The 72,089-nt window shown below is 38.0% G+C and overlaps 5 protein-coding genes and 1 pseudogene across 5 annotated transcripts; 1 reads left to right on the top strand and 5 right to left on the bottom strand.

The window, feature by feature from the left end:
* Positions 1-1,642: 1,642 nt before the first annotated feature.
* Positions 1,643-2,593, bottom strand: LOC144254493 (olfactory receptor 56A4-like). Its single transcript, XM_077797735.1, has one exon. It carries the CDS (start codon positions 2,579-2,581, stop codon positions 1,643-1,645), a length of 939 nt encoding a protein of 312 aa, XP_077653861.1. The 5' UTR covers positions 2,582-2,593.
* A 9,063-nt stretch (positions 2,594-11,656) lies between these two features.
* LOC113200822 (olfactory receptor 56A4) lies at positions 11,657-12,598 on the bottom strand. The gene has a single exon (XM_026414382.2). The coding sequence runs from the start codon at positions 12,596-12,598 to the stop codon at positions 11,657-11,659; it is 942 nt and encodes a 313-aa protein (XP_026270167.2).
* A 21,478-nt stretch (positions 12,599-34,076) lies between these two features.
* LOC113200820 (olfactory receptor 56A1) lies at positions 34,077-35,021 on the bottom strand. Its single transcript, XM_026414381.2, has one exon. It carries the CDS (start codon positions 35,019-35,021, stop codon positions 34,077-34,079), a length of 945 nt encoding a protein of 314 aa, XP_026270166.2.
* Positions 35,022-44,709: 9,688 nt separating this feature from the next.
* LOC144254594 (olfactory receptor 52L1-like) lies at positions 44,710-45,705 on the bottom strand. The gene has a single exon (XM_077797949.1). It carries the CDS (start codon positions 45,703-45,705, stop codon positions 44,710-44,712), a length of 996 nt encoding a protein of 331 aa, XP_077654075.1.
* Positions 45,706-45,918: 213 nt separating this feature from the next.
* LOC144254271 (serine/threonine-protein kinase 38 pseudogene) lies at positions 45,919-53,711 on the top strand (annotated as a pseudogene).
* Positions 53,712-59,419: 5,708 nt separating this feature from the next.
* LOC113200806 (olfactory receptor 52L1-like) lies at positions 59,420-60,199 on the bottom strand. The gene has a single exon (XM_026414354.2). It carries the CDS (start codon positions 60,197-60,199, stop codon positions 59,420-59,422), a length of 780 nt encoding a protein of 259 aa, XP_026270139.2.
* Between the last annotated feature and the right edge of the window lie 11,890 nt (positions 60,200-72,089).

Raw genomic sequence — 72,089 nt, 5'->3', positions numbered from 1 at the left:
CCACTCACTAATTCAAATGCCTGCATTCTATAGAAAACTACACTGGCCCCAGAACAAGATATGAAGATTGACACAACAGGGCTTCAAATAGGATGAGGAGTACAACTTAAGGTATATCTAAGAAATGAAGGAAAGGATGGGAATGTAGATGGTACCTGAAATCTGATGGAGAAACCAGGTAAGACAGTATGAAATTAGACACTGATAACTGGGTGGGGAGAGAACATAATATTTCACTTAAAATAAGACACACTCCAGTCAAAATAGCAATTATCAAGAATGCAAATAATAATAAATGTTGGAGAGGATGTGGGGAAAAATTTATCCTCATACATTGTTGGCGGGACTGCAAATTAGTACAACCACTCTGAAAACCACACAATAGCCAAACTATGGATGCAACCTAGGTTTCCTTCAACAGATGAATAGATACAGAAAAATGTGGCATATATACACAAGGGAGTATTACTCAGTCATAATGAAGAAGAATGAAATTATGCCATTTGCCAGCAAATGAATGGAACTGGAGGATATAATGCAAAGTAAAATAAGCCAGTTCTGAAAGGCAATGTTCAAGTGTTGTCTCTGATATGCAGAAGCTAATCCAAAATAAGGTGAGAGGGAAAGAGAAAAGAAAAAAAGAGAGAGAAATCTTTCATCAAAATAGAAGAAATATCAGTAGAGTAGACAAAGGGGATTGAGGAGGAGGAGGAGGAAAGAAATACAGGAAAAGGGAAGAAGAATGGAATGAATTTGACTGAAATTTCATGTGTACATACATGAGTACATCACAGCGAATCCCATGAACAAGTATACCCATGAAACACTAATTTTTAAAAATACTATAAATAAATTCCAGAAAGATCATTAGAACTAGAGGGAGAGAAGAATGGAAGGGAGGAGCTGGAGGTGCTACTGAATGAATTAGAGCAAATTATATTCCATGCTTTTGTGATTATATCAAAATGTACCCTAATGTTATCTATAACTAAAATGAATCATTTAAAAATATATTTAAAAATGTACCCTTGCAAATATAAATCATCCTAGAATTTAACCAAATTTATTACAAATAAGGAAAAAAACTACAGAAAATTTTACAGCAGAGAAGTGGCTTTAAGTATAAATGATAATGATTTCTATCAGGAAGAAAAGAAGCAGTGTATGACACATGCCACTCACTCTACATAAGACCAAAGTTCTGGAATCAACTTCTGTAGCTCCACAAGAGACTCACTGATGGCACAAACCAGGTTCAGCCATATCAAGGAGAATAAAGAGATCTAACACATATGAGTTAAACAATTTAGGAAACTGAAGAGCATTTACAACTATTGGAATAATATTTCTTCTTTATTTGACAACCATATCACTCAAAGTTCCTGAAGTTATGGCTTGATAAGTCCCTTTCAATTGATATGGCCAGAAAAAAATTACAAGTTTTTCCAAAAGGCAAAAGTTAAGCTTCTAGTCAGTGTAACAGAAAACAGGCATCAATATATGAATATCCCATAGTCAGCATTGAGCAAAGCAAAATACAAACTTACTCTTACATGAAATATTTAAATTTCCTATGCATTGTGAAAATTAATTCCCATTGTCAATTTCTGTTTCCAAGGTCACGTCTCACTCATTTGACTTCTTACAATCTTCTCAGCAGTTTCTGGATTCCCTGCTTGATTTCCTTGGTCCTTACACCATAAACAATGGGGTTCAGTGCTGGGGGAATGAGGTGGTGCAGGATGTTGAGAAGGATGGGGACATCAGGGGGAATTCTCTCCCTGGCCAGGTTAGTGATGATCAGAACCAGCAGCACTGTGCTGAAGAAGAGGATGAGGATGAAGTGGGACCCACATGTGCTCAGGGCCTTGGCCACAGCACCCTCAGCCTTGATCCTTAGCACAACTTTCAAGATAAAGGAGTAGGAGAGAACAATAAGGATGAGGTCAGAACCCAGCAATGTCCAGCCTATCACAAACTGGTAGAGCTGGTTTAAGGTGATGTCATCACATGACAGTTTGGACACAGACATGTTAGTGCAGATACAGTTCTTGATAATTCTTACACAGTATCTCAATCGGGAAGAAAGTATGGGGATCGGCATAGTAAGAAGGACATTCCGGGCCATGATAAAGATAGCAGCCCTGACCACAAACTGGCCAGTGATGATGGAGGGGTACCGCAGTGGATGGCAGATGGCCACATAGCGGTCATAGGCCATCACCATGAAAGTGCAGGACTCCATGGGGAGAAAACTGTTCATGATGAACATCTGGAGGAAGCAGGCAGAGAAGCTAATGGATCTGAGGTCAAACCAGAAGATGGCCAGGACCTTGGGGATGACAGTAAGGCAGAGCACAATGTCCAGCAGGGAGAGGAGGCTGAGCAGGTAGTACATGGGCTCATGCAGGGAAGCCTCCAGCCAGATGATGGTGAGGAGGGTGGTGTTGGCCCCCATGGCCAGGAGGAAGAGGAGGCTGAGGGGCAGGGACAGCCAGTGCTGCCAACTCTGGTAGTTTGGGAAGCAGATGAGGAGGAATTCAGAGATCAGTACAGTGGAGAAGTTGCTTTGTACTGCCATATGCTGTGTTCTCGTCAGGACTGACATTTCAGAAAACCTTGATGGACAAAACAGGAATAAATCCATCTACGCAATATGAATACCCACAGAGAGAAGTAACTCATTTTCCAAAGTATCATTTAAAAATAGTAACAGCTAAGTATCTAGCATTCTAACCTAGATACTTAACTGTTAAACACCCTGTAATTAGAATGGACAGAAAAAAATTATATTTCTTTGTTTGCCTGAGATAATCCCTTTTGATGCTACTTTTAAGTTTTGTGCCCAACTTGGTTGATAAATTATGTAATCAACCTCCTTATAAGACAATATTACTGTTATCCCAGTTTTACAGATGAAGAAATAAAGGCAGAGGTAAGCAAAGTCACTCATGGTGAAATCATGACTTGAAACCATGAAATCTGGATCTTACAGCCACTACCTTTATCTGCTACTATAAAAACATATATGAAACTACTTATGCAGACCCAGCTAGTAAAGTAGATAAGCCTTAGACCCCAAACCAATGTTGGTCTCTGTCCTTCATCCAAGAGACGATATCACAGACAAAGGAGGAATCAGACCTAACTACATTACCAGATAATACTTGAAGACTTCATTAGAGTTGTGACTATCATATATATGGAAAATAAATCTCATAGACATCTAAAACAAATAACACTTTGTTATCAGAAAATATAAAATTTATATATACATATATATCTCCTAGTGTCTTAGGCAAGGTGTTGAAATGAGAACCATAAATTTCAGGAGCCAGCAATTTTTGGTCCAACAGTACTATTTCTAGACTAAGGGACAACTAGATGTGGTGGCACATGCCTGTAATCCCAGGACCTCGGAAGGCTAAAGATCCCAAGTTCAAAGCAAACCTCAGCAACTTAGCCAGGTCCTAAACAAATTAGCCAGGTCCTAAGCAACTTAGCAAGGTCCTTTCTCAAAATAAAAAGTAATTTTTAAAAAGGGGGTTGGGGATGTGTCTCAATGGTGAAACACCGTGGGTTTGATCCCTGCTTTAAAAAATTAAAAAAAGTTAACAAAAAGAAAGGTGAGGGATAACAGCAACTGACTCCATGTAAATTCAACATCAACCACAAACCCACAGTCTATGGCTTCCTGACCAAATATATCATAAGCAGTTGTGGAAAAAAAAATAATGGGTTAACCTTTTACATGATTTCCATGCTAAAGACTATCTCAGAACATTGGTTGATATGCCCAGTGACACTGTTTCTTTAATGCTGTTAGAAAGCTCACACTCAGCCACTTTTAAATCAATGATGACAGTAGTCCTGATGAGTGTTGGAGTCTTTCCATCAATTTCCCTCTCTTTTCCTCTGAAAAAATGGAAGCCAGCTTCTCAAAGGTGAGAAATAGGAATATTTGAGGCATAGATGAAGGTTGAAATAAACAAATTTTCCACTGTTTGCCTAATAATGAGTATTCACCCTCCATATAATCTGTAGCACCAGCAAAATGTCTATATCAAAAAGACAATGTAGAGTATATAATTTTAAATTTCTTGTAGCCACCTTAAAAGTGTAAAAGGAAATAAGTGAAATTAATTTTAATGTTTTCTGACTCATTATACTAACATTATCTTTCATATGTAATCAGTATTTTAAAATGCTAAAGATGTATTTTACAGTTTTTCTTGAAAGAGTTATTTTAAGTTTTTCTTGTTGTACTAATTCTTTAAAATCATGTGTGTATTTTACACTTACAATATATTGCAATTTGAAGTAGCCGCATTTCAAGTAGCTATTGACTACTGCATCGGACATTGGAGCTCTAAAGACATGGGAAACTTAAAAGGTTCTCTTTTTATTTTCTTGACCTCTGAGTTTAATCTTAGTGTTGGCTACTTGGCATCTATGACTCTTGGGATTTATATGAAACCTTATTTCATCAGGTTCCATTTCTGGGCCAGCTCAAAATTACAATTTTCATTTTCTTTTTCAGGACTATTCATCAAGCTTCCTTTAGGAATTTCTTAGTAAATTGACCTTCCAGACATAAAAATGGGAATTCTCCATTAAGGACAAAGGTTAAAAACCTATCCATTGTCTCAGATTCCATCATCACAGAGGCCTCTACCACAGACTAGGAGTCTCCAGCAACTTGCACTCTTACCCCTTAACTTAAACTAATTATTACTTCATCATCATCCCTTCCTTAAACCAGTGAAGTAACTTATCTGTCATGATTAAAGTCACTTTTTAGAAAATAATGCCAAATTTTCAGATATCTTCAAATGTGGCAATAGAATAGAATAGAATAAATGTGGCTAATTCTTTCACATAAAAATATTTGGTTCTTTCACATAAGAACGACAGGTAGATATTGTTAACAAATGGGAAGAAAAAAGTTAAAGTTCAAAAGGTAGAAGTAGAATTAGAAAACAACTATAGCTTCAGCAATAAATCCAAATAAAAATCTATTTATCCTGTAAATCAAACCATACAAACTTACCTCTGTCCATATTTTGATAACCTTCATATATATATATATATATATATATATATATATATATATATATACACACATCTCTAATTAATTCTTTCTCATTAAGTTCTTTCTCCTAGATCAATTAGCCAAAGATAGAGTTGACTCCATAACTAGCAATGGGAAAGATAATGTGTCCCAACCAGGAAAGCAGGAGACAGCACCAAGAGATGAGGCAGAATGAGACAGGAGGGTGATATGAAGGCAGCTAGGATTACTGGTCCTATCTCTTCTGGTGCCTCCAGGGCAAATTTCTTTTGGGAGTTTAAATTGTATTTGGGAATATAAATTCATTGAGGATTTCCTGGTCTCCAACTGCCATAGGCAACAATGAAGGTGTAGGTGTAATTCAAAAGCCCTCACCCTGCAAATCTCAGTTTTTCTAAGTGGGTAATTGTATCATTCCTAGACCAAAGAGGGACAGTAAAATACCATGTACCTGAATGCCCCCTTTCTGTTCCCAATATCTAGTCAAGTTAAGGGATCAATAAGGGCAAGCCTGGATCAGAAAGTCCAGATACATATTATCTTTAAGGAAATGGACTTCTTCTATTCACATTAGGAACTAAGACAAGTCAGTATTATCTGTAGGAAGACACTTTTGTGCATGTAAAACAGGTACTTCTCAGGATGCTGGTCAGACCAGCAAACTAAACAAGTTAACACTGATGATGTCACTGCTTCTGCAGCCTAACATATAAAATCCCTCTCTGAATGGGGATGGGCATGGAACTCAGGGCACTGTAGAAAAGATACACGTCACTCATCCAGCTGGCCACCACTGGACAAAACACCATGAGGGAGGGGACTGAGGTGCTGTCAGCCTGTCACCACTGAACTCTTCTTAGAGCAGGCTCTGGTCTCTTGTAAGCTTTCCCAACAAATCATACGTCCCGCATGCTGTCTATGGCCACGTTTTTTTAGGCCTGTCTCAGTCCTATCTTACTGACCTGGCACATAGTCTCTGGACAAGACAGTAGTGTACAGTTCATGTTCAAAAACTTTGCCCCCATAGAAGAAGAAGGGAAGAAGCTGATTTGGAGAAATTGGCAGAAACTGAATCTGAAACTCCAGACCCACTATAGACTTACAGAAGAATTTCTTCTTCATACTTATATTGGACACCAGGGTCCCTACATGCCACATTATTGCCCTCTTCATAGTTTTCCTGGTTCTGAACTAGACCAAACAGCTCAACACTGTACTATAACCACCACTTATGACCATTTGGTGCACCATTTGGCTCAACCCCTTGGGTGCTCCAGAGGATATTTTCACTCCCTTCTGACCCTCCCCATCCCAGATGCCCACAGTGGCAAAGCCATTTTAGCCATCTGAACCTTGGACCATAAGGTCATTCCTCAGGGATGGGAAAAGAAAACACAGAAGACAAATTTAATATGGGATAACAGTGAAGAGAGACAGAAAGTTGAGAAAAATCCAGACAACTTGGAGCATTCAAGGTAAAGAATATATGCATCTGGAAACAAGCATTTCTAGACATAGGACAGAGAGACCTCTGTTTTAGACATTAGGTGTACTCCTAGGAAAAATACATTTAAATAATAATTTAGCATTTAACCTACAATGGCATGACAATAAGCCAATCTTCAGTTGAAAATATTATAAAATTGAAAATATACTTAATACACCTAACCTACCAAACATCATAACGTAGCAACAGTACACTGTAGAGTATCAGATGTTTACCTTATAATCAGGCCCCTGACTGGGAGTTGTGGCTCACTGCTGTTACCCAGAATCAAAAAAGAGAATCATACCAACATCACTAGCCCAGAAAAGATCAAAATTCAAAATTTGAAATGTGGTTTCTACTGTAACACTATTATAATGTCAAAAAATCAAAAGTCAAGCCATCCTAAGTCAGAAACTATCTTTATTATTTTTCTTCTTTTTTTAAGAGAGAGAAAGAGAGAATTTTTTAAATATTTATTTCTCAGTTTTCAGTGGACACAACATCTTTAGTTTATTTTTATGTCATGCTGAGGATCAAACCCAGCACCCCACGCATACCAGGCGAGCGCGTTACCACTTGAGCCACATCCCCAGCCCCTTCTTCTATTTTTAATGTCAATACATTCTTAATTAATTTTGTTTTTGATTGACACACTACATTTATATACATTTTTGAGATACCAGGTGATTTTTCAATTCATATCTATATATGTATATATTGGGTAATAATCAGCTCAGGTAGATTAGCAAATATAGCACCTTAAACTTTTATCATCTCTTTATGGTAAGTACATCCCAAATTCTCTTCTAACTATTTTGAGATATATATATATATGTATATATATATATATATATATATATATATATATAAATTGCATCATTCTGCTGTGCCACAGAGCACCAGAACTTATTCCTCCTATCTAACTGTAACATGGATTGTACCTCTTCTCCCCAGTTCCCTGACCACTTCTCTCTCCAGCCTCTGGTAACCACTACACAATACCCGTGTGCCAAAACTAGACATGTTGGAGACATATTACTTCCCCTATTACTAACCACAGTGTAGTGTCTTGATTGAAAATTGAAATGAGCAGATGAATTATCCATTATTAATTATAGAGCATGACTAGAGTATGAAAATCTGACTCACTTGCTGGGATGAGTCCAGGATTTCTTTGCATATGTGCAGTAGTAATGGGAAAATGCCTTTAAAAGCTGCAGGGTTTTGCAAAAGGAGCACAGGAGCTGGAGAGGATGCTAAGGCAAAGCCCTCTCTCTTTCCTACTTCCCAAGGCCTAATTTTCAGGACTGGGATAGCAGTCAGGTTTCAGATGAGGGGGCACAACTGGGCAAAAAAAGACCTGTCCTTTTGTGCTTGTCTGTCTCCTGAAGGACACCTTGAGGTGGATGACAACCTCACCTCACTGGTCCAAGCTAGAACTGCCCATAAATAATGCCAAGGAGTAGAGATGGTTCTATTATACTCTACCCTTTGAACACTGCCACCTCCTCCTGGACAAAAGCAATGGACCCAGGGAGGGTCCCATGACTGCTTGGTTTATGCATTATCAGTGTTCCTGTACAGAAGCCCTCACTCAAGAATGATAATAAATCAAAGGAAAGGGAAATTACAACAAAAAGGTGAAAAGCAGACAACACTGATGACACCAAGGGACAAAATATCACTCCTTTCTACTGAGAATGCTTCAGTAGAAATGGACAATAATAGCTTAGCAGCTTTTTTTAGACAAAGTGTCAGGTCACGGCTGATTCTGAGAGAGACTACAGGAGCAATTCTACCCCAAGAAGGAAACTGAGCTAAAATGAGGCTTGAACAAGATTGTCTAGAGAAAATATGTGTTGCAGAATTTGTGGATTCTTAGTTTGTTATTTTACAGCTAAACTGAGAGTGTCAATTCTTCTTACCCTTAGGGAAGAGGTTACAAAGTAATCAAGCACCAGCATACTAAGTGGACAGGAATCAAAAAGATAATTTACCAAGAAAACTGCTTGGGGATGTGGTGAAAGCAGATTTCTGTTTTATGATTACTGTGTCAGAGCCTGTCTTGGTCCCTGAACTATGTCAAAAGTTAATGTGGAAAGAACTGAGGATGGGTTGGAAGGAACTGGCATTGGAAGCCAGGTAGCCTTAAAAGGATATGAGCATGGGGTGGTATTGTAGTCTCCTATCACTGATAGCCATCCTGTGGCATTTCAGAAGGGATGCTGGTGAGAAACATTACAGATTACCCAGACTGAATTGGATATAGATGGAGTTTGTCCAATTGACAATTTTATGGGAAACCCAATAGTTTTGAATTCCTACATTATAATTCTCACATAAACAAAAGAATTTCCCAAGAAAATAAACTGTAGAGGCTGAGGTTGTAGCTCAGTATAGAGCACTAGCCTAGCATCTGTGAGGCTCTGGGTGCAATCCCCAGCACCATATAGAAATCAATAAGTAAAATAAAGGTGTAATGTCTATATACAACTAAAACATAAATTTAAAAAAGAAAATAAACTATAATTAAAACAAGTATAGGAACAGAGGAGGAATCAAGTGACATGGATACCATCTCTCCCAAGTTAAATGGGGCATTTGGCAGTGAGTGACTCCTAATCAAAGGACAGTAGGGGAAGCCATATGTCTAGGGAAATGTTAATAAAAACAATAACAACTCAAAGTGTGTATAATCTAAAATGTATAAATTTAAGGAACTATTCAAAAAAATTTCATAATTAGTTTATTCATTCTTCAAAACAACAATAATAAGATCAGCACCACCATTTTCAAGGTAAAGAAACCAATGGTCCATGAGCTTAGCCCAAATTCATGAAACCTGAGTACACAAATTTAGCCAAATTGTTGGTATGAGAATCAAATTCTAACGATCCAGACTATCCTAGTGCTAGTCTTCACTGTATAAAAGTTAATTTAGTGCTGGCTACAGAAATAAGGCTCTGTGTTAGGTACTGTAAGAACAATAATAGCACCAGGCTCAGGGGCACATGCCTGTAATCTCAGCAACTTGGGAGGCTTAGAAAGGAGGATTTCAAGTTCTAATCCAGCCTAAGTAACTTAGCAAGACCCTGCCTCACAATAAAGACTAAAAAGGGTTTGAGGAGAGATGAAACTCAGTAGTAAAGTGCTACTGGGTTCTATCCCTAGTACCAAAAATAAACTAATTAATTAATTAATTAATTAATAATAAATAGAAAGGAATGGGGATGTAGGTCAGTAGTAAAGTACCCCTGTTTCAATCTTCAGTAGTGGAAAATATAAAGACAAGGGGGAAAATTAATGGAATAAGACATGATTGTTGTTTACAAGTAGTTACAAAGGAAGGAAGGAAAGATATGTACTGTTAAAATGCCTATTTTGTTGCACACATTTTAATCTTGATTTCCCTACATACAGAAAAATAAAAGTAATCATGTAGAATTAGAAAGATAAATAAAATACTGTCTCAGCTTAAAAGAAGCTTGGGACATTGTCTGAGAAATATAGCTACTTGAGGGACAAAGTAATGACAGCAGAGAGGACCCAGGAAGAAACTCCTTTTGTAGGAGGTGGCCTGTGAATTAAGCCTCGTAGGAAAGATGGGGTTTGGGAAATGATGATATGAGTAAAAGAAGGTTAATATCCAAAGTGTCAGATGGTTAAAGAGAGACCAAAACATGGGCAAAAGAGCACTCAGGAAATAATGAGCAGTTCATTTTGGATATAGTGGCAGAGAAAGCCAATTAAATTCAGGGTAAGTCGAAAATTATGACCATGAAAAATCTGTAATTGAAACTTCTGTAATGTATGAAAATTGTTGAAAGATTTCAAATATAAAATAAAAATACTAATAAATATTAATATAATTTAATTAGCAAAGATAAGTATACAAAAGAAATAGGATAGTCCAATTGGAAAAGTTGACAAATGATGCTTGGAAAAATCATGCACCTGAAATCTTATTTTTTTTTTTCCCAAGAAACAGGCTACCACGGTAAAATATGCATTGGAGATACTGCACTAATATGTGGCATGATTAAGAAGGAGATCACAAAATAGTGAAACGCACTTTTCTATGAAAAAGAAACCCTACAGCTCTCTTTTCCTAGATGCCTGGAAAACTGTGAGCAGCTTTACCAACCACAGCTCAGGATGGAGACTGAGTTACACACAGCAAGGGAGGGCATGGATATGGCAGCATATTTGTTCCAAGGATGGGCAAGTCGGGATGGGATAGGGATGGTGCCTGAAATTGGATAGGAAGATCTAAGTTCCTTATAGTCAGGTAAGATGAGATAAAATGAAGATTACACAAAAATAATGAAGAAAAAAATATAAATATAACACTGCAAACAATACTACTCCCAAAAATTATATTCTTGGGTTTCTTGAAAAAAGAAAATGAAAAAAAAATTTAGAAGAGAGAAGGAAGGAAGAAAGGAAAGAAAGAAGGAGGGAAATATGTTATACTGCACTCAGAGAGGTGGCTGGTACACACTGAACATCTTAACTGGGTCTAGTAGGATCAGAGGAATCCATGAATGGCACAGTTGTCAGAATGGCCAAAGAAGAACATTGGATATGCTCAGGACAAAGCACTCAACCACTCAACCCCAAGAACCTAAGTTCCAGGATTGACGTCTGTACTTCAGTCCAAAAATCCTTCCATGGCCCATAAGCCAGCAGGACTCTGCCAGGCTGAATCAGAGAAGGCAAAGGAATCTGTCTTTTACACATCAGAAGACAGGCATGTCTGTTGAGGAACATCTTTTAAAGCTTGCTTCTTTAGTGGTCAAACATTCCCATCTAATTCAGCTCCATACAGCTAAGATTTGGCAAGACCCTCAGTTGTGGATTAGATCAGAGAAAAATTCCAGGTCACCACAAAAATCTAGAAAAAGAGTGGTCTCCTTTGAAACAACAGTAAACAAAGATGTCCAATAACTGTTTGTAATTTTTTTTCATTGTTTTATAAGATATTGGGGAAAAGCAGAATCAGAACTCACTCCAGAATTGAAAATGTTACTTTTCTTTGCAACATAAAGGTAGTTCCTTATTTTCTTACTTTTTATTAACTACTTCAAAGAAGGCTCTTACAATCTTCTCAGCAGTTTCTGGATTCCCTGCTTGATTTCCTTGGTCCTTACACCATAAACAATGGGGTTCAGTGCTGGGGGAATGAGGTGGTGCAGGATGTTGAGAAGGATGGGGACATCAGGGGGAATTCTCTCCCTGGCCAGGTTAGTGATGACCAGAACTAGCAGCACTGTGCTGAAGAAGAGGATGAGGATGAAGTGGGACCCACATGTGCTCAGGGCCTTGGCCACAGCACCCTCAGCCTTGATCCTTAGCACAACTTTCAAGATAAAGGAGTAGGAGAGAACAATAAGGATGAGGTCAGAACCCAGCAGTGTCCAGCCTGCCACAAACTGGTAGAGTCGGTTGAAGATGATATCATCACAAGATAGTTTGGACACAGACAGGTTAGTGCAGATGCAGTTCTTGATGATGTTTCCTGCACAGTATCTTAGTCTAGCAGAAAGGATGGGAACTGGAAGAGAAAAGAGGGCATTTCTGGCTATAACAAAGACAGCAGCCCTGACCACAAACTGGCCAGTGATGATGGAAGGGTACCGCAGTGGATGGCAGATGGCCACATAGCGGTCATAGGCCATCACCATGAAAGTGCAGGACTCCATCGTCAGGAAACTGTTCATGATGAACATCTGGAGGAAGCAGGCAGAGAAGCTGATGGGTCTGAGGTCAAACCAGAAGATGGCCAGGACCTTGGGGATGACAGTGAGGCAGAGCACAATGTCCAGCAGGGAGAGGAGGCTGAGCAGGTAGTACATGGGCTCATGCAGGGAGGCCTCCAGCCAGATGACGATGAGGAGGGTGGTGTTGGCCCCCATGGCCAGGAGGAAGAGGAGGCTGAGGGGCATGGACAGCCAGTGCTGCCAACTCTGGTAGTTAGGGAAGCAGATGAGGAGGAATTCAGAGATCAGTGCAGTGGAGTAGTTGCTGGATGATGCCATAGAAAATATCCCAACCAAACTGGAAATACAAACTATCTTACAATGAAGGACTGAATTATATGATCACAGAAAGTATGTATCCTGGATGTGGTGTACTTCGGGTTTACACTGGAGCCCAGACCTGTCTCAATGAAATTTTAAAATAATCACCATCATCATCATCATTATCATCATCATCAACATCATCATCATCAACAACAACAACAACAACATCACATCGTTGACATTATTAACATCATCATTGTCATTAACAGCAACAATTATCTGAGCATGTGTCCTGTGCTGGGCACCCTGTTGAATGCTTTTACATTCATCATTTCATTTCGTTCTTTTAAAAAATACTAAAGAGTAATTAGTATTTTCCTAGACATTTTACCAATAACAAAAGGAAGATTAGAGAGAACAGAGTGGTTAGATTATACAGAGCCAGTAAGTAGAAATGCCAGGACTATGAGCCACAGAGTCCAAGAGTAATAATAATAATTAGTGGCCTGTTTACAGCCACTAATCTACTCCACCTGCATCCAAAAGCATATTTACCTAATGGAACCCTTTGTCCCTTTCTTCTTTAATTCCTCTCTTGCTTCCTTTCTTCTGTGTTTAGAAGACAAAGCTATATGGAGAGCTTCAGGAATAATAAGGGTATGGTTTAGCCAATTCCATGTAGACCCAAGGAATGCCCAGCCCTCTACTCCTCAGACCTGGACAGGACCTAAGTTGAGGATTCTTTAGTTTCATTCTTCAGGCAGCACTAGAGTATAGAGGCAGAGAAGCCCTTGACAGATGCCAAGAGCAATAATTTCTTCCCTCCCCAAAGAGGATTTCATTTTAAAGCCATGGGGTCTGCCATTCACTTACTCAATTATTTGTTGTTGTTTTTCTTTGTAAAGGCTCAAAAAGACTTTCTTTGTTTTGGTTCCTCTGGAGAGGACTATGATTATCTCACCCTAGTGACAGAGAATGGGGACACCAGGAAGAAGATGAAAACTTGTGGGTGCTTCTTCAAATGGAAGGCAGGGTCTTTGAAGAGCTTTTCAAAAGCAAAACATACCTTGAATCTTAGAAGACAGGAGAAATATTTTCTTATCCTGGGAAGAAAATTGAGAGAGGTCCAGAGGCTTTGGGAATGATAAGAATTTGGGTCTAACAGTACCCTTCCACATCTGGAGGTCTGAGTGGGCTGGCTACCTTCAGCTGGCCCATGTCAGTCTCTTGATTTATACTGCTCTTATCAGGCTATGAGCTAATCTGTCACAGGAATATTGTGCAAAGATGACCTGCTCTTAAGCTCCCTTGAGTTCTATACTATTAATCCTTTCTTCTCCTTCTCTGAGAAGCACAGCCTCAGACAGTTCACTATGAAAAAGGAAGGTGAGACAGAAGTACTCCTGGTCTCTGTGGAGGCTGCTCCTTACTCCACCATCTGGGTGACTCTTCAGAAGGACCCTTTGAATTGTCCTGTCTCCAAATTTCATCAAGCTCCTGCCTGCTCCTTAGATCAAGATCCCTTTCCTTATGCCAAAGGCCATTTCTTTATTTATTATGGACATTAAGACATAAATTGATGGTGACACATGGCTGTAATCCCAGTGGCTTGGGAGGCTGAGACAGGAGGATTGCAAATTCAAAGTGAGTCTCAGCAACTTAGTGTGAGGCTCAAGCAATTTAGCATGACCCTGTCTCAATATAAAAAAATTTAAAAGGCCTAGGGATGTAGCTGTAGTTCAGTGATTAAGCACCCATGGCGTCAGTCCCTGGTACAAAAATGAATTGAAATGACATTCCATAATCAAAGTCAGAAGAATTACATGTGGATGATGACAGAAAATAAGCACTCAGGATTAATTATTTAACCATACCCAAACATGTACTTGCCACTTGTTATCAATCAAGGTAATGTGAAACACACTGAAGAAAGATGAATAAGACAGGGCCTTCAATCTTATGTCACAGTGTTAGTGATTAGTTTCTATTTTTGAGCTTGTGTGACAGAAAAAATAAACTTTACTGAGAAATTAGAGATGAGAATGGGAGAGAGAAGAGGATTTCAAAATAGATTTATACTTAAAGTTTTAACCCTGAGATATTGACAAAATATCCAAGTAAAGTTTTCCAGATATCATTCAAAATATGATATGTCTAGGAAATTCAGACTGCAAGTGAAAATGTGCTTTTTGCTTTTTTGAGGGGAAAAAATAAGGTAAAGAAGCTATTGGTATGTTTTCAAAAGTGAGAATGATCTAAGCATGTCTTTAAAGTTTAGACTAAGCATCTCAAAGTGGTATTGGTAGTTGTTAATTCAGAAGAAAAAAGGAAATATTTGATGGAATAAAGTTTCAGAAAAGATAGCAGAGAGTTGTTTCAATGCCATCAGTGGGAGCTCTTGAATAAAACAATGACAGGGACAGAGTTTCTGGCTTCCCACCACTCCTCTTTTCACAAAAGAAATTGTCAAATCTGGACGCCAAGAGTGAGTACTTATCCAAATGGTAAAACCTGTGGCTTTGTGTTGGGTAGTTTGGTGATGGGGAAACAAACAAAAACAGAATGAAAGCCATGAGACTGGCTCTCCCACAGAAAAAAATAATTCCATGTTGGATCCCCAGCTATAGTAGTATTTTAAGTTGCAAATGAAAGCAAATGTCCAGTTACCTGGCATCAAAATGACTTTTCCTCTGAGGAAATTGCCTGTGTTCATGGACATTTTTGGAGATAAGAGGGCAAATTCTTTCTTTTTATTTCATAAAATACAGTTACTTTCTGATATCTTAGCCATCTCTCTGCCCCAAAATGTGTTTTATCTTAGAAATCTTCCAAAGATTTGGCTTTCCATACTCTGTACAGGAACACATATTTGTAAATCATAGTTATCTGACACAGCAAAAATTCCCAACATAGGTATCCAATAGAAGGCTCTGCCAGGAGATTAGATTACCATCAGGCCATCCCCTAGCCCCAGGGCAAACCCTCTCCTTTCTTTTCACTATCTATTTTCTTTGGAATTAATTTCACAACTTAGTGAAGAATTCCTATTAAAGATAGAGTATATCAAAGATTCTAAGGAGATCAAAACTCTCTTACGAGACACCTCTTTGAGGACCAGAACTAGATACCTTCAAGAAAAGTATAGAAATAGTTGATGTTCACCAAAGGTAGAATAGAAAGGGTGAGTTTTAGACAAAAAAAAAAAACTAAGCAATTCATTTCCTTGTAAGTAAAATTGTCAATGCTTCCCTTTTTCCTGGCTGTAATTGTCCTAGCATATGGGATCCACATTCTGAACATTTATCTGCTAGGATTCCAGTTGTCTCTTTGAGGGATACCATCTGGTTTTCCTCTGACTAAATAAAGAGCAAGTGGTCAGGTACCTAGAAGGATAATGGCTATCACAGACAAGAAAGCAAGAGAGAGCCAAGAAGTACCAGCAGGATGAGAGAGAGGGGCCACAGTCATATAATCCATGTGGCTGGAATTACTGTCCCATTGGATATGTCTCCTCTAGGAGAGATGAGGTTTGTTTAAGAAAGTATCTGACTTCCTGAATAGAAAATAAAGACAACAAATCTGATCCAAGGACTTGCACTTTGAAAATCTCAAGCTTCCAAACACAGATTGTACTATAAATACTGGGGTGGGCGGGAGGAGCCTTCTACCCATCATAGGGCTTTATGAAAAACTAGAATTCAGGGCTTAAAACTGGAAAAAGGATAGTTCTGTATCGGTTTTCCACTCCACTTCCATATATGATTAGGAAAATGACTCTCAGCATGAATCTGAGAGGTAACATGCATAGGAAACATACCACCACTGGAAAGGCTTTTCCTTTCCAATAATCTCAGATATGACTCCAAAGAGTGTCTTGATCAATTTGAACAAGTGAGAAAATCAGAGCACTTTTCCAAACTCAATCCCTAGGCTAGACCCACCCAAATGTTCCTGAAATCTACTTCTGCTTTGATGGTATCAGGAGCATCCAAGTATAGAATATGGATTAAGTAAAAATTGCTATCTTCTGAGAGCTTATTTAATTAATAGAGAAAAGTGGCTGTAACCATTTAGAGTACAGTTGTGAATGTCATAATAGTGATTATAGAACAAAGGGAAAGAGACAAATTACAAGTGAATGAATGAGTGGGATATGGTATGGGAGGAACAGACAAACTCTAGATAGGGAAGAGGGGTGGGAGAGGATTAGCAAGGATGGTGGAATGTGATGGACATCATTATCCAAAGTACATGTGTGAAGACACGAATTGGTGTGAATATACTTTATATTTATACAACCAGAGATATGAAAAATTATGCTCTATATGTAATATGAATTGTAATGCATTCCACTGTCCTATTAAAAAATAAAATAAACTCTCTGGTGTCCAGTTTTCCCATTTATGAAATAGAACAAATGATACTTAAGCATAGGTGTTACTGTGAGAAGGGAAAAAAGCTATAATTTCCTAAAGTCCTGTTAGGTCAGGGAACATAGAAATCTAATAGAAACAAAGAAAGATGCAGAAAAGAGGAGACTGAAGATTCTCCTTTTAGGCAATTGTAAGAACAGAAAGACCTGTGTTGGAGGATGATAGTGATGAGGCATTAGGAGCTGGTTCTTTAGGAGAAGGAGACAGAGAGTAGAATACCAGGGAACAATGTTTAAGGTAAACAGTGGCAGCTTTGTGAAGATCCTTAGTTGTCCTTCTGAGAGTAGGCATCGTCATGTACACTCTAGGGAGTGAATATTTGGAAAAGGGAAGTTGATATGCTATTGATATGGTTCAGTCCTTTTGTGATACTATAAAAAAATACCTCTGAGTTATTTATAAATAACAGACATTTATTTCTCACAGTTCTAGAAACTGGGAAGTCTAGGATCAAACCAGTAGATTCAGGGTCTGGTGAGGACACATTTCCTAGTTCACAAATGACATTTTCTCACTGTGTCCCCACTGTGTCCTTTAGATAGAAGGTGCTGGCTCACTCTTGAGATATCTATTATAAAGGCACTAATCCCAAGCTGGATTCATAACACAGTCACCCTCCCAAAGTCCTCATCTTCTAATAGCATCAACTACGAAGTTAGAATTTCAACATAAGAATTTGGTAGGAACACAAGCACTCAATTGTAATGGAATAAATCAAAGGGGAATCACAAAGATAGGGAGACTTTCTGTGAATTCCTAAACAGTCCAAAAATAAAAGCAATTAAGATGTGGACGTAGGTGGTAGCCACGAAAAGAGAAGAGAAAGGAGATATTTGAGAGTCAGAGAGAAGGACAAGAAAATGTAATGTCAGATTGAGGAGGTAGGACAAAGTGAGATTCAAGAATGTCTCCAGTCTTTCAACTAATACAGGAGAATATGTCTTTCTCAAAACTCCTGTAGCACTGAAAGATTCTTCCAGGTAATGAAGTAAGTACTTTCAGCTTTGTTTTAAAAATTCCCTAGTAACTAGAACCTTTCTTCTTTCTCTCTCCCTTTCCCTCTCCCTCTGCCTCTCCCTGCCTTCCCTTCTTCCCCTTTCTTTCCCTTACCATCTCCTGATCTGAGGAATGGGGAATCATTGGCCACTGGGGGCATCGGAGCATTGCTTTGAAGCTTCCATCTTCAACACTTCAACCTCATCAGTTCCTACTCATAAATGGGCATTCACAGAAAGTGGTTATAGTGATTCTTTGTTCTAGGCATTAGTGAACAGAAAGCATGGCCTCTGGCCCTGACTAAGTGACAGTCTGGAGAGATCAGAGAGATCTTGAATCAATCAAAATGACACTATGAAAACCAAGCCCAGTTCTTACTGCCTAGAAGAAAGGAGTGGTCACTTGGCCTCCAGTTGAGTTTACACTACAATAGAAAGATAAATTCTGTCCCAGCCAGGCACAGAGCTCTGTTCTCCTAGCAGTGATATGGGTAAAGGTCTGAGCCTCCAGAGGTTTTAGGTCTACAAGCTACAGAAGATTTAGCCTCACCTCTGAGGAAAATCACAGTCATAGATGAATGCCCCCCTTGCACCAGGACCCAAAGGTAGCATCTACTGTGTGAGCCTCTACTGAAAGAGTCCTCTCTCCTTTCCATACCAGGCTCCTGAACATGCCCTCACTCCTCAATGTCACCCTTCTAATTTTCTTGGCCCCAGCTTAATACTCACCAACTTCAGAGGACTGCACTGTTGCTGTTTCTGGCTGCTGGATGCAATGCAGTGCTGAATGCTCTGCATGTCCCCTCCTGCCCACTGCTCATAGGAGTTACTGCCCTTGTACTAGGTACTTGGAACCTGGGCCCTATGGCCCCCTTCCCAGGAGAGTATATTATTAAAGGTCTAATTCACCATTGAAAATAGAGGAAAGGTGGGAGAGACAAGAGGAATCTAAATAAGAGACTTGGGGAATCTAAATAAGGAAGATGACATTATGCAAGATGAAATCAGCCAGAGAAAAATACTGTACAGTCCCACTTAATGCTTAATGTGTGGAATCTAAGAATACAGAATTGACAGAGGCAGAGAATAGAGTAATGGTTATCAACAGATAGACTGTGGGGTAAATGGGGAGATGCTGGTCAAAGGGTACAAAGATTCAGTTAGAAAGGATGAACAAGTTCTAGAAATCAAAGTGCAACATCGAGACTATAGTCAAAAATAAAGTGTTATACATTTAAAATGTGCGAAGACAGTAGATCTCAAGTGTTCTTGCCACTAAAAAAAAGAAGAAAGGTAAATACATGAAGAGATGGATATATTAATTAGCTCAACTGTAGTATGAATTTTACTATGTAACCACTGTATCAAAACATCACATTATATACGTTAAACATATACAACTTATATTGAAAACTTTTTAAAGAGACAAATGAAAGGATAGAATGGAGGAAGGAAGGAGAAAGGGCAGGACAAAGACCAGTAAGGAAAAATAACAAAGATGTTACATGATTGTAGTTGATGTTTTTAAAGATGTTATTGAATAAAAATCAAACAACACAATATTGAAGCTTATCCTTGTTTGGGAGACAATGAAACTAAAATATAGAAAATGTAAATCAGATTCTTAGTTCAAATAGCAGACAATGACATAGCCAGGATACAGAACCTGAATTTTAAACTTAAAATCCAAATCTCCCTATAACAACAACAACAAAAAAAATCATAGCAAGTTTCAGAAGATTTTTCTCAAGAGCATTTAGGTGCACTGTTCAGGTCATCACCGTGTAGAAAAGAGGAAGAATGAGATCTCTTTATAATGTGTTTATTAGCTGGATGGTCTCTGCAACCTACTTAAGAAGGTGATATTGATGGTAATAAGCAAGGCAGTATTTACGCCACAACAGGATAAAGAAATGATGACAAGAGTAATCTTATGATCTCAGAAATATATTCTCATTGATATTAATTGGATGCATAAATATAGAGGTCTCTTCAAACTTCTTGTAAGCCAAAGATAAACCTGAAAGTCAAGGAGACCTTTTTGCAATTAAAAGACACATGGACCCATGACTCCATCTACAGACAAATCAGTATTTACTTTCCAAGGGGTAAGCACAGATCCATGGAAACTCTCAGCCTCTTTCTCAAGCAAAACAGTTCTTATTCTATTATAAGCATCCAAGTACAATCATTCCCTAGAACCCAAAAGAGATTGGTCCCGGGACCCCATAGATATGAAAATCTATGTATGTTCAAGTCCCTTGTATACAATGGAGCAGTATTCAGATATAACCTATATACATGTCCAGTATACTTTAAATTATCTCTAGATTATTTATAATATCTAATATAATTTAAATGTTATATAAATAGTTGTATATTATATTTTGAGGGATATCAAAAAAATGTCTGTACATGTTTGGTACAAACCCAGTCATCACAGGCCTAAGTACAATATACAACAGCCTATAATTGGTTGAATCATCCAATGCAGGACCCACAGATATGGAGAGCCAACTGGAAATGTATTAAAATCCAGTGGATTTGCTGAGATCTACCCAGCACTTTTTATTCCCTAAAATATTGACCCATCTACTTCCCCTCCACCACTAGGTCCTAACAGTATCCCATGAGAGACAAACGAACTCTACGTGACCCAAAGGCTAAGCCAAAAATTCATTGTTTGAGTTAAATACCAGGCTCCTGACACCATTATAAGCAGAATGTGAAGGAAGATTTCATGAACATCTTGGGCAGGTCTAACCTAGGAACTCAGTTAGGGAAAGGGCTCTGATCCCTGCACCCTCCTGTTGACCTTATTGTTGAAACTTAGAGAGTGGGTTTTCTTCCTTCCTGCCACAGATGTCAGGCTGACTGAGAAAGACAGAAGGAGCTAAACAAGCTTCTTTGACCACCCCCTCTCTCTCACCTAAAACTAAGAAATCTGGTGATGAACTTAATAAGACACCTGAAGGAGGTAAATGAGAGGCAGAAGTGGCCAGGCTCTCACTTGACAGGTCTGAGAGACCAGGACAGCCAGAGAAATCACCAGACTTACTCTTAGCACTTCTTCCCCATCCCACTCCACAATCTGGATTTCAGCTGAGCAGCAAATGTACATGAATGACAGGGATATACCTAGGTTTGCTGTTTTACCTAGGTTTCTGTTCTGTTTTCCTCCTATATTCTCCAGGCACACTTGCACTACTGAAGATAAAAGAGTAAATATGGCCAGTGAAAGCCACACAGTTCTTCCTCCTCTACTCCCCTACTTCTGGCCAGATGCAGACACTCCCCTGAAAGAGGTCGAAGCTTTAAAAAAAATAGTAGAACCTGACAATGACCAGAGGCCAAGTCGCAGAATGACTGCATGAAAGAGAAGGTTCCCCCCCCACACACACACACACACCCCTACCTTGGAACCACTGAGAAGCTGGAATTGTGCTTCAACAACTGAGAAGCTGTCCTGACTAAGCCTATAGACTGTAAGAAAGCTGACATCCAATACTAGAAAGACCCATAAGAAAGAAAGATGGCATGCCTCCTACATGATAACTCCAGGGGAAATAGCTGTAACAATTCAAAATAACAATATGTTTGCCAGTGTTTGTTGCATTTGACAAAATATTATGAGAAACAGATTTCTTTAGCAGAAACTTGGCTGATTTCAAGGAGAAACTGATAATAATAAAGACACTACATAAATATAGAATCTTGAAGAATTGTCCTGCTACTTTTGGAAGTCCAATGTTAAAAGAAAGTTTAAAGATGGCTGTCAGTAACTCATACATCATCCCTGAGAAGACAATAGATTAGGTGTGTAGTTGACCTTCTCAAGTCTGATAGTCTTAAAATAAACATTATTAAGTGGGAAAATAATGGAAGAGGTAAAGGGCAAAGAAAACAAAAAAAAAATTGATAGCATGCCTACAAAAATCCTTTGGGTGTACTTACTAATACATGGAACTGACCTGATACAAATGGATAAGAAAGCTGACAGGTTTTTGAGGATTTTTACTGCCAAAGAAACAAGAACTTGACTTTCAAGGGAAAACTTTTATTTATACTTTTAAAAGTTACTGGTCCTAATATTTTATAATGAGAAGTAGATAAAATGCAGGGTCACTACAAAAAGAAATCACACTCTTTAATGCCTGCTACATGTAAGGTCAAAGGGGGAAAAAGAAAAAGAAACAAAATTCCAAAGGTATAATGACATGAGAAACAATGGTCAGACATAAATACTGTGATCAGGAGAGTTTCTCCCTGAGGACACAACCAGCCTCTACTCAGGGACTATCTGCCATGTCAGCACAGCAGCTACTCCCAAAGTATTTCAGCATTATCAATTACAAGGACTCTACTTAAAGGAATTCCATGCTTCACTTCCAGTTGAGAATCTTTACGGCTGGTACCCAGTTTCTGGTCCACCATTAAACATGTGGAGGGAGGAGGAACGTCCCCAGTCCAAGAGGAATCATACCTGGACCTGATGGAGAGGACTTTGTGTTGTATGCAGAGACCAGGTTAGCATTTGGGTGATCTCCCTGGGGAAATAAGTAAGTATATCTTACATGTGAGAGTAACAGAAATGAATATCTGTGACCAGCCTCTCCTGCAGGCAGCTGGATTTATGTGAGGAATCTGGCCAGTGGAACCATAGAGGAAATGATGTAAGCCTCCCAGTTTGTGCTCCTAAAACTTCCTACACATACTGCCTCTTCACTAGCTTAACAGCCAGATTCAAAAGCACCACTGGAGTGACCAGAACAGAGAGGATCCTCACATTAGAAGAAACATTAGTTCCTAAATGTTGACTTTGGAGCAGAGTCTCTGTGAATTGGAATGGAATGCTGATCAGAAGTAAACTTCTATTTGTTAAGCCACTGAAATATCATTGCTATAACAAGTAACTTTACTTGTTTTGGTTAATTCATTGCTTGTTATTACTGCATACAGCCCCTATTCCAATACTTTTAATGTCATAGATTATGAAATAACAAGGGTATGCACTAAACTGATCAGTACTCAAATCTTGTCTTTGAGTTGATACTTCCAAATGCCGCAGAGGAAAAGAAAATTAGAGCATACATTTCTGGCTGTTCTATTTCTAAATAATTCAAATTCCCTTGTATCTTAGGAACAGAAAATACAGTATCTTCACAAAGCAACCTACTACCCTACCTACTAATGTTAGAAATCCCCAGGAGTTTTCTAAAACAGTTGTCAACCCTCTTTCAAACACCACAGAACCAAATTCACTCCAGTATTGTTATTCCCATTGGTAGCCACAAAGAGGCACTGTTGACCTACAGATAAGGAACAGTTTGCTCACTCCTGGCAATAGTGCCATTGCTGTGACTGCACAACCTTGACGTCCCAAAGTCAGTCTCTGAGGTCACAACTCTGACTGGTAACACTCATAAGCTTAGAATACCCTGAAGCACAATAGATTATCAGGATGATGATATAAAAAGTTTTCCGTATGCGGGAAATGTAGTAATGTTCAATACTTTTGAGCATTGACCACCAACATAAACTTACCACTTCCACCACCTTTTTTTTTTCCATAATTTTAAAACGGCTTCTTAAATTTGTTTTAAAACATAACATGAGGAAGGTGTTAAAACTGTTGGAATAGCTCAATAGAATAAGAATTCCATATTTGGGGAGGGATGAAGAGGGAGGTATTCAGAACCCTGCACCAGAATTCCCTCAACTTGATCACAGTGGGTTAATAATGTGCTTTATAGATATGGTTAGTCAATGATACCAGCTTGATGAATCTTTCTTCATAAACTCTCTTTTTCCTCCTGATAGTTTCATTTCAGGAGACTTCCTTACCACCAAGTCTTGAAGTTTGTGATGATAAATTTAATGTGAAACATTAAAATAAATAAATGTATATATGGGATTATTTTTTCAAGTAGGCTTCAAATCCTCACAGCAGAGACAGGTATTTATTTGTGTGCAAACAGAGCTTGGATTTTTCCAAGTATCTACAGAAATGAAAAATGTTAGGTTATTTCCAAGGGACTCACTAAATGATGGGCCAGTCAATCTAAGCTGGACAAGGAGTGAAGTCAAGGTGCAAAGGGGATAGATGGCAGTGGGATGGGGATTCTGGCAACAGCCTGGAGGCCTTGATGTACAACAGTTGTGTCTATAGGATCACAATTCCAAGGATACTTGGCAAGTTGACCCAAAGTTAGATCATGAGAAACGTGTTTTCATGGATCAACCACAAACACAAGTTAACAATAGGGCCTTTAAATAAGAAAGATTGTTTTAGACACAGGCTGAACTCAGCACACAATCATTTCCAGTTTTCCCAGCAATGGGAAGCTCACACATCATCATTTCTTCTACTGACATTCTGATAAAATTAAATGCATGTGAATAAGTAATTAATAATTATAGAAAGAGCTACACATAGTACAATTGTCTAATTTAGGGCAGGCAAATGTGAGAGGAGGCTAACTCAGATATATTTTAATGTTTTAGCCTGTAGTATCTTCCACATATTTTAGACAAATATTTTAGTTAGATAATAAGCAATTTAATTTCCTTGTTGTCTCAATGGCCCACTTGTAGTTATCATTGCCTGGAAGGTACTTGAACTAGAAAATGTGCAGAAATGTATTCTCTTGGTGCCCTTGATAAATCTGTTTGGGGTTGGTGTTGTTGCAACAGCCTGCTGCTTAGATAGACCGCTTGGCCCTTTCCACTGCACAGGAAGATAGGGCCCATCTTTAACAGATACCAGGAGGAGAACAAACAGATAACAGCTCTGTGGGCAAGTAGGGCATGAGCTGTTCCCACCAAGAACTTATTAACACAGCCCTATTCACTTTTGCTGTGTGTGCATCTGGGACACATTGGGCCATGCAGCGATAGAGCCCAGAACAGACAGATAACTCAAACTGAAGTTTCAAAAGGACATACGGTCCAGCCAATAAAAAGTGAAACGGCTGCTTTATAGTTCTCAGTCCTCCCATTCTTACTTTTTCTGCTGTTCCAAGCATTTCTAACTGGTGACCTTCAAATGTGCCCACACATTTGACCATGTCTTACATTTATTTACTTACAAAACACTGGGCATTTCTCTCTCCAGTCTAATATTGATCCTTTGACATCCCACACTGATCAACACAGCCTAGTCAATCAGTAGTAGTGGTTTTTATTTTTTCCCCTCTGATTACACATAAAATATCAGCATTCTAAAATTCAAATTACATAATGTTGTATATCATTTAAAATCCAACAAAACTCTACCCATCAGATATAGTGTAAATGACCTGTTGGATAGTTCATCTGTGCTTTTCTTTATTCATATTAAGATGATTTAAATATTTATATATAATTTTTGGTATCACTTACATGCAGGGATCCATTATAAACTCCTTCTTATATTCCAAACCTTACACCAGGCTTTATACACTATGGTAAAACATTCCTTTAGAAATCTTGCTAGAATAGTTCTTGAAATTACATTAAATTTATTAGTCAATTTGGGAGAACTGGTATCTTTTTTTTTTAAAGAAAGAGTGAGAGAGAGTGAGAAAGAGGGAGAGAGAGAGAGAACTTTAAATATTTATTTTTCAGTATTTGGCGGACACAGCATCTTTTTCTGTATGTGGTGTTGAGGATCGAACCCGGGCCGCACGCATGCCAGGCGAGCGCGCTACCACTTGAGCCACATCTCCAGCCCGAGAACTGGTATATTTAACTGGTATCTTTACAATGCTGATTTATCCATTCAAGAGTATGGTTTAATCTCTGACATATAATAATTTAAATACTTTAAACATAACTTAAAAATAATGTCACCACAAATCTTGTGTATTTATTATCATGCCAACTTCTAGATGGAAATAATTTTCCTATACCAAATAAGACATTAATTTCCAATATTTTAGGTAGTTTTTACCGCCATGGAGAAATTATGATCACTCTTAAATTTATCTTATATCTGGACATCTCACTGAACTGATGGTATATCCTAAAAATTGATGATGATCTACTTAAAAATAATGATAGCTTAACCACTTTTACCAATTTTATTGATGTGCAATTGAAAATGAAATTGTGTGAATTTAGGGTGTACAAAGTGATAGTCAACATCCATATATTGTGAAATGATTATCACAGTCCAGCCAGCAAACACATCTACCACCTCATCTAGTTAATCTTCATGTGAGGGTGTGTGTGAAGATATTTAAGCTCTTACTGTCTTAGCAGATTTCAAGTGTCAGATACAGTATTGGGAACTCCAGTCACCATTCTGCACAACAGATCTCCACAATTTATCCATTGTAGAACTAAAAGTTTGAACCTTTTCACCAACATCCCCCATCTGCCCCATTTGTACCTGAAAGCCACAATTCTACTCTATTCCTGTAAGTTTATTTTTTATTCCATAACATAATTTAATATTACACAAAAGTAATATCATAGAGTATCCATCTTTGTGTATTGGCTTAACATAAAGTCGTCTAGGTTTGTACATACTGTGGCTAATGGCAAGATTCCTTTTTTATGGCTGAATTATATTTAATGCATGATATGTAAGTGCCATGGAAACAATGTGTCTGCAGATAAAGAAATGGTAATGATTTGTTACAAATAATTCTGTAGTTAACATGGTAAGTGCAGATATCTATGAGGCAATTTCTTTTCCTTCAGATGAATGCTCAGAAGTGGGAGTACTGGAGCATATCATTCCTTTTTTATTTTTTCCAGGAGCCTCCATACTATTTTCCACAATGGCCTTACTCATCCACTTTCCCACCATCAGGGCCCAAGGGTTCCCTTTTCTTTTCACCCTCACCAATACTTGTTTCCACTTGGTTCTATTATAATAAGTATCCAACCAGATGTGAGGTGACATCACATTGTGGTTTTCATTTGTATCTCCCTGATGATTAGTGATGTTGAGGATCTTTTCATGTGTCTGATGGCTGCTTGTAAATCTTTTTTAAAATTTTTTTTGTAGTTGTAGATGGACAGAATGCCTTTATTTTATTTGTTTATTTTTTATGTGGTGCTGAGGATCAAACCCAGTGCCTCATACACACTAGGCAAACGCTCTACCACTGAGCTACAGCCCGAGCCCCTTGTAAATCTTTTTTGAAAAAAAAATGTCTATTCAGGTCCTTTTCACATTTGTTTAAGTCAGGCTGTTTGTTGGGTTTTGCTGTTGAGTCTTATGAGTGATAGCTGTATATATTTTGAGAATTAACTACTTATCAGACGCATGGTAATAAATATTGTCTCCCTTTTTGTTGGTAGTTTTTTTCATTTTGTGGCTTATTTACTTTGCTATGCAGAACTTTTAAAATTTGAAGTAAATTTATTTATCTTCTCTTCTTTTTTTTTTTTTGTACTTTAGATGTCATTTTAAAAATCATTGCCAAGAAACCAACATCAAGGAGCATTTTTCCTGTTTTTTTCCGAGGAGTTTTGTGGTTCCGAGTCTTACATTTAAGTTTTTAATCTATTTTATGTTCATTTATGGAGTGATACAAGATAAGGGTTCAATTTCATTCTTTCAAATGTGGATATCTAGTTTTTCTTGCTCTATTTGGTGAAGAGACTCTCCTTTCTCTATCATGCATTCTTGACACACTTGTCAGACATTAGTTGACCATACATGCATGGGGTTATTCCTGTGTTCTCTATTCTGTTTCATTGACCCATGTATCTGGTTTTATGCCAGTAGTATGCTGTTTTAATTACTACAGTTTTGCAGTATAGTTTGAAATCAGGAAATGTGGTGTCAACATTTTTGTTGTTTTTCTGAAGATTGCTTTAATTATTCAGAATTTTTTATACTTCCATTGAATTTTAGGATCATTTTTTTTCTATTTCTATGAAAAAAATCTATTGGAGATTTTTACAGGGATTGCATTGAATCTGTGATAGCTTCTGGTAATGTGAACATTTTAACAATATTATTTCATTCCATGAACACAGCATATTTTTCCATTTCTTAGTGCCTTCTTCAACTATTTTCCTTAGCATCTTACAGTTTTCAGCATATATTTTGTCTCTTTATTAAGTTCACTCCTAAATATTTTTGTTGTTTTGATGCTTTTGTAAATGGAATTACTTTCTTTTTTTCTTTTTTGGATAGTTATTTTTATGGTATAGAAATTCAACTGGTTTTCATATGTTGATGTTATACTCTACAACCTGGTGGAGTCTGTAGAGTTACCTATACATAAGATTATGTCATCTGCAAAAAGATACAATTTTACTCCTTGCTTTCCAATTTGGATGCCTTTTCTTTCTTTTTGTCACCTGATTTATTTAGCTAGGACTTACGAGTCAAAGTAATGGGAATAGGCACTTCTGACTGTTTAAACCTTAGGGGGAAAGCTTACAATTTTCACCAACAGTTATAATGATATTGCGGGTTTATCATATGTAGTTCTTTATGATATTGAAATATATTCCCTCTATACCAAATTTGATGAGATTTGTTTATTTGTTTGTTGGTGTGGTTATACTGCCAGAGATCAAACCCTGGGTCTTATTCATGCTAGGAAAGCACTCTACCATCAAGCTACATTCCCAGCTGTATTGAGAGATTTTATTATTAAATAGTGTTGGATTTTATCAAATGCTTTTCTTCATCTATTGAAATCATCATATGATTTTGTCTTTCATTGTGTTAATGTGATATACATACATTACAAGTTATTCCATTCTTGCATCCCAAGGATGAGTCCCTTGTGGGCATGGTGTATGGTCATTGTTGAGTGTGGGATATTAAAGGCTCCTACTATGGTTATATTGCTGTTTATTTCTCCTTACAGTTCTGCTTTAAATGCTTAAGTGTTACAGTGTTTGGTACACAAATATATAGAGTTGTCATATCTTCTTGATGAATTGATCCTTTTATCACTATCTAGTGACTTTCTTTGTCTTACAGTTGGGGCTGAAAGTTGTTTTTTTTTTTTCTAAGTATGACCACCCCTACTCTCTTTTGGTTATCATTTTCATGGAATATCTTTCTCTGATACTTCACTTTCAACCTTTAAGGGTCCTTCAAATTAAAATAATTCCTTGCAGGCAGTGAATATAGGATTTCTTTTGTTTTGTTTTGTTTTGTGTTTTGTGTTTTGTTCCTTAACCCATTTAGCTATACAAGGTCTTTTGATTAGAAATTTAATCGATTTACATTAAAAGTAATTTCTGATAAGTAAGGTCTTGCTGTTGCCATTTTACTGTTTAATAACTGGCAATTTCTTTCTTTCTCTCTTGATGTCTTCCTGTGATGAATTTTGGAGTGGCATAAATTTTAGTCCTTTGTCCTAATCTTTTGTCTATGCAGATTTTCCTTTATGATGATGATGAGCTACAAAGTATGATATGCAATTAGTCTTCAGCTGGGCTCTGAGGTCGGGGAGGGTATTCTTTGGATTCTCTGGCTTACCAGGGTCAGAGGATATCTTCCACAGTCAGGTGGGATTGCCAGCTTGCCTCCTTGTCTGGACAGGGCCTTAGGCTGGGCTGTGTAGCAAGGCCAAACTGTTGGCTGGAGATCCAACCAGTAAGAATTTTCAAGCCTGCTTCCCAGCCAAGTAGAAACCAGCTCAGCTCCACAGGTAGGAAAAGCCACAGGCAGGTCAGGCTTTGCTACCAGCAGGAATACAGTGCCACCATCAAGATCCACACAGTGATCCCTGAGAATCTATTCCTCTGCTTTGTTTCTACCTGCACCAAGGTGATCTAACCCTGCCAGTTCCCCATGTTCCTCACGAAATAAGTCAAGTGAGATCCCAGGATGTACTGCAGAATGCTGGGGAAGCTGGATATCTGCCTGAGGCTCTCTTTTCCTCACTGAAAAAGGTGTAGTCCAGGGGAACCACCTTGGCATGATGTAGTGCTTTCCTGGGGGAGGCAGGGTGGAGGTAGTAGGTGCTCAAAGTGAAACTGCTCTTCTGACATTTAATGCATTCTTCTTGGTTGCTGTGGTCCAAGGGAGCATATCATCCTCATCCCCAGATTATGGGACTTTTAGAAAGGCATTCTTATCTGTGGACAGTTGCAAGATAGACTCTGTGAGGAGGACTAAAGTCAGAGAACTTATTCTACCATTTTGCTGATATCACTCTTGATCACTTTAATTGTCATGCACTTAGAACTCTTCTTTCTTCCCTGTGTTATTGTTTTGGTTGGACCATGTTGAAAAGTAGCAGATCTTGGCATACTTACTTTATTCTTAATTTTAATATAGATGCTTTGAAGTTTCTCCATTGTGATAATAATGAGGTACTTGATAAATAGACACATCAGATCAAGGAATTTTTTTCTCAATTTTCAAGAACAGTTTAAAGTTATAAATGGGTGTTATATTTTAAAAATTTTTCTCTAATATTCAAGGTAACTATATAATTTATCTTTAATGCATTAATGTCATAAATAATATTGATAATAGATGTTAAAATTAATGCTGCCTCCCCTAGATAGAAATTCATTGATCAAAATGCATCATTTGATTCTTTGTTCTGTTAGATTCTATCAGTGCATGTTTTATTTGGATTTTCATTTTCATAAATGAAAAGAATCTTTTCTAAATTGTAATTTTCTTTTAAAGACATGGTAATTCTGATTTTATAAAATAAGTGGTGTAAATTTCCCTCCTTTTTTGGATAGCCTACTAAAACTATAAATCCATACATAGGTACTAGTAATTTTGTTGGGAAGAGGTATTTTATTAATATTTAAACATTTTTTTAGATGGAGTCTCACTATATTTCCTAGGATGGTCTTGAAATCAGGAGATCCAGTAATTCTCCTGTCTCAACATCCTGAAATATTTGAACTTTTTAAGGGCTATTGATATCTTTGAATATTCTTACATAAAGTTTCTTACAACCCTTTATATTTTTACAAGTTTTTGGTTCATTGGTATAAACATTGTTCATAACATTGTAACTTTCTCATGTGTCAGACTGTGTTAATTGTCTATCCAATACCCATTCCAGTCTTGCCATCATCTCTCTACATTTCTTCCTTTAATAGAAGATATCTAATTCGTTTCATATTTTTATCCCCTAATGCTATATAATACATTTCTCTCATCCCAAAAGATATAATCATGAAAACACAGACCTATAGCAGGTGCTGTGTTCTTCTCGGTGCTTTGCCCTTGGAAAGGAATTGCTTCACTCAAGGTTATGCCTCCTTTCTGGGGCAATCTGCATCCAATCACTGATTGATGGGACTGGGGAAAGGCCTGGCACATACATCTCAATGTAGACACTCTGAAAGGTCATCTCAGAGCTCCCTATGGTATTGTATGAGTACTTTGTTTTCCCCTCCACTATTTTCCAATAATTTTCTCACATGCATATGCCAATCAGTCAGTACTCTGCTGAATAAGCAAGGGTCTTCTCTGTAGATCTTTAGGATTCCTTTTACTCTGTTCTATCTTCTAACACTCTGTCTTATGAACTCTAGTGGCCTTGCCATCCTTCACTCCCATCTCCTTCTCCTCAACACAGAAGACAGCTAAGCTATACCTTAGATGGCCTTTGATATGGCCTGAAATCTCTATATAATGAGCTGGAAAACTCTCCAATAAATAATAGACTATTTATTGTTTCCTAACTCAGGATCACTACAGCTTCCTATCTCTCAGGGATCACTGTCTATGACCTGATGTCCAATGCCTTGAAAGTCATTATTTTTACATATTTTGTTTTAGTTTTTCAGTTGTTTTAAGTGAGGGGGTAAATTTAGTGATGTTCTATCTTAGCAAACTAAAGTACTTCTAGAAAATATAAATCCATACTGTATAAGCATCTATCTTGTGTCTCCTTCCTAGGATCATAGTTGGATTTGTAGAATAAACCCCATCCCATTCCATCCTGCCCCCTCCCTCAGGAAAAGTCTGTGAAATGACCATAGCTTTAGTGTCTCAGGAGGACTATGAAATACAATGACAGGGAATACACCTCTGAAAGAACCAGAGGACAGAGTGATTTGGAGACTTCAAAGTGTATCCAAGGAATTTAAGGAAAATATATAGAGAAGGGCAATGATGTCCAGAAATTGGAACTCAAATGAGATGTGACTAATCAGGACCTTCAAGATTAACATGGCATTTTGATTTTTTTTAAAAGTGAACAGTCTACTAAACTTTTTTCCTTGTGTCTAAAGACAATTAGATGTGTGCCCAGAATTAATATGAATATCTCAAGAAGACTACATTACTGAAACTTTTCTCACAGGATTAAGCAAGGACAATTGCCTGATCAAGCTTCCAGGTCAGTTAGGTTTGGCTCTGGGGAACCTGATCTCTGTCTTTATCCATAAGAAGATAAGCGTATGCCAATATATTTTGAATAAGCAGAGTCAAACTGACGAAACCCACAGAAGTCTCATTATGAAAGCTTGAAAATACAGTTGGCCATCTCTCATTTATGCCACACATTTAACTGATAATCAAGTTCTGCTGGTTCTTTAAAGAAATTACCTTAAAATACTTTCTGATCACTTTTTCTTTAATTTAAAGATGTCAAGAAGCTCCCTAGCACCCCACAATTCACCAAGTTCTTGTTATATTCTAAAGTTGTCTAATAAATGCCTATTCATCCAATATTTATAATTAGCCATTAAAGAGATATTTCATAGAACAACAATGATCATTTTTCATTAAAACAAGGGATTGATACTCTGTATTTCAAATGTCTTTAATTTAACAATCATGGAAGTTTCTCCTCTGAACCAATCTTTAACCTCTTAATGGAGTGGCTCTGGCTTCTACTTCATGACATTTTTCAAATAAGAATTATGCCTTCCCTTTCAGTAAGGTTATTGGATGAACCTGAACCCTCAATTTCCTACTATCCACATGAAAAATATATAAGTGCTACCAACTACAATAATAAATTTTTTCCTTACCCATTTTTATCAGATTATGAATCCAGAGATTTAACCAAAGACTATAGTTATAGTCCCCTCCCTCAAAGCTCTAGAACTCCAGAGCATATGAAGCATGATTTTGAGTACACAGGAGGTTCCCTGTACCTCAGTTGGTTTGACCACCATCTACACTGATGGTATTATTCCCCAAGGATTTCCACTTTGGTCCCCATAAGTGTTTGAAGATGTGTGAGGCTTCTACTTGGCCCTGGTTGGTACAGTTATGATCATGAGCCTTTTGTGATAACAGCCTGAAGAGCCATGATCACAAAAAGAAGGTGACTGTGTCTCTGGGTTCTGTGCTCCTATTTTATTCTTTTTTTATTTTTTTTATTTTTTTTATTGGTTGTTCAAAACCTTACAAAGCTCTTGACATATCATATTTCATGCATTAGCTTCAAGTGAGTTATGAAATCCCCATTTTTACCCCAAATACAGATTGCAGAATCATGGAATTTGCAGGGAAATGGATGGCACTAGAGCAGATTATGCTTAGTGAAGCTAGCCAATCCCTAAAAAACAAATACCAAATGTCTTCTTTGATATAATGAGAGCAACTAAGAATAGAGCAGGGAGGAAGAGCAGGAAGAAAAGATTAACATTAAACAGAGACATGAGGTGGGAGGGAAAGGGAGAGAAAAGGGGAATTGCATGGAAATGGAGAGAGATCCTATTTTATTCTGAGAGAAAAAGCCAATGGGCAGCATCAGGTTCATAAAAAATAACATAGGATTGAAGAGGGAGTGGAAATCCATGGAAACATTCTGGAGTCAGACAGACTTGCATTGGAATCAATGCTCCACCACTCACCAGATTATCAATATATGGTTATCAGTATATGGAATAATAATCCTACCATGCAAAATTCTTGTAGGATAGGATGATTTGAATATGTAGATGTCTAGTCATAGTGAAGTAGCTACAAATGTTAATAATACCACATAGGTCTTTGAACTTTGATCAAGAACTAAGAGGGATATACTAATTCCTGATATTAAAGAGACAAAAAGTAGGTAGGAAATATTCAATATCTGCACATTAGTTTATTGCCTGGAATCATGGATCCTGAAATGGGGGAAAATGGTATTTCTTTGAGTCCTTTAGAGTTCTTTAGAGTTTGGTAAGTATTCAAAACCCTCTCTGCAGCAATTTCTGAAATCCTTGCTTTAACTCTTTGGTTCGAAACCCATATACAATAGGGTTCAAGGCAGGGGGAATAAGGTGGTGGAGAACATTAAGTAGGATCAGGATGTCCATGGGGACCCTCTTTCTGGACACATTTGTCAACACTATGACCAGCAGGATGGTGCTGAAGAAGAGGATGAGGATGAAGTGGGAACCACATGTGCTCAAGGCCTTTGTTGCAGCACCCTCAGCCTTAAACTTCAGTACCGCTCTTAGAATAAAGGTGTAGGAAAGGAAGATGAGAAAGAAATCTGAGCCAAATAAGATCCAACCAGCCACAAATTGGTAGATTCTGTTAAGGGTGATATTGTCACAGGAAAGCCTGGACACAGACAGGTTGGCACAGATGCAGTTCTCAATGACATTTTTCCCACAGTAATGGAGATGAGCAGAGAGAATGGGAACAGGTGAAAGCAGCAAAACACTCCGAGACACAATGAAGACACTAGCCTTGGCCACAAATTGGTTAGTGATGATGGAGGGGTACCGCAGTGGATGGCAGATGGCCACATAGCGGTCATAAGCCATCACCATGAAAGTGCAGGACTCCATGGGGAGAAAACTGTTCATGATGAACATCTGGAGGAAGCAGGCAAAGAAGCTGATGGGTCTGAGGTCAAACCAGAAGATGGCCAGGACCTTGGGGATGACAGTGAGGCAGAGCACAATGTCCAGCAGGGACAGGAGGCTGAGCAGGTAGTACATGGGCTCATGCAGGGAGGCCTCCAGCCAGATGACAATGAGGAGGGTGGTGTTGGCCCCCATGGCCAGGAGGAAGAGGAGGCTGAGGGGCAGGGACAGCCAGTGCTGCCAACTCTGGTAGTTAGGGAAGCAGATGAGGAGGAATTCAGAGACTGGAGCAGCGGAGTAGTTACTGGATAATTTCATGAGAGAAATCCTCAACTGAGAAGATTTTACCTGGATTTATGTATGACAAGACTTAGGAATTAAGTTTAAAAAAATAGTTATCAAAATATTGACTAACACTTTACCATCTAGAAAATTGATGAGATATAAAATACTAATCCAGGGCTGGGTATGTGACTCAAGTGGTAGCGCATTCATCTGGCATGGGTGAGGCACTGGGTTTGATCCTCAGCACCACATAAAAAATAAAATAAAATAAAGATGTTGTGTTCACCTAAAAATAAAAAATAAATATTAAAAAATATTAATCCCAGACAAAGGCAAAGATCAGTGGATATTCAGATGAATGGGGGCAGGGTTGACAAGTTATTTCTGGAGTTAGTTTAGAATAACAAATAAGAAAGATTACACCAATGGTTTAGAAGGAAAGGGGTGAAAAGAATTAAAGCACATCATAAAATGGAACAAATTATGTTACATGCATCTGTGAATACATCAAAATGAACCCCACTATTATATATAATGCACTAATAAAAAAATAAAATACACATAGTAAAGTAAGAAAATTTTTCTAACCAATGTTGACAAAGCAAATAACCAATTATAAATCCTACAAGCCAAAAATGCCTGCTCATTTACAGAATAATCTAAAATTACTAAACAAATCATAAAATCATGGTTAATCATATGGTACTTTCAGAAAGGATGCTGATATCATTTATTTGATAGTAGTAAAACATTAGATTTCTCTCATTTTTATCATATACAAAAGTAAATTTTGGATGGAAAAATCTATGCTATACTTCCAATCTTATTCTAAACTAAAGGAAAACACAAGTAAACACTGACTAAATATAAAGAGGGTTCCTCACTCCCTGTCATTCTAGCTTCTACTTCCGGCACACCCCATCATGAGCATACTTAATCCAAGTCAGCACAAGTACAATTCAATCTTTCTATAGAAAGTTATGTTCAAAGTCAAACTTTTCATTAAGGATTTATACCTACCAACCTGAACTGAGCTTTTTATATACAAGTTTATTACAATAACCTTCTCTGGATAATTCATTCCTCCGCCCATTTCAAGCAATTTTTCAATCAATTTTTCAAGCTTTCTAAATTCTTTTCAAATGCTAAACCGCTCCTTTCTCATTTAACCTCTCCAACCCTCACAAAGGCAGCAGAGACCTCAGATTCAAGTTCCTCAATTTCCCATGATAGACTCATAAATCCAGGAATGTTTAACTCCTTGCTCTCCTACTAGAATATGGTAAAATATACTTTCCATCCCTCCCTCAAATGGCAATTCATTCACCTCTGATTTTTATTCTACCTACCTTGATTTTCTTAGGAACTTTGACCTATTAATATTCTTGTCAATTCCTTAGGTATTCAAACTCTTCACATTGATATTAAAAATGCTTAAGTCTCTCATATCCTAACAAATATTTTAATCTATCACACAAACCCATTGGATGTGTGATCATGATTTCACTTTTAGACAATATACTAAATCTCTCTCCATTGTTCTTTCATAGTCAAACATAAGGGACCAAAAGAAGCAAAGAACATCCTAAAATGGGACAGGTTATTGTTCTCTTCAATAGTCCAGTTGAGAATTGATATGTGTGTGAATAAATGGATCTGGAGTGGCTCTGAGGGTGTAGAGAAGTGTCAATGTTACGGCACAGACAGAGATTAGACTGACTAGTTATATAGAAGAGAGGGTAGGCATTCAAAAATTGTGGTGTCTGTTCTGCCTTAAATGACTTAGTAAATTTCACAAAACAAACAATTGACTTTGGAAAGACTTAATGTATCTCTGGAGGCAGAGATTATAGATTCAATTTTGATATATCGAGCTTATGGCATCTATATAAGTTAACAAATACCTATGACATGAAATGTTGAAGAACAGAACTCCAATTTCTTGAAAGCTCAAAGTTAAATATAGGAATTGGAAATTATCAGCATATAGTGTATATTGCAGATCCTAGGACTTAACACATTTTCTTAAGGAGAATATATAGATTAAAATATAAACAAGCATAGCAATGGACCCTAAGAAACAGTGATCCTTCAGCCAGAAATTATAGAGATTCAAAGGAAACCGGAAAGGAATTTCCAGAGCCATAATTGAAAATCAAATGGAGTGGCCAGATGTGTCCACTACAGAATTTCATTAATGTAGAAAAATAAATGGTCCATTGCATTTGGCAATTAGATAATCACTGTTGATCCTCACAAGAACAGTTCAGTGGGAAGAAGATAGATGGAGGAGCCCACGGGCTTGACTGAATGCAGAAGGGTAAGTTTGGGTTTGTGCTATTGTTTAATAGGATAAATTTTAATATTCTTATGCTAAGAGTTAAAGGACTAAAGAAAGAAAAATACTGGCAATAAAGAAAAAAGAAAGATAAGGAAGGAAAAGGAAGAGGTCCTTGAGGAAATAATTTTGTTCCTATTTAAATACTTTATAAAACACAGCACCATCTGACTTTCCTCTTTTCCTAATCCACTATAAAAATCTCTGAAGTCTATAAAATATAGTTTTCATCTTTTTATCCCATGCTGTGTTCACACTACCTAATTCTCAGTAGATTCTGAATAAATGGTTGTGAAATAAATTTTATATTTTGAGATTTTGAGGGTTTAGAGGTTAAAATGAAGAAAAAAAACAGAAAAACATTAACTCAAGCGTCCAAGGGAACTGATGAAAGAATTGAGGCAAGCCAAACCACAGGAAGAAGTGCAAGATGTGAATAGAAACCGAGAAAGCTGTGGGCCAGAGGCAGACAGGGCGAGATTTGTGATATCTTGTTGGACTTTGGGCATCTTAAACTAAGCACCACATGTAAAGACTCCCTGGCCACAAAAGCCTGGACCCTGTTGAGTGGGAAACTTCTGATTCAGTCTCTGACCTACTAGGTCCTTTGCCTTCATACTTACACCAGCAGCAAACAACATGGTAGTTCCTCCTTTACAAAAGAGAATTGCCTCAGATACCTTTCATTCCTGTGGCAAACCACATCCGATTACTCTGCATTACTTATTTTTCACCTTCTGCCTGTTCTCTTTTCTTGTCTTATTCTATATCTGAAAGATCCTTGCCTTAGCTTTGCTTTTTCCTATCTCTTATGTATGGTCCCCATCTATGATCCTGCATCATAATTCCTAGTCTCTGATTCTTCCTCTTCCCTATCCTCATTACTTCCTCACCTTGTGGAAGCAATTACAAGCTCATCCTTCTACCTAGACTTCAGTAAGAAGGATGTACATATTTATATGAGTGGAATAAGTATAGAGAAAATATAGTTAGATAACTGGATTTATTGCAGATGGAAGTATAGACACAGACATGAGTCAAACTTTTGACTTATTTGATTAATAAGAGCTACTAGATGTCAGGCTGGTGGTACACGTTTGTAATCTCCGTGACTCAGGAAGTTGAGGCAGGAGGATCACATGTTCAAGGCCAGCCTCAGCAACTTACAAGACCCTCAGCTATTTAGCAAGACTGTCTCAAAAAATGAAAAGTGAGGTAGGTCAGAGGTAAAATGCCCTTTGGGTTCAATTCCTAGTACAAAAAATAAATTAGGACTTCGGCTATATAAGTGGAAGTAACAGTCATCAGAGGGAAAATGGTGTCTTCTATTCTGCCACACTTAGAATGTTGTGTCCAGTTCAGAGCACCTTGATTTAAGGAACAGTTTTAAACTTGTACTACCTAAAAAGAGGTGTCCAGGATAAAGAGGATGCTAAAAACTCATTGAAGAAAGATTAGGAAAGTGTAGATATTTTAACTAAACAATTATACAAATATACAATTGACTTTGAAAGAAAAGAGGAGGAAACAAGAACACTAAGGGCATTGGGAGAAAAATCATAAATCTGTTTCTGTTGGAAATAAATCCTTTATAATCAGAGAAGATTTCTCTCTTAATACTGGGCCACACTGAGAGAAGAAAATAACCAAATTTCCTTACCAACTTTCTCCCAGAGCTTCCATGATCTGGGTGCCTAGTGTCACATTGAAGTCAAATTGTTGTCATTGTCCTTTCCCTCCCTGAAACCCCTAGACTTCTTCTGGGAACTCTCTCATGAAGGTCTCAGCCATCAAACACACAGGATCCCTTGCATTCAATGCTGTGGGATTCTTGAGACTAGACTAAGGTCCCTTCTGGGAGGAAGCTGGGTATCTGAATGTGCAGGCCACCCGGTACCACAGCTCATGGGATTTTCCTTTTATTTTTAAATTTTTTGTACAGAGGATTGAATTCAGGGGCATTCAACCACTGAGCCACATCCTCAGCCTATTTTTTTATTTTATTTAGAGACAGAGTCTCACTGAGTTGTTTAGCACCTTGCTTTTGCTAAGGCTAACTTTGAACTCACAATCCTCTTGCCTCAGCCTCCAGAACTGCTGGGCTTTTCATCTTTTGTCATGGGAACCACTATAATAATGTAGAGAAAGTGTGTTCTGTCTTTTGGTGACACAGATGCTACTGGCCCTGAACAATACTGATCCCCTCCCTCACCCCTGGAACTCACAGATAAAACAACAGAGCAGGTCCTGCTTGAGGAAATGTCTGCCTCCAGTAACCAGAGCTGGAACTGTTTCCATGGTTCTGATGAAAGAAATCTAAAGAGTTTTATGATATGCAGTTAATTCCTCCCACTGCCCCACCCACTTCTCAAAGCCAACTGAGAGATAGTACTTTGGGAACAGGGTCCTGGCAGCTGAGGAGCTGGGTCTCTTGGGGACCCTACCTTAAGTTATGATGCTACTGAATGAAAATAATTGAGATATTGTTTGAAACTGAGTTGAAATTCAAGTCAGCATCTACTGCTTGACTGTACAGACCAGCCACTTAAACCTTCCTTAATTCTACATTCAACATCCTGAAATGTTATCTTGATAAATTTCCTATATTGAAACTTTCTAGGATTTATTAACAAAACTATACAATTCTCTTCTTGTTATGGTTTTCTGAATTCATCTCTGCTATTTGATATCTGCATGAATTTAGGCAAATAATTTAATCTATGTAAGTCTCAGTCATTCTACTACTGTTGACATTATTATCAACTATATGTTCATCACTAGATTAGCCCCAGGTAGTTATGGGTTCCTGCCCTCAAGATTCTTTGGTAGTAATTACATGACATTGTAGTATGAGTAACTTCTTGTTTTAGTCAGCTTTTTCATCCCTGTGACCAAAAGACATGACAAGAACAAAGACAGAGGAGGAAAAGTTTATTATGGATCACAGTATCAGAGTTTCAGTCCTTGGTCAGGGAACTCCATAAAACTGGGCTCAAAGTGAGACAAAATATTCTGGCGGAAGAGTATGGCAAAGGAAAGCAGCTCAGGACTTGGCAGTCAGGAAGCACAGAGAGCTCCACACACCAGGGACAAAGTATAAACCTCAACAGCATGCCACGTGACCTACCTCCTCCAGTCACACCCTAAATGCCTACAGTTACCACCCAGCTAATCCAACAGTGGATTAAACCACTGATCAGGTTACATCTTTTATAATTTAATCATTTCTCCTCTAAAAATTATTGCACTGTCTCACACACAAGCTTTTGGAGGACACCTCATATATAAACCATAATGCTTCTTGTTATTCACAAAATAAAATAAGCTTCCTTAATATGGTCACTTCAAGACTACATATAAGCTTTATAAGGATTAGATTCACATGGATTTTGTTCTCCACAAACTTGCAATATAGCATGGGACTTACTGCAATAGAACCAGTGCAGTTTTAGCTAATTAATTCAAGATCATGCATAATGAATCAACTTCTTTCCTCTCCAGCATATTTAAAACCACTTTTTTCTGCAAGTAATTATTTTTAATATAATAATATTTTTAATAGTCATTGAATATCTCTTGGGGTGTCTGTGAATATGAAGTTCAAGTGAAACCAGTCAGTTTTATTGTATGATTTTTTTTCCCTTTACCTCCTAGGTTCAACCACAGAGAAGGCAAACAGCTGGCTTCTATCTAGGACGGTGTTTATTCATTATTTCACAAGTCTGTTTTCTCCTTTGCCCTGCTCTGTGCTGGGACAGACTGCTTCTCTGGGTTCATCTGTTTGACTCTCTGCTTCTAGTTCAAACAGCAGGAGCCACCTGCAGAAGACAAAAATAGGAAAGGAGTAAGGGTTTGGGTGCTTATCCTGCCTGACTCTGCTTTAACACAGGTCTGATGTTGATGTGTTTCTCTGTAGCCACAGACCCTGTGGAGACGCAGCCCTTCCACAGCTCCAAGGTTACCAGGCTTCAGCAGAAACCCTGCCAGTCCTTGCTCCTTCAGGCCTGAGGATATAAGTGGCCTCCTCTGTTCCCCTATGTTAACACTTCTATGAATAGCCCTTTTATTAAACTCCTCTCTGAGAAATCCTTTATGCTTTTTGTTTTCTGCTTCCTCAATAGCACAGTAATGTGTACTAGAAGGAGACCCAAGAACTGATTCTCAAAATGAGATGCTAGAGGAAGTGAAATAAAAGAAGAGAAGAGGGGAGGGAGCAGGCACTGGGAATTGAAATGCAGGACATTATATTCCATGTATGTGTGACCATGTCAAAATGAACCCCAATATTATATATACCTGTAATGCTGTAATAAAAACAAATTTTTAATGAGGTGCTAGAATTGAGTTATAGATTTGATGAGCAAGTGGAAAATCTCCTTTTCAGGGAAAAATGAAGCAAAAGTGAAGTGTGTAGTATGGAGTGGTATCTCAGAAATGACAGTTACTACCAGGTACGTTGCATGGTGGGCAGGCAGAGGGCAAGGTAGTGTGGTAAGCAAACACATAGGGTGAGCTATCTGGGTTAAAATCCCAGCACCACCGCCTACCAGCTCAGCTACTTTGGATAAATCACTTCTCTTCTCTGGGTTACTGTTTTCTTATTCGTGAGTAAGGGTTAATATATAAGCAACACTTAGTGCTGAACTCATAGTAAGTATTATATAGGTGTTAGCTCTGATCAATTGAACTAGTTTATATGTAGTTCAAATTAATTCCATTGGGTCCTCATATTTCCTCTTTGGGAAAGACTACTCATCCTTTTTCCAAGTTGGAGCCAACTAAATAATGTAAAGCTGTGCCTCTAAAGTCCATTTACTCAATCTACATGTCCTTGTTATACTGACACTGACAAAAAGAAAAAATCCATTTAAAACCACTTTTTTTCTGCAAGTAATTATTTTTATCATAGTCACTGAATATCTCTTGGGGAGCCTGAATATGAAGTGCCTCTGCATAGAGCTCATTTGACCAGAAACAAACCACAGAGTGAGTTTTCCTATCGCATTTTTTGGAGATAAAATAAGAATGGCTCGGGCTTGACCTTGCCAGGAGTTCATATCAAAGAACAAATGGCCAAACATGGGAAAGAAGACATTCTTAGTGGATGGGAAAGGGAGGATTCTGGAAAAAGATCTTAAGGAAACCTGCTCTCTTGAACTAAGCCATAGGAGAAGGGAGGAATGGGGAACAAGGAGAGGGACAGGGAAGGGATAGGTAGAAGGACAGAGGAAGGGCCAGAGAACAGAAAGGAAGTAGTAGAAGAAAAAGAAAAGGAAGGGAAATTAACAAGAAGGGAAAAGGGAGGGGAATGGAGGGAAGAAGGAGGAGGGAAGGGAAGACTATCCCCTGAGAATCCTTAACCCAAGTCTGCATAAATGGTATTTTACAGGTGGAACTCGCATAACTGAGGTGTCCTAAAATGTAAAACACACACATACACACACACACACACACACACACACACACACACACACACACACAAAATGAAGTATTACTCAGCCATAAGAAATAATGACTTCATGGGGCTGAGGTTGTAGGTCAGTGGCAGAGCACATGCCTGGCACATGTGAGGTACTGCAATCGATCCTCAATACCACATAAAAATAAACAAAATAAAGATATTGTGTCCATCTATAAATGAAATTTTAAAATATATATAAAAAAATAGAATGACTTTATGACGTTTGCTAGCAAAAGGATGGATCTGGAAACTATCATGATAAGTGAAGCCAGTCCCCAAAACCCAAAGATCAAATGTTTTTTCTGATAGATGGAATCTAACCCACAATAAAGGGTGGGGGTAGGTAAGGGGAGGAATAGAAATGTAGTAGATTAGACAATGGAGAATGGAGGGAAGGAAGGGGAATAAGCAGAGGAAATACAGTAGAGTGAATCTGACGTAGTTTTCCCGTGAACATATATGAAAACAACACACTGAATCCCACCACCATGTAAATCCATAAGAATGGGACTCTAACAAGAATAAGATATACTTCATTACTGTGTAATTATATCAAAATGGATTCTTCTGTCATGTATAACTAAAAAGAACCAATAAAATAAATAAATAAATAAATGCATACATACTAAAGTAAAAAAATAAATAAATAAAACCTCTTAAGCAAACTGTTGGTTTTATTGGCTTAAAATTTTTTATAACAAGTACTCTTTTACTATCTAGTATGATCTGCACTGATAACTCCTTCAGTCATCATATTAATCCTTTATGTTTTTCTTTTTCTTTGATAAGTCTTACTAGGAGTATATCAATTTTAATGATCTTTTAAAAAACAACTTTTAAGATTTCTTTATATTTAATTAATAAAATATAAAATGATATTCTTCATTTTTATATTTTATTAATTTCTTCATCTTGTTTAACTTGGGCTTAATTTCTTCTTCTTTCTTCTATATTCTTAAATTGCCAAATTAAATAATTGATTTTAAATACCTATTCTTTCCTAATACAAGCATTAAATGGTGTAAGTTTCCCTCTATTTAGTCTTTAGCTGTACCTCCTCATCTTTTGCTTTTGTCATGATCAATCACTTTAAAATTTTTCTAACTTTTCCTGTAATTTCTTATTTAATACGTGGTTATTGAGATGTCCTTTGTTTGTTTGTTTCCAACCATTTAGGGCTTTTCATTGCCATCATGTTGTTATTGGTTTTCAATTTTACATTCTGTGTTGATAAGAGAATATATTCTGTACCATTTTATTGTTTAAAAATTTATTGGTATTTTTGATGACCCCGTACATAAAGTAATGTCCTGGCCCTCCTAGTGGCTTTCCAACTTCCAAGTAACATTAACAGCAGGCACTAAGTTCCCTTGCCCAAAAGTAACTGTCTTGATTTTGTTTGTTTTAAGTAAAATGACGCTAGTGTTAGGATGAAGGGTGTTTTCTTAAAAAGTGGCCTTCTCAGCTGCTTTGAAGAGACCTTGCTGCCACCCAGGAGTCCAGTGATTTGGAGCTCACTGTCAAAGGGTTTGAAGACACTAAAACAGAGCATAATTGGGGACTTTTCCATTCCCATTCCAGACAGGGTTGCAGGAAAGATGTCATAATCAGAGCTGTCATTTATCTTATTCTGAAATCACTCTGAAAAAAGGAGTAGACAACTGTGGGCACCAGGAGAAAAAAATACATATAACATGTGTGTGTGTGTGTGTGAAGGAGGGGGGACTATTCATGATCCAGCTATCCAGATATATCCCAATAGAACATGGAGCCAAATGCCTGTGGGGTGTTCTTGGCATGGGGCTAATAGGAGTAGAAGGACTCTTCATTGTAGAGTGGCCTCTATCCATATTATCCATACAACCATGAGTTCTTGGCTGTGCCTGTGGCAGGAACCTCTAAAGAAAGTAACTAGATTAGGTTCAGACCAATCCTTTAACATAGAACACCCTGAGCACTCGATGGCGGATCTGCCGAGTCTTCACCCCATACACAAGAGGATTGAGGGCAGGTGGCACAAGGAGGTACAGGGTGGCCAGAAGAACATGGACATGATGGGGTACATGGTGGCCAAAGCGATGAGTAAGGAAGGAGAACATCCCAGGGACATAGAAGACCAAGATGACACAAACATGAGCCCCACATGTGCTAAAGGCCTTGAGTCGCGCCTCACTCCCTGGTACCTTGAGCACTGCCTGGAGGATGAGGGCATAGGAGACACCAATGGCCAGGACATCTAGCCCAACCACCAGAAGTGCCACTGCCAGTCCATAGGCTCTGTTCACTGTGGTTTCTGAACAGGCAAGTTTTACCACAGCCATATGTTCACAATAGGCATGGCCTATGACTGTGGTCTGGCAGAAGATAAGGCTCTGAAGGAGGATGGGGAAGGGGATGAGGAGGATCAATCCACGCACCAGCACTGCCATCCCAATGCGCCCTATGGTCCCTGGATGCAGGATGGTGGAATGGTGCAGAGGATGGCAAATGGCCACATAGCGATCCAGAGCCATGGCCACCAGTACACCTGACTCCATGGAGGAGAAAGCATGAATGAAGAACATCTGGGTTAGGCAGACAATGTACCCAATCTCATGAGCATGGACCAGGAGCACAGCAAGGGCTTTGGGTGCAGTGGAGGAGGCCAGGACAAGGTCAATGGCAGCTAGCATGGCCAAGAAGAGGTACATGGGTTGGTGCAAGGATTGCTCAGCCCAGATGATGAAGATAATGGTAACATTGCCCACTAGAGCAAGGAAGTAAAGGACACCCAAGGGGAAAGCTATCCAGTGCTGACTCTCCTCTAGACCTGGAATACCTACCAGGAAAAAGGAAGGCTGGGGTAGCCTCCAGCTAGAATTGTTAAGGGCCATCATAAAGGACTTAGAGAGGGAAAAGGGAAAAGAAACCAATGTCATGATTTTTTTTCACTCCTGATATGTTACCACATAGCTCAGCTCTGGCTGCCCTCTGCACCAGAAGAATGAAGCACCTTGAGCTGCAATACAAGGGAATACAGTTAGAGACAAGGAAAAATATCTCCTTTCCTGGAGATACGCTTCTTATGGGTGAGACTTGCACATGTCTGAATGAGGATAAATCTAGTTTTACTCAGAGATAAGAATAAACACATGCTGCCTTTAGGGGAGATGCTTACACTTTATCATATTTGTATTTCAGAACAGTTCATTTGAAAGATCTCCCCTCATCCATTCTCTGGATGTTAATAACTCCATCTGTTTCTTTTAAAACTAGTCTCCTTAAGTTTCCACAACATTGGCTCTCTACAATTGTTCCTCCTCTGACTCCAAGCCCACCATCTTCTCCACCTTATTAGAGATTGATTCCAGGGTTCCATCCTCTCTTCCTTTCACGAAATTGCACATTATTTCTGAATCACACTCTTTTAACTATTTAAATACTTTCATTTCTTCCAAAATTATGTTTTTAAGTCAAATATCTTTCTGAAACAAAAGATCTTTTTATATTTTCTTTACTGCAGACTATGCACTCAACATATCCAAGATTGGACAAACTTGCCTATCCTTCCCAAATTTTCTCTATGTCTTGTCAATATTTTTGTGAGTTATACCACTATCTACTTTCCCAACTTCATCCAGAAAGTTGGAAACTCTCCTTACTCATTTTCTCCTTCATTCCTTTTGCCCCTTCACCAGTTCCTATTGTCTTTTTTTTTTTTTTTTTGCACTCCTTTTCTCCAACCCCCGAAGTCCCAGCTTTAGCACATACTTCCAACTTCTCTTACCTGGACTTTGTCATTAGGTGTTTCTGCCTTAGCTTTGTCTCTCCCCAATCCACTCTAACCCTGAAGTTAGAGGGTTTTTCCTAAAATGCAGATGTCAGCACGTTACTCCAATGGTCAAAATTCTTCATGAATTCCCTGTATGAATAGTCATATTTTTAGGACAAACACATGAAATTTTGAAGACAGTATTTGTGTATTACTTGTGTCTTACATTCAACATGTTCCCAAAAGTTAAATGTTTTGTTTTAGACATTCTAAAACTCCTGGGATTACCACTGGACCACTCTATTTTGTATATTCCCTTCATATATTCCTTCTTCTTCCTTCTTTATCTGAATTGATACTTCCTTCCACCAAACTCGAGTCCACTCTCTCCCATCCCTCAGGAAGATTCATTGACTGTGTTAGGTCAATGCCCATTATATTAGGAACTCTAAATTCTATGATCATCCTTCGTTCATCTACAATTCTGATTTGTCACTATTATAAAAACCTTTCAAGGACTGGGGATGTGGCTCAAGTGGTAGCACACTCACCTGGCATGCGTATTGCACTGGGGATCCTCAGCACCACATTAAAAAAAATAATAAAATGGAGGATGTTGTATCCACCGAAAACTAAAAAATAAATTTCTCTCTCTCTCTCTCTCTCTCTCTCTCTCTCTCTCTCTCTCTCTCTCTTCCTCTCTCTCTCTCTTCTTCTTCTTCTTCTCTCTCTCTCTCTCTCTCTCTCTCTCTCTATCTCTCTCTCTCAAAATAAATAAATACAAACCTTTCAATATCTTAATGGTTTGTTTCAACAGAAAAGATCATAATTTATTAAACTTGATAATTACAATTAAGCATGCTGGACACTTCACAATGTAGTAGGATTAATACAAGCTTTGGGTTGCACCAAAGGATTCAGGTGCATGCTATGTCCATTTCATATTCTAGGAATGAAATTTTGTCAGGCTACTTAATCTCTCAAAGGCTTCATTTCCTCATTTTATAGTAAGATAAATAAGATAAATTCACAGGTTTATACTAAATATTTATGAAATATTACATGTGAAATCTTGATACATAAATAACTCTATAAATGATAGTTATTATCATTAGCAGTAATAATAAGGAATGACTTAGTATAAGATCAGATTTCTTTTTTCTTTGTCTCCATGTATCTCTTCCTGTGTTTCAGATTGTTGGCATGTCTGTCTCGCATCACAATGCTATAATAACTCAGTCTCAGTCACCCTCCATGTAAACATCAAGTGCCAAATACTTAGGTGTTCTATTTAACCACTTGATTAAACCCCTCAAGCACCAACACAAAAATCTGAAACTGCATGTTTGTGTCTACATGTTTGTTTTAAAAGACAGATGGCACTCTGAAATGTTTTTCTGTGTTGAGGGTATATATATATAATCAAGAAGGCCTCAGTTTTTGTGGACTGTGCACCCATAGATCATTCCGTGTGCCTTTTCCTAAATCAATAATGATTAAATATTGCCACAAAACTCTGAAAATATCAGCAGTAAAATATGAACTACCTGGCGGGTATGTATTTCCCTGTCTTTGTTTTTCAACAGAATCAGCTTAAAATAGCAGTGACATTTCTATTGAGACCTCTAGAGGAATCTCATAATCATACAAAAATTCACCTTTCAGGACTTAACATTTCACCCAGTGAGACAGCTGATTGCTTTCTTAGCTACCCTCTTCTGCCACTAGATTAAGGCCATTACCCGTCATTTAGCTGAGAAGTGAAAGAGCAGCTACACATGTGCTGGGTGCCCTGGCCTTAACACAGGCAGCATCCAAGGAGCACTGAGGCTGAAGCCCACCTGTGGGTACAGGAGAGATGAGAGAGCTTGTGCTGAATATAACCTGCCTCCTCTTTGTCCTGGGTGACTCCTGAGCCACAGTAAAAGCCTAGAACTGCTTGTTAAATATTAGCTGTTAAAGTAACAAGAATTGTCTCTGTGCTCCTTAGAGGAAAAGCAGAAGGGACTTTATTCCCAGGAACCTGAAGGGGAAGATGCACTTAACTCTCTGACCAAGAAGCAAAGCGATCCATAAGCAAAGCACTGATGTTGCTCAGCTCCTACTTGATTTTGTAAATCCAGTGCAAGCAGCCTCTCTTCCATGAGGCTGTCCTCCAGTTCTGGGAGGCAGCAGGATGTGGCTCCTGCACTTTCCCATCACAGTCTCCTCACTGCTTTGTCAGTGCACTGATTACTCCACACTGTAAAACCAGTCAGTGTCAGTCCTTGAGGAGTCGGGGCTATGCCTTCCTTACTGGAGCAGCTCCAGCACAAACTTCAGAAGGGCCTAGAATCTAGTTGGTACTCAGGAATGTTGGTGAAATCAACACCCACATGACTAAATTAAAGAATAAATGAATAAGAACATGAGTGTCTTAAAGAAACTGAGAATTGTGGGCACCTGGCAAGTCAGAGGCTCAACTTAAGGCATAAGGATGATGTAACAGACAGTGGAGCATCTCTTGAGCAGGGAGGGGGCTAAGCCTCAGTGTTCTTCACGCTAAGAGATACTCTGGGAGCTTTGTGACAGAACCAGCCTTGCTGAACCTCTCTACCTTGAGAGGCCAGGGAGGAGTCCCAGATGTGTGTGAGATATGAGGGAATTCCTTTGATCATGAGGGATCACTACTGTCACTAAGCAGAAAGTCTCTTCTTTGATGTGACCTGACCCTTCTCCTTAATTCTCTTCTTTTTAAAAATTTTTAAATTGATTTTTTAAAAATAAATGACAGTAGTTTGCGTACAAGTCTTATTAAACATATACAGCACAATTTTTCATATCTCTGGTTGTATATAAAGTATATTCACACCAATTCATGTCTTCATACATGTACTTTGGATAATGATGTCTATCATATTCCACCATCCTTGCTAATCTCCTGCCCCCTCCCTTGCCTTCCCACTCCTCTGTCCTATCTAGAGTTCATCTATTCCTTCCATTCTCCCCATCTCTACCCCACTATGAATCAGCCTCCTTATATCAGAGAAAACATTCGGCATTTGTTTTTTGGGGGATTGGCTAACTTCACTTAGCATTATCTTCTCCAACACCATCCATTTACACGCAAATGCCATTTTATTCTCTTTTATTGCTGAGTAATATTCCATTGTGTATATATGCCACATTTTTTAATCCATTCATCTACTGAAGGGCATCTAGGTTGGCTCCACAGTTTAGCTATTGTGAATTGTGCTGCTATAAACATTGATGTGGCTGTGTCCCACAGAGGCCTAGATTCCATGAGAGTGAGAAAGAGGGAGAGACAAAACTATGCATAGCTATTGGAGGAGGGCACAGAATCAGAGTGTCCATGATACTGGCCTTATAAGAAAGGAAGATAATAAACGTCAAGCATTCAGAGGTAGAGCTCCAGAGAACAGACCTGAGACACACAAGTAATTGATACACCATGCCTGACAGTGCACTGTGCCCTGGTCTCTGGGATGTCCTTGAAAATGCACATTTTAGTCTGAAGTCAGGCTTGAGAGAGACTCAGCAGCACAGAGAGAATTGAGAAAAGACAAAATGCCCAGACTCGGAAAACTTACACTACAGCCTTCCCTGCTCAGCTCCAGGGATTTCCAGATTTCCATGAAGTCCTTCTGCACTAGCTGGGCACCAACAATGAGGATCGGGTATTTTGTTCAGAAGGCTTCACTGCAGTCTCTGACACTCAAGGAAAAACCAAAGACCTCACTCAAGGTCAGTGCAGTTAAAGTTTCCCAAAGTTAGGAAACATGAGTTCTAGACCTGGCAAGACTAGCATGGATTATGTCCTCCTGCACCATATTTGCTGGTGAGAATGCCGACCCAAGACCATGCTGAATGCCCCATGACTGCCTCAGGCTGACCACAAAGGTTTGATGACATCTATAGGCATCTGTCAACCTACAGGTTGGCTTGCAGCAATGTGTCCTCCTCTGATCTCTCTTTTTGTGCTTGACTCTCCCTGTCAGTGCCCAGGTCAGACCTGGGAAAACAACTATTCTGTCTCAGGAGGAAATAAAACTAAGAGATGCTAAACCAGAGGCACTGGGAGACTCTCAGCACCACACTAACAGGCCAAGAAATGACCCCATCACAAGGGCTCTGAGAACAACAAAAGTTCTCAACAGTCTGCCCCTCAAATGATAAGCCCCAAGTCTGACCTCATTTTCCCCACCTGAAATCCCATGGACTGTCTCATGGCTGGTTCTCTCACTTTTACCTTGAGCGTCCATTCTTGATGTTTACCCAAGGCAGGGACGATGACTGTGGACAGGGCACTGGGAAGGTAGGGTGTTATTACCAATCACAGGTCCCAGAGGGCTCCAGACACACCTGGACAAAACCAAACTGGTGTGAAGATTGGCAGGAGGTGTGTGGAGCTAAGGATACTGCCCTCAGGGATGGGTGGTTAGGCAGAGAGGCAGAGCAGGTAGTGGCACCCATACCTAAATAGGGGCTCACCTCTGTCCTCTGTTAATTATGACCCCTGCATCATCCTGCACATCCTGAAGGCTGGGCTAGAAAACCTCCTGTTCAGTGACCTGGGAAATTCCAAAGTGCTCTGGAGTTCAGACTTCTCATTGTCACAGAACAATCTGGGACCCCAGTAAATTGTTTAATGGATACTGTGTTTCAGTTTACCTGTTCTCCAGGTCTTAGGAGTGTTGACTGCTGGAAATTCATAATTAAGTCACTTTTTAAAAACTTTTTTTTATTTGTTCTAATTAGTTATACATGATAGTAGAATTTTTTGACACATCATACGTAAATGGAGTATAACTTCTCATTCTTCTGGTTGTACATGATATAGAAACACATTGGTAATGTAATCACATATATAGGTAGTGTAATAATGCCCTATTCATTCTACTATCCTTCTTACTCCCAATCCCTTCTCCTCCCTTCACTCCATCCTATCTAATCCAAAGTATTCTTCTCTAGCCCACACCCCCTGCTTTATGGTGATTTAGCATTCGCATATCAGAGAAAACATTCGTCCTTTGCTTCTTTGGGATTGTTTTATTTTGCTTAACATGACATTCTCCAGTTCTATCCATTTACCTGCAAATGCCATAATTTAATTCTTCTTTAAGGCTGAGTAATATATATATATATCAGTTTCTTTTTAAAATTTATTTTTTATTGTAGTTTGACACAATACCTTTGTTGCACTTATTTATTTTTATGTGGTGCTGAGGATCGAACCCAGGGTCTCCTAGATGCGAGGCAAGTACTCTACTGCTGAGCCACAACCCCACCACAGTTTCTTTATCCATTCATCTGTTGAATGACACCTAGGTTAGTTCCATAGTATAGCTATTGTGAATTGGGCTGCTATAAACATTGATGTGGCTATGTCACTGTGGTATGCTGTTTTTAAGTCCTTTGGGTATAAACTGAGGAGTGGGATAACTGGGTCAAATGGTGGTTCCATTCCAAGTTTTCTGAAGAATCTCCAATCCATTTTCCATAGTGGTTGCACCAATTTACAGTTCCACCAGCAATGTTATGATGTACCTTTTCCCATACATCCTCACCAATATGTACTTTACTGTTGCTTATATTCTTGCTAATTGCTAGTCTGACTGTATTAAGATGAAATCTCAGTGTAGTTCTGATTTGCATTTCTCTAATTGCTAGAGTTGCTGAACATTTTTTCATATATTTGTTGACTGATTATATTTCTTCTTCTGTAAAGTGTCTGTTCAGTCTCTTAGCCTACTTATTGTCTAGGTTTTTTGGTTTTGGGGTGCTAAGTTTTTTTCTTGATTAGAATTGTTTGATTTTTATCAAATTTTAGCTGTATTATTTCTTCTCTATTTTATATATTTCTGCTCCTACTCTTATTTTTTCTTCCTGCTACATAATTTGAAAATCATTTGTTTTTCTAGCTTCTTTCTGATACAAGTACTTTAAGTTATAAATATTAATCTAAGTACTGTTTCATCCCAGAGATCATGATATTTTAAGCTTTTATTATCACTTAGTTAAAAGTACTTTTTATTTATTTTTCTTTTATTTTCTTCCTTGACCTCTGAGATATTTATAAGTGTGCCATTTAATTTTGAAATAGTTGACATGTGGGGATGGGATTCTATATATCTTAAGGTCATTGAATTCTAATGTAATAAATAATGCAGGAAATAGATTCTGCATGATTTCAAAAATTTTTAAAAAGTAATAGAAATACTTTTAATATTGATTGTATTGGTTACATACATGTTGAAACTGACCAAATTGCATACTTCATATATTTGTATTTTATTGTATTTCAATTTTACCTCAACAAACCTATGGAAAAAAAATTAAAAAAAATAAAGTACATGAATACTGGGGAATAAAAAAAAAAGCCACTCTGACCAAAGAGAAAACTAAGTTTTCTATAGCAGAAACTAGCCATAAACTCTATTAGCTATAGACTCTATTCACCAACTTGGATTCATCCACAGAGACATCAAACCAGACAACCTTCTCTTGGACAGAAAGGGCCATGTGAAACTTTCTGCCTTTGCACAGGACTGAAAAAAGCACATTGGACAGAATTTTATAGGAATCTGAACCATAGTCCCCCCGAGTGGTTTCACTTTCCAGAATCTGAACTCCAAAAGGAATGCAGAAACCTGGGAAAGAAACAGATGTCAATTAGCCTTCTCCACAGTAGTCACTCCTGAGCACATTGCTCCAGAGGTATTCATGCAGACCAGGTACAACAAATTCTGTGATTGGTGGCCACTTGAAGTGATCATGTATGAGATGCTCATCAGCTACCCACCTTTCTGAGACCCTTTAAAAGACATGTAAGAAGGTGATGAACTGGAAAGAAATTTTGATTTTTTTCCTCCGGAAGTTCCCATCTCTGAGAAAGCCAAGGATCCAATTTTGAGATTCTGCTATGAATGGGAACATAGAATTGAGCCTTTGGAGTTGAGGAAATAAAAAGTTATTCTTTTTTTGAAGGTGTTGACTGGGAACACATCAAGGAGATGCTGCAATATCTATTGAAATTTAAAGCATTGTTGATGTCTCAAACTTTGATCAATTTCCAGAATCTGATATTCCTAAGCCAACAGTGGCTTCAAGTAATCACCCTGAGACTGATGACAAGACAAAGACTGGATCTTCATCAATTACATATACAAGTGATTAGGGGGCCTGATTGAAAAGCGGGGGGAGGTAGGGGATGGGGAGATACCTTCCAACATGAAAGCAGCAAAATAGGACCCTTGTCACGGAATCCTGAGAGGAGCAGATTTCTTTGTATAACATCAGAGTTTTCCTCTTACACTTTTCCAAGAAGTTTATGGAACCCATCAATATGTCATTAGTAAAGTTTCCTGAAATATGATAGTAAGTGGATTTTCTTCCACAATACATCTGAAATCTGAAAGAACAATGACAGCCAATTCTACTACATTGGCCATAAACAGCTGTCTTGCTTCTTTAGACTTGTAGCACAAGGTGCCTTCTCTGTGGCAGTTCTGCCACCTTCAGATGATTTTTGCTGCATCAGAAAAATATGGAGGTTCCAGTTTAATGCATTACTCATTTTTGGTTTTAAGTTTTGATAACTATTAAAGCCTCATTTGCACCTGGATGGTAACTTTGCCTGATGTAGAGCATTATGGCCAAGCTCCAGCAGGGAGACTGGTTTCTTCAGTCTCAAGGTTGCAAAGGTCAGCTTCAAAAGGGAAGTACATCCCAGTGAAACTGCTTGGATTTTAACATCTTAGATGAAGAAAAAAAGAATGTTAGGGAAGTTTTAATCTGAATGAAAGTAGTGTGTTTATCCCTTAATTTTTCATTCATAGCCTGTGACAGGAAGTAAATGAGATTATTTTGTGCAACTCTGTAGTTCCTTTGTATTACCAAATAGTTGGTTAATATATGAGTGTGTTTTGCAAGAGTGTGTGGGAAGCAGGGTAGCAGTAGCTTCTGTGGGTTTACGAGTGGCAGGGCATGGTTTGTTGTAGGGAAAAATGCCCGCATTTTAATTTTCAAACTTCTAAATAAACTGTGAGAGCAGCCAAAAAAAGTAAAATAAAATAAATAAAACGGATTGGGGATGTTGCTCAGTAGTAAAGCACCCTTGAGTTCCATAATTAATGCATACACACACAAACAAACACAAACACACGAATAATACAAAGACCTAACTCACTTTATTCAATCTTAACAACACTGAAGGGTCAGCCCAGCTCAAGAGGCCCCACTGGGTTAGCTGAGGCATTTGGGAGAATGAGATCACAGTTCAGCTTTTTTCTCTGTAGTCCTGCTTCTCTCAATCTTTGACAGGTGTCATTACAATATACATACTTCACAATGAACTTCCTTCGTATAAAAATAAGTTTCAGGATCTGTTTCTTGGGAATCAAATCTAAGAAATATGCTCCCTGCCTCAGAAGTACTTTGCTGTTTCTTTGCAGGATTGTGACACACTCACAGACATCAACCTCCTTGCCATAGCAAGAGTGGGATAAATAGGGCTTCTCAAACAGTCCAACCCAGGGAATTCCCAACAAAATGTGCTGAATCCTCCTCTGCCATATTTCCCCATCACCAAGAACTTCTCTTGGTCCCACCTCTGAAGTAGCTACCACATCAGCCTTCAGTTCAAGAAGAGTGGCTACCCTCTCCTTGGGAACAGTGCGTAAGCCTTTCATTCATTCAGTCAACAAGTATTTCATTCACAGCTGATAGAAAGCCTCATTCATTCATTCAATAAATACAGATTTTCTATTAATTAAAATTTTTCAATATTACAATGGTGCAAAAAATGCTAAGGATTCAGTAGAAACCATATGATTTTTAAAATTTTGATCTTCACCAAGTGGCAATACATGATAGAATAATGATGTTGGTAACAACAACTGGGAACTTACTGAAGTTCCCAGTCAGCCACACAAAAGAAAAAAAGCTTTTATTTTACAGTGTACTGTGTTTCTACGCTTGGATTTTCAAAAGGTTTGGTTTATTAAATGTCTTTGATGGCCTGGCATAGTGGTGCATGTCTATAATCCTAGTGATTTATGAGACTGAGGCAGGAGAATCACATGTTCAACAACTTATTGAGACCCTGCCTCAAAATAAAAATAAAAAGGGGTGAGGATGTACAGGTCAGTGGTAGAGTGCCCTGGGTTCAATCCCAATTACTGGAAAAAAAATCCTTGACTTTATGTTTTCAACTTGTGATGTGATCCCATCGTAAATCAAAGATCATCTGTAATAAATATCTACCAACTCCAGGTACTCTACTAGATGTTAGAAAAAGTAAACAATATGATAAAACAGTAATAAAATGATAAAAAGTGTTACTAGATGATATATATTAAGTACATGATCACATAAATAATTAATAGCAGTTATAAGTATTAGAAATTAAGCCTACTGTGTGTTAAAAGCATATACTAGGTAGACTTTTCCAGTCTGAAGAGCTCAGAAAAGACCTCCCTAATTCAAGTCAGCAACCAGAAGTACTGATTAAAGTGAAAGAGGGTGTGGAGTAGGTTGAGGGTACAAAATCCTTATGGCAAGAAGAGAGAGAATTTGATATTTTCAAAGACTTGAAATAATTTTTTTAAATTCAGGATTATAGTACTCAGGAACTTAGACTAGAGTATAAGCTGGAACCTGTGCATGCAGGGTCTTTTAGGCCATGTTAAAGAGCTATGGAAAGTCAAGATGGATTTTAAGCAAATGACTGAGACATGAACAGACTCTCATTAATAAAACATCATCCTAAGAGAATGGGTAGGAAGGAGTTAAACAAAGTTGGAAATCTGTTGGGAAGCAAACACAGAATTCTCTAGAGACATTTAAGGACATATCATGGGAATAGGAAGATGAATTAGGGAGCTTTGGGGATAAAGAAATCAGGGACATAAAAAGCCAGAGCAGTCAATGGGTCATCCACATGAATATTGATGTCTCCCACAGGGATCAAAACACAGATTTTGACCCTGTCATCATTTAAGGAAGAAGAGTAATGATGAGAGATAAAAATTAACTGGGAGTGGTAGAAGATAATATACATGAATGACATGAATATCGAAGAAGTACCCCATCTGTGCTTATTTGTTTGCTTGTCTGTTTTATGGGAAAGAACTAAAAATTGTATTTGGGAACAAGCACACTAAACACTTCCACCAAACAGAGATAGAAAAGAAATATGAGAAAACAAGTGGTTCCTGCTGAATAGGAGATATGACATTTCATTAGACATAAAATGGGAATAATCATGACACCAGCTCTGCATTTTGTGAACATCAGAGAGTATGTGTGCAAAATTTTTATCTCAAGGACTCAAGGTACCATGGAGTAAGAGCTGAAACTCAAGAGTAACCCTTATGAACAAGATTTTTCACTAATACAACATATTCAAAGTAGAATTGTTCAAAATTATTTTTCTCAAAGCACTTGAAGACCTCTAAGCTCCTTGGTGGTAGCCATCACTCGATCCTCCACCCATCTAAAGAAGGCTTCTCTGCAATCCTGTGGCTGGTCCACCTCTCCTGCAGATCTTTGTTCCACTCTGTCCCTTGGAACAGCTACAGGGACAAACTGGGTCACCACTTTTTGCCTTTAAGAGCCATCTTCTTACTAATAACCTCAAAGACTAATATTTAAAGAAGAAAATAAGGTCATAGTATATGGCATAAAGCAGAAACTACTTAAGAGAAATATTTGAGGAAAACCTCTGCTTCCTGGAACAGGAAGTTTATCCCTAACCCTCTGACTACCCATCTATCAATGCAAGCCCCTGCTCTTCTAAACCTTGGTCATACATAGCATCCCTTTAACCCAACCCGGTCCATACCCCACTCCTGCCACTCACCCTCCAATGAGGACTGTTCTCTATGATTTAGAACCAATATGACTTGGAACCAGTCTCTCTCAGAGCAATACCACATTTTATCATACTTTCTGCATTTTCAATTTCATCTCACCATCACACTGAAAGCATGGTAAATACTCAAGATGTGAAAGGTCATAATTAAGAAAAGAAGAAAGGGGAGCAAAAGAAAAAAAAAGGAAGACAAATGCCGGTTTTTTTTCTGTTTGTCCTATGCTCGTGCACAACAATGACTCTGTCTTAAAACAGTATTCATGTCCTTCAGTACCTCTGCACAGTGTACAAAATACCACCATTTGAAATTACAACCATTGACAAGGCTAAGTTAAGGAGATGTCAGTCTTGATGATGACAGTGAAGAAAGTAGTATTTGTGATGTGATTGTGATGACAATGGTTCATTCCATTTCTTCAAAAAAAATATACTGAATGCCTACTGATATGGAAACTTGTGTATTCATTTATTCAAAAACGCACATAATGTTAATGTGACTAATGAAGAAATACACTAGGGCCTAGATATGATCTTTTTATTAATTAAACATTTATTAAGAGCATATCACATGAAAGAATACAATAGAAATCATGTTCTACTGGGGATGCAGGACAGAGATCATTATATTTACACATATATACACCTTTATACATTATATACACATACACATTTATATGTATATATAATAACATATAAGTATGTGCATTACATATATAGCATAACATTATAATGATATATATAGTATATATTACTTAATGTATTATATATATCATTATATATTTATATATAATTATAAATTGAAAGATACATACACTGTACTTTGAGGTGAGAAAATGAGTGACTTGATGTAGTTAGAAAAATTTCCTCCAAGGAGTTGAGGCTGGAACTGAATTTCAAGATGAGTAGAAGTGATGAGGATAGAACAAGGAGTTGTATTTCCATGAGGAGGGGCTTCAATAACCCTCGCTAGAGGGAACATACACATTTGAGGAAACCTGAAGAAGGGCACTTGTGTAATTAGGAAGGTATAACACTCAGACAACACTATAAATTTCACAGATATGTACAATTTTAAGAACACATGAAAACACAGTAAAGTGGGTGCCAATGGTAGGAACTGGGAAGAGAATGAGAAGAGTTAGAAATGAAAGCAAAAAATAAGAAACAGAACAAGAATTTTAAAAATTATTATTCTGTGCAATAAACTTAGAGCATGCTTAACTCAAGTCTCTGCTCTTGAGACTAAAATTGAAGAAATAAAATAATAATTACCATTTCTTCCAAGAAGTAAAAGTATATAATATTATAGGAGTCATTGAGGTCATCCATCCATAGACTGAGAAAGTACATAGAATAAAGAAACCAAGCTTTATCTGTAATTCTGGAGTTAGATAATATATGAGTATTTTAAAGTATTTTTCTCATAAACTTGAACTCTAAAATATCCATAAATTGGCATTTCTCTTTCTCTAACGCCAAAGTTTCTCTGGTAACAAGGACCTATCCACTCCCATGCACAGGCTGTGTGAGTGCCGTGTGACAGAAGGTGCACTGTTTGTTTCAATGCCCAAAATAGGTATCCAGTTCCTCTCTCCCTGAACCCCTCAGTCACTTGAATCTCGATCCATCAAAGTCCTGTTTCTTAGTTACTTAATGTATTTGTATCATCAGCACAAATAAACTATAAGCTTTTGGATAAAAATGGTATCAGAAAATTACTTGCTTAATAATTAGTTGAGATATAACAGCCCTTCTTAGTCTTTTTCCCTAATAGCTGAACATCACAGAATCCAGAAGTTATTTTGCAATTTACAGCCTCCAAAGATAACTTTATTTCCTTTATCTTCACTGTCCCCACCAGATAAGTATACCTGAGCTGTGAGGCTTCTGCCCCATGGGAGAGGGCCACTCTGGCCCCTGATGTTCAGCTGATGAAAATTATACTCAAGTGGGATCAATCTGTTTGAAGCCTAGAATTGTGAACAGCCGCTCCTGGATCTGCTTGGTTTTAACCCCATAGACAATGGGATCCAATGCTGGAGGAAAGAGCAAGATTAGCAAGGATGACCTTGGCAGCAGAGGCTGTGGGTGGCCCAAAGCGCTGCATGACCACAGAAAGAAAGCCTGGTCCATAAAAGAAGAAGATGACGCAGACGTGAGCTGTGCACGTGCTGACTGCTTTTGCACGTGCCTCAGGTGAAGGAATACGCATCACAGTCTTCACAATCTGCCCATAGGAGTAGGCAATAAAGGCCACATCCCCGACACCAAGAAAGACTGCCACTGTAAAAGCATAGAGGTTGTCCACAGTGGTGGCCCCACAGGCCAGCTTTACCACTGCCATATGTTCACAGTAGGTATAGGCAATCGTGTGCGAGCCACAGTAGGGCAGTCGATGAGCCAAACTTGGAAAGAAGATGGTCAACCCTACACCTCGCAGCACCACCAGGCCCCCAATCTTGGTGACAACAACTGGGGTCAGGATGGTTGCATAATGCAGTGGATTACAGATAGCCACAAAGCGGTCGAAAGCCATGGCCACGAGCACCCCTGACTCCATGGCAGAGAATGCATGGATGACAAACATCTGGGAAAGGCAGGAGTAGGAGCTGATGGCTGTAGCATCAAACCAAAATATAGCCAGCATCTTGGGCAGAGTGGAAAGGGAGAGGACCAGGTCAACAAAAGACAGCATGGCCAGAAACAAAAACATGGGCTGGTGAAGACTGTGCTCTGTCCAGACGAGAAAAAGCAGGATGCCATTCCCAGTCAGTGCCAAGAAAAACATGAAACAGAAAGGAAGTGAGATCCAAATGTGGGCAGCAGTCAGTCCTGGGATGCCAACCAAGAAAAAGGTATGTGGGAAGAGATGAGAGTTGTTGGAAAGAATCACGGCCATCATCCCACATGGATGAACAAAGGGCCTCTGCAAAGAAAAGCAGGCAGGTGAGACACAATAATGGGGAAATTGGGAACTCGAGACACATGGTCTCATTACACCACCAACCACCACCACATCAATTTCCCCAATCATTCTCAGGGGGAAAGTAAAAAATAATTTTCAGTTCAGTCAATATTTCTGCAAAATCTTCAAACACAGAAGATGCAAGTTGGTAGGCAATACATTGAACAGGAAGTTCAGAAACCAGGTTCCAGGTTACATATCCCACAACAATCCATATACTTTAAGGGGATGCCCAGGAATTATTGAATAAAAATTATTCCCATGAAATTCATATTCCCAAATTCTGCATGCTTGTGTTTGATTTAATCAGCACTGACCTCAGCTGATCATCTGAAACCACCAAAAATCTGACATTAGAAAATCCCTTAGTTTAGAGACATCCTACTCCTCCAAACTTCACTTGAATGCCAAGAATAACATGCTCCCTGATGACTCCAACATTGATCGGCTCTTCCTTGCTTCTCTTTCCAATATTACCATGTCTGTCTGACTCTACAACCTCCCATGTTTTCCCCTCCTTCAAGGTGATATTGTACTGGAGTTGACACAAAGTTTATCATTGTGGTGACTTGCAGGAAACAGAGGCTCTTGGTAACAACAGCACCACGACAGCCAAAGAATTCTGGATCACAGTCACCTTCATGAGAACAGGAAAGAAAACTGGCAGATGTGCCTTCCTGCTCTTCTCTTCAGGTTTTCACACTAAGAGTTTACATTATTCATATCCCCAGGATATGCCATGTTCAATACATCATTTTATGGGTTAGAAAACTGAAATCTGGAAAGAAGTAAATTACCCAGCATCATGGCTTTGTTTGAGTGAACCAGACCACTGCTCACATCTACTGGCCTCCAACCTAGATGACAGCACCTTGTCATGGTGTAATCAAGGGCTCCTGTATGCCTCCAAGGCCCTCAGCCATAGAGGGTAAAACAAAGGGATTAAATAACAGGGCCGATAGGGAGGACTTAGGGATTATGTCTTTCTGACATCTCAATACCTCAAGTACCACAATCCTCACATGTGAGAAACAGACACAAGGACACACAGATACCTGGTTCTCAGGTCTGAGAAGTCTTTGGAATGTAAGATAAATGATTTCACCAATTCACATTCTAAGCATAAAAAAGCTACAGCCAGATTGATTTTTATAGCCTCAATGACAGCAAAAGAGGTCTCTAAGCATAAAGGAAAGAACTCAGCCTGGAACAAAGTCCAAGAAAGAAATGGCACAGCTTTAAAATGGCCAAGAAAGTTTCCTTTTTTATCTCCAAGAGAAACCACATAATTATTCCCCATGCCTTCAACCACAGCTGCCGAAGAGACCAGGCAATGATGGCAGAAGGTGTGTGGGCAGGGAAAGTATGAGTGGACCTAGAGTTTTAGTGTCATGGAATAGACTATCGAGAAGAAATCAACATACTGGTTCAGGGCACCTTTTCTGTCAAATGTCAGCTGTGTGACCTTAAAAGAGCATCAGGACACTTCAATTTTCCTCACATGCAAAATGATTATACTAGAATCTATCTCAAAAAGGCATGGAGGGAATTGAATAAGAGGTAATATGTAAAAATTCATTGTCAAAAATACTGAAAATAGTTTGATTTGTAATATTATTGTTTTCACTGAACTATAATAGACACTAATTTGGGAGGAGTCTGCTTAAGAATAACAAAAACTTTCAAAATTGAGAGACAAACCAAATACCTCCATGGGTGGATGCTGTGTAGCAAACAGGAGCTACCCAGTTAAAAGCACCATATCCTCCCAGAAAATGCTCCCTCCTTTCTTCCCAATAGCATGTTGCTTCCCTCAGCAACCCCAGAGTAAAAGGAGTGTCAAGAGATGTGGCTCTGATCACCAGAACATCTGCTTCAAATTATCTTCAAAACTGCCCTTCCTTAAACCATTATCCCCAGAATATTGTCGATGTCTCAATTATCCTCTTGGGACTCAGAAATTGCTCCTGTCCTGGTGCCTTACAAAAAAATCTGACCCAGTAAACTCAGATCTTCTACCTCTATCAAGGATGCAGGTAAAGAGAGGCAGTGGGTCTAGGAACCGGAGAAGTCAGGGACTTGTAATTGGGGTGGATTCATAAACCCTGCAGGTTTCACAGAGGAACACTCTTCCAAAGAACCTATTTCTAACCTAGGACTAGATGAATGTTTGCCTGTGATGGAGTGAGGAATTCTCACATCCTTAATCCCTCTCTCGCCCTGTTCCATAAAAGGTCTTTCTTCCTTTTCCACCTTTGTTCCACCAAGGTCTAGATCAGTTTCTGACAAGGTAGAATATTGCCTGTGTTTTTTATTTTTCCTACTAAAATGGACAGCGCACAATTCTACCCCAGGAAGGCTGATTGTTCAGATTTGGAAAAGTTAGGGGAAAGTTAATAGATAGATGTAGCCAGTATGGATCTCTCTTTCCTGATCCTATCCTTAGCCATTACTTACCAAAGAGCTGTAATGACTGACCTACAAGAGAGGTGACCTACAAGAGAGGTGAGAGTTTAAGGTACCAGGCAAGTCCCAAGAACAGGGTATTTAATGGGTACTTTTTCAAGCACTGTCTGTAGGTATCCAAGGTGAAGTTTCTACCACCTAGAAACCAATTGGTACTTCTGCCTCCTCTTCAAACAAATTTCTAACTAGTTCTATTCCTTTTATTGAGACCCCAGGGAACAACCCTAGGAGGGAATATTTTGAACAGCATACTCCAGAGTAACTTGCCAAGAGGGAGCAAAGGCCCTGCAGCCAAGAGCAAGAAGAGGCTTCCTGCCATGCGGAATGGGACCACCCAACCTGATGATGGTTCAGAAAGATCTGAGCTAGGGAAGGTAGAGAAAAACACAGAAAAATGTAAAGGGGCACCCCTAGGACCAGCATAGAACATTGCCTAGAGGACTTCCAGTGAGACAGGAGACCATGAAAGGAAGAGGAGATTAATATGTGAGAGCCTTTATGAAAAGAGAGACTCCGTACAAAATCAGTAAGGCTATAGAAAATGTAAAATGTTTCCTGTGCCTAGCCTTGAAATGGTAGGTGTGAGGCTAGCCCAATCCTGTAGGTTTTGCTATCCATATGTTATTTGACAACTCTGACCCTTTTTAATTGGTCTCCCTATTTTTCACTTTCCTCTCAGTCACAAAAATCACTTCTGATAATAGTGCCAGATTAACCTACAGGGGGCTATCCAAGAATATTGCAGTGCATTAGGAAAAGAGGAAATAGAGGGCTGATTTCTTTCAGTTTACATAGGAGAAGACATGGAAGAATGCATGATTTTTCACAGGTTCTTAAAATCCATAAAGAAATTTCTGGTACTGGCAAAAAATGATTTGTTCTATGAAGCTAAAGGAAAAATAAGAGCAAATTTATAGAAATTTATACTTCAGAACTGAAACAGACTTCTCGCCTTCAGAATGACAATCATTTTTCAATTACAGAGGTAACCACAGGTTATATCAGAAGAGAATAGAACACAGTTTACTGGGAATGGTAGTATCCAGAATCTGGTCATCCACTTAGTAGAGCTGTGTTTTAAGGTAATGATTAGTTCCAAAGAAAATGAGAAGATATAGCAGGTGTCATTTCAGGTAGAGGCAAGATAACAAACATTAATATGAAATGCTCAGTTTGCCGATCAAGAAGATATGCTTGGTAATAGTGAATTTTTTGACAGATGATGCTATTACAACTCTTAGAAAAAGAGAGGTATAATGATGTAGCAAAATACCAGTCCAGAAACCCAGTGGAGAAGGGAGGAACAGGCAGGACAGCAACAAAAGCAATACAAAGAGGACTAACATGGACAGGTAACTGTAACAGGACTTAAGGCTCAGAAAAATAAAGAAAGGTCTAGAACAGAGATACTAAATGTGGACCAGTCATGTGAACTACATGACTAAAATTCTTAACACCTTCCTCTAAAGTCAGAAATTGTATAAAACATAAAGAGATTGCAACAAGGCTAATCCAAATACAGTCAAGAGTCCTTGACTTGCATCAATAATAGACGTCAAAATTTTTTTTTCTAAGTTCCTTTTAAGGTCATAGAAAGAAATATAGAGATTTAACTGGGCCATGAAGAAGATATACATTAAACTAGGACAAAGCACCATCATCAGCAAAGCAGAAAAACATGAAAGGATCTATGGCCATGCCTTGGAGAAACACCTTGTGGAAAATTAAGCAGAGTAATAAGATACAAAGTCAATAAAAAATTAACTGGATTTTTACATAATTATGCCTGTAGGGATCAGAGAAGCCTTTGAAAATGAGGCACCATTTGAGAGAAAAGTTGAGCTGCCGAAATACAATGCTCCAGAATACTCACTGGCATTAAAAAGAACACCAAATTTATAGAGCACAGAATTCTCGACGAACATCTAAGAGGGCAATGTGAAGGAAGCAGTGGAGAGGAGGGCAGTTTAGAGAAAAGCTGGACACAGATTGTGGGAAGCATGAGTGCTCTTCTGAGAGCAGCAGGAGTTAAATAAGAGGTGAAGGCGACACCCAACAAACAAGGACATTGTTCTAAGTAGGGCAGTGACATCTGCACGTCAATGCTTTCATAGATTTCTTTCATAATATTCTCTTTTTTTGCAGGAGGGTACTGGGGATTGAACTCAGGGGCACTCAACTGCTGAAGACATCCCCAGTCCTATTTTGTATTTTATTTAGAGGCAGGATCTCACTGAGTTGCTTCCGCATCTTGCTTTTGCTGAGGCTGGATTTGAACTCACAGTCCTCCTGCCTCAGCCTCCTCAGTGGCTGGGATTACAGGTGTACACCATCCATCGTACCTGGCTTCATAATATTCTAGCAGAAGAATGTCGCGACCCCTCGCCAGCAAGGGAAAAAAACGACACAGGATTCTTCTTTCAGCAGTTTACTCAAGACCTTTGAATCATGATGAGAAGACAGGAACAAGAGAAGAAAGCGCGCGCGCCCGTGGTCTGCCCTAGCTTAAGTACCCAGCCTTGCCAATGAACCAGCACTACGTGGAAGAGTCTAATAGGTGCAGCGCAGCGGAAGCAGGCCAGAGCCCAGCCCACAGCCCAACAAGGAGTTGTTTAACAACTCTAACCGCTGAGGCATCAGAAGCAGGAAGCCAGCGCCATTTTCAGGGTGCGGTCGCGGGCTCCCAACAGAAGAAGAAGGAAGTGATATTAGCTAAGAGAAAAGTTGATAAAATCCTGGAACACAACAGTGACAATGGGGTGAAAAATGAAATTGGATCAAGGCTTTACTGGTAGATTCTATCAAACCTTTAGGAAAGAAATAACAATTCTTTACAAACTTTTAGAAAATGGAAATTTAAAAAAAAAACACATCCCAAACTACCTTATAAAGACATTATAAGATAGGAAAACCCAGACCAATAACTTTCATGAACAGATATATAAAAATCCTTAACAAATTATTAGAAAATCAAATTCAGTAATATATTAAAGAGTAATGGATTGGGAGTAAGTGGGGCTTATCTCAAGAATGCAAGATAGTTTACCTGGCAATAATTCAGCATATCTAGCATATTTTATCTTGCAAAAATGAGTCAATATAATTCAGCATATTAACAAAAAAATGAGAAAAACCATATATCTCACTCAACAGAGGCAAACAAACATAAAACAAAAATCAACATTTAAAATTTTGCTAACATTCAAGATTTAAAAAAAAATAACTCTCAGTGTACTGGAAATAATAGAGAGCTTCCCAAGATGATAAAGAGCATCGATATAAAGCATACAGTTGACACTATACACAAGGTAAAAAACCAAGGCCTTTTCACTTAAAATCAAAATAAAAGCAAAGATACTCATTCTCACCACTCCCGTTCAACATTATACGGGAGGCTGTAGTTAGAGAAAAAAGACGAGAAAAAAATCACACAGATTAGAAAGAAAAAAGTAAAATAGTTATCCTTTGCAGGCAACACAATTGTACATGCAAAATACTAAAGTAATGCACTAATAAGTGAATTTAGTAAATAAGATATAGAATTAATGCAAAATTAACTGGATTTCACATAATATCCATGAAAAACTGAAAAATTCAATTTATAAACATATTTCTTAAAAGGGCACACATATATATGAAATACTCAGGGATAAATTTAATAAAAATATATGCATCCCTACCTTGAATATTAGAAAACATTGCTCAGAGAAATTACAGAAGATATAAATTGTGGAGAGAAGCTATACTTCTGTCTTGGAAAACTTAATATTACTAAAATGTTAGGTTTTCCCAGGTGGTCTATATAGTGGATACGATCCAAATCAATACTGAAACAGGATATTTTGTTTATGAAAATTTGCAATGTTAAAGCTGGGTCCAGTGGCCCATACCTGTAATCCCAACAATTCAGGAAGCTGAGGCAGGAAGATGGCAAATTCAATGCCAACCTTGGCAAATTAGCAAGACTATCTCAAAACAAAAAGGGCTGGGGCTGTAGTTCAGTAATAGAGCATCCCTGGGTTCAATCCCTTGTACTTCCAGAAAAGAAAGCAAAGGAAGGAAGGAAGGGAAAGAAAATTATTTCAAAGCTAATTCCAAAATTTGTATGTAATGCAAAGACCCTAGAACAGCTAAAACAATTTTAGAAACAACTCACAAATGCTGAAGGTTGGAAGACTTACATTTTAGATTTATTATAAACCAACAAAATTAAGACAGTATAATATTGGCATATATATAAACACCAATAAACAGAATAGATATCAAAAACATATATAAAATATGTAGTCAATTAATTTTTTATTAAAAATAATTCAGAGAGTAAATTAATGAAGAATAAATTCATCAATAAAGAGTATGGAAATAGCTAAACTGCAGTTCTTATTTTATATCACAGAAAAATGAATTTGAAATCACTCTTAGGCATAATATGAACGTTAAAACTATAAAGTTTCTAGGAAAAAGAACAGTAAAAAAATCTTTGCAACCTTATATTTGGCAAAGCTTTCTCTAACAGAAAACAAAAAGGATAAAATATAAATATAAGTTCATTACATTATTTTAATTCTATTCTTCCAAAGATACCATTAAGAAGATGAAAAGGCAAGCTATGGACTGGGTGGAAATATTTGCTCTACATATGTTCAAGAAAAGACTTGAATCCAGGATATATGAAGAACTTTTTTAAAATGATTATATAACAAACAACCCAAATAAAAACAGTAAAAGTATTTGAACAAACACTTCTTAAAGAAAGGTATTTGAGTGACCTGCAAACCCAAAATGCATGTGAAAAGATGTTCAATAGCATTAGTTATCACATAAATGCAAATTAAAATCACAAGAACTTGCAATGACAGACAAATCAGAATGGTTAAATTAATAACACTGACAATACCAAGTGCTGATGAGAATGCAGAAGCCCTGAATTCTCATACACTGCTGGGAAGACAGAAAATGTGCAACCATTTATGAAAGCAACGGGGTAGATTTGTTTTAATAAAACTAAGCATACACTTACTCTACAACCCAACAACTTCATGAGGGGGAAAAAAGGTTTAAGCTGAAAAATACTCTTGCTTGTTGATCTTTTCCTTTATGTTTAGTTTTTTAAGTTTTAGTTTTTTATTAAATTTTTGTCTACCCAAAGATCATGAATATATTCTTCTATGCTGTCATCCAGAAGTTTATAATTTTTAGCTTTCACATTTAGTCTTTTTTAATACTTTTTTATTTGTTCTTATTAGTTATGTCTGATAGTAGAATGGTAGAATGTATTTTGACATATTATATATACATGGAGTAGAACTTCTCATTCTTCTGGTTGTACATGATTAGAATTATATTGGTTATATATTCATATATGCACATAGATTAGAAATGTTCAATTGATTCTACTTACTGTCTTTCCTATTCCCATTCCCCCTCCCTTCCCTTCATTCATATTTAGTCTTGAAATGACTTTGTATATAAGAAAGGGATCAAGATTCATTTTTCTCCACTGACTTACTAAACTACCCAGACCTCTTACTAGAAAGACTACCTTTCTCCCACACTGCCTCTCTTGGCCATAAATCAAATGTCCTTACAGATGAGGTTTACCTTTTTTTTTGACAGTCTGTTCTTTTTCATTGATCTCTTCATTTAGTCTTATGCCAAGGCCATATCACATTAATTATTGTAATTTTATGATAGATCTTGCCTGCATTGTGTAAGTTTTCTAATCTTGTTCTTCTTTTGGTGTTTTTCTCAAAAAAATGGGCGAGGAAGCAACAATTTTAAAGATTAGAGCAAGCACTATATCAGAATATCCAGGGAAATTCTTATCCCTGACTGTCAATGTCATACATATCAATCCACTAGCATCATCCATCACATTTTTATGTCATTTGGAAAATTATTCTCAGATTCATGGATTCCAATAAACAAAAATACATTAATAGTGACTCCCATGAGGAATCAACTTCATTTAATATGTAATGGCAAGTCTTTCCACAACAGACCACTTCAGAGGATCCAAAAGGAACAATGAAAAAACCAGCTGCTGTAAGAGTATTTTCCAATTACTATGGTCCCCAATTTCTACCAACTATATAGTTTTAGTGCTCATGAGGACTTATGTCAGGAAACTGGCCACACAAATCTCAGCCTATTTATTTTCAAATTTTCATTGTGCCCTACTGTATCTAAGTGATATGGAGAGATAGGCATCCTTTAATCTGTAGGGCTTTAGAGACTTTCTTTATAATCTGACCTGTAGGAGTGAGCCCTGCCACTCAGTAAATACAATATCATTAAGCAAGACATAGAAACTTCCTTTAAAAATGTAATTGTCTCAATACAACTTTACATTCTTTGCCAACACTCCACAGGAAAAATTATAACATAAAGGTGAGAGTTCTTAAGAAAGCAGTTTGTCAGTTTGAGTTATAAATTGTTATACATTTTAATTTTGATCAAGCAATAAATCATAAGTAATTTTTGAACATAGGACTCTAATCACTTTCAAAAATAAAACCTTTATCTAATTTTCAAAAAAATGTGTATTAATTTTCTGTTCCCATATTACTCATGCAGGAGTACTTCAGGTACAGATCAAGTTGGAAAACAGATCTGGAGGGACAGTAGGAGGTATCCAACAGTAGAGACTTTAGAGTAATTATATATGTTTATATATGGAAAAGAGAGCTTATAAGAAAGCAGTGCAATATAAAGCACAGAGGATACATATACTGGAATGTGGTCCCTAAAGAGGCTGAAAAGGTGTGTTGAAGGAGAGGAGCAGGCACTCAGGGATTCACATAGAATGAGAGAAACCTGTTTCTAAACCTTCAACAAAACTGCAAAGTACTGGCATAAAAACAGATACATTGACCAATGGAACATGATAGTGAGTTTAGAACAGTGCCAGCACACAAATGGGGAAAGGACACATCTTCTATAAATGGTGTTGAGAAAACTGGGTGCCCACATTGCAGAAGAATGAAACTGGACTCTTTATCTTACACCATATACAAAAATCAATTCAAAATGAATAAAAATCTTAAACTTAAGACCTAAAAATAAAGCTACTAGAGGAAAAATAAGGGAAAGTTCCATGACATTGATTCAGACAAGGATTTATTGGTTAGGTCTTTAAAAGCACAGGTACCAAAAGCAAAAATTGATGAATAGGTTTACATAAACTTATGTTCTGCACAACAAAGGAATCAATAAAGAAATGACATACCAATTGGTAAAAGATATTTGCAAACCATGCATCTGATAATAAGTTAATACTCAAAATGTTTAAGAAATCCAAACAATTTGATAGTTTAAAAAGCCACACAATTTTGAAGTGAGTAAAAGATCTAAACAGACATTACTGAAAAGAAGAGATATGACTGGACAATAGATATATGAAAAATTGCTCAGCATCTCTAATTATCAGGGAAATGTGAATTAAAACTACAATGAGACACCTCTCATATGTTAAAATGGCTATCATCATAAACGTGAATAAGAAAAGTTTGAGAGAGGATGTGGAGAAAAGGGGACTCTCACACATCACTGGTAGGGATGCAAATTAGCACAGCCATTTTGGAAAATAATATGGAGGTTCCTCAAACAACTAAAAATAGAATTGCCACATGACCCAGCAATCCTACTTCTGGAAATATATACAAAGGAACTGAAATTGGAATGTCAAAGAGGCATCTACACTCCTATGTTCATTTCACATCCTTCACAATAGCCAAGATATGGAAGCAACCTAAGTGTCTATCAAAGAGATTAATGGAGAAAGAAAGGGTGGTCTATATTCACAAAGCAATACTATATAGCCTTAAAAATTAAGGAAGTTCTGTCATTTGAGATACAATGGATGGAACAGGTGACATCATTCCAAGTAAAATAGGTTAGGCATAGAAAAACAAATACTGTATGATCTAAAGAAATCAATATCATTGAAACAGTAGAAAGGTGTTACCTGAGATGGAGAGAAAGAAGGAGAGATGGAGAAAGGGAAGAAGTTGATCAAAGATTCGGCATCTCAGACTAGAGAAATATGTTTCAGTGATTTATTGCCCTACACGGTTACCACAATTAACAATAACATTTGTATATTTCATAATTACTAAAATAGATGTTTAGTGTTCTCACCACACACACACACACAAATGATAAATTAGTGAAGTAATGGACATGTTAACTGAATTTTTTTCATATCGTATACAGAAATCAAAACATCATATTGCACTTCATAAATGTACACAATTATTGCTTGCCAATTAAAAATAAATTTTAAAACGGGACTGAGTATTTTTGTTCCACAGGTTGAGTTCAATTCCCCTTCAGATCATTGAAAGCCATTTGAGATGGGGGTTAAAAAAAAGAAGAAGAAAAAAACATGAAATTCTTGGAGCACACAGTAAAAGAACTAGGGAAAGGCTCTTCGATGACCTAGAGAGCAGTAGAAAATGTTCCATCTTGGATCTCCAATCTGGACATCAGAGGAAGCCCCAGAGGTGAGACTAGATATATGCTCAGCAACAAAGCCATAGAATAGAAGTGTTGTCAAGAAAATAGAAGTGGCTACAGGTGCAATTCCATTCAGAGAGGATCTCTCCGGACCTCTTAGCAAACATTAACCCAGCAGCCAGAGGTGGTGAGAAGAAAGCACTTTTCTTTCTGTTTTCCTAGGTCTCTGTCCTGGTTGCCCCATTGCTCCTTCCCCTCTTTCTCCTCCTTCAGCAGCTTTATGTTTGCTTCCTTATTTTGTTCCTTTCAACTCTGGTCCTCTTCCTTCAAAATCCTTACTTGTGCAGGAACAAAGGCCTGAAATCTGGAGAACAATTTGAGAAAAGTTGAGATTCCTCAGGGAATCTGACCTGGAGTAGGCTATCTATAAATACTCAAGCTGTGTGACAGCAGGAAGTCCTTCAGTTTAAATTATAAATCCAAGACTTCTTGAAAGAGATATAGCTATTGAGTTCACAACGCTGAATTTTTTTTAAGTAATAAAAATTACTAGAAATAAGTACCACATCAGCTAAATTGAAAAGCCCAATTATCGGAAAACATTATCAGCCAGTATTTCCAAGAAACTGATATTACTGGCTGCCTCTGGTGGGAAGGAAAGGAACTTGGAAAATCCAAGTACAGGAGTATTATTTTTCATTGTTTATGTTTTTCATTTTATTTGAATTTTTAAGCATGTGCATTTATTATATCTTAAGTTAAAACTTAAAAATTAAAATAAGATACTATT

This window comes from Urocitellus parryii, chromosome 4, assembly GCF_045843805.1.
Source record: "Urocitellus parryii isolate mUroPar1 chromosome 4, mUroPar1.hap1, whole genome shotgun sequence".
NCBI lineage: Eukaryota > Metazoa > Chordata > Mammalia > Rodentia > Sciuridae > Urocitellus > Urocitellus parryii.
This window is presented reverse-complemented; position numbering and strand designations above follow the sequence as displayed.

What these genes read in the sequence shown, in the direction of transcription:
- LOC113200820 (XM_026414381.2), bottom strand. Translation starts at nt 35,021, where the DNA reads ATGAAATTATCCAGTAACTACTCCGCTGCTCCAGTCTCTGAATTCCTC.
- LOC113200806 (XM_026414354.2), bottom strand. Translation starts at nt 60,199, where the DNA reads ATGTTTTTCTTGGCACTGACTGGGAATGGCATCCTGCTTTTTCTCGTC.
- LOC144254493 (XM_077797735.1), bottom strand. Translation starts at nt 2,581, where the DNA reads ATGGCAGTACAAAGCAACTTCTCCACTGTACTGATCTCTGAATTCCTC.
- LOC144254594 (XM_077797949.1), bottom strand. Translation starts at nt 45,705, where the DNA reads ATGACATTGGTTTCTTTTCCCTTTTCCCTCTCTAAGTCCTTTATGATG.
- LOC113200822 (XM_026414382.2), bottom strand. Translation starts at nt 12,598, where the DNA reads ATGGCATCATCCAGCAACTACTCCACTGCACTGATCTCTGAATTCCTC.